The sequence below is a fragment of the Triticum urartu genome, chromosome 3A, assembly GCF_056163025.1.
Source record: "Triticum urartu cultivar PI428250 chromosome 3A, HENAU_Tu73, whole genome shotgun sequence".
In the NCBI taxonomy this organism is placed as follows: Eukaryota; Viridiplantae; Streptophyta; class Magnoliopsida; order Poales; family Poaceae; genus Triticum; species Triticum urartu.
The window spans coordinates 726,475,130-726,547,218 of record NC_141875.1 but is presented as its reverse complement, the minus strand read 5'-3'; the positions used below and the strand labels follow the sequence as shown (position 1 = coordinate 726,547,218).

General features: G+C 43.2%; 5 pseudogenes; 3 read left to right on the top strand and 2 right to left on the bottom strand.

Annotated features, from left to right (window-relative positions):
- Positions 1 to 3,759, top strand: part of LOC147982256 (uncharacterized) — a 4,672-nt pseudogene extending 913 nt beyond the window's left edge.
- Positions 3,760 to 21,450: 17,691 nt separating this feature from the next.
- Positions 21,451 to 28,166, bottom strand: LOC147982255 (uncharacterized; annotated as a pseudogene).
- A 184-nt stretch (positions 28,167 to 28,350) lies between these two features.
- LOC147982254 (uncharacterized) lies at positions 28,351 to 33,022 on the top strand (annotated as a pseudogene).
- A 3,553-nt stretch (positions 33,023 to 36,575) lies between these two features.
- On the bottom strand, positions 36,576 to 43,447 carry LOC125547317 (uncharacterized; annotated as a pseudogene).
- Positions 43,448 to 48,485: 5,038 nt separating this feature from the next.
- Positions 48,486 to 49,842, top strand: LOC125547316 (uncharacterized; annotated as a pseudogene).
- The last annotated feature ends 22,247 nt before the right edge of the window (positions 49,843 to 72,089 follow it).

The window sequence follows — 72,089 nt, the reverse complement described above, 5'->3', positions numbered from 1 at the left end:
AAGATCAATTATAAACGTGACAGGGATCAAAGGAACTACAGAGATGAGAGGAGGGACAGGGGGCAGCATGGAAATAACACCAACAACAACTCTTTTCAGAAGATTGACAAGAGGAACTACAGGTGCCATAATTGTGGTAATACAGGCCACTTCAGGTCAGAATGCACCAAGAGGAGGAAGCCGAACAGCGAAAGGGATAATTTTCACAAGGATGACAGCCGCAAGGGGAATCAATCCCCTGAAGGTATTACCGATGTTTATGTTTGCACTGAATCCTTATTTACTACTACTTTTCAGAATAGTTGGGTAGTAGATTCTGGTGCAACTTCACACATAGCTAGAGAACTTAGCTCTTTTGCCACACTCAAAACAATTCCAAAAGGAACAAGACATGTCTATTTAGGAACTCAAGCTAAAGCAGACATACTAGGAATTGGAAACTATGTGCTTAAACTCCCTGATGGAGGAAACTTAGTGTTGGAAAATGCATTTTATTCACCCAATATGAGAAGGAATCTAGTTTCAGTGTCCAAACTAGAGTCAATTGGATATAAAATTATCTTTGGTGATGGGAAGGCTAAAATTGTCTTAAATGGAAGATTAGTACATTCAGGCGATAGACATGATGGACTATATTTTCTAAATGACATCATGGAAAATAATTGCTTAGTAGGCGAAGATAACTCCGTTGTGAGGAATATAAATGGACAGAATAATTGTTCCGAATCTTACTTGTGGCATTTGCGACTTGGACATATATCTAAGAATAGGATTAAGAGACTTATTAGTTCTGGAATTTTGAACTTTAAGTGGGAGGATTATGGTATTTGTGAAGCATGTATTATGGGTAAAATGACAAGGTCGCCTTTTCCCAAAGCAAATAGATCAACAGAACAGCTTGCCATTGTTCACTCTGATATTTGTGGGGAATTTTCCACACCCACTTTGGGAGGGCAGAAAATCTACTTTATCACTTTCATAGATGACTATTCAATATACGGTTATGTGTATTTGCTTAAACACAAATCGGAAGGATTTGATGCTTTTAAAGAGTTCAAAGCGGAAGTGGAAATCAGCTAAACAAGAAAATTAAAATACTTAGAACTGACCGTGGTGGTGAATACACGTCAGGAATACTAGATGATTTCCGCAAATAACATGGCATTATTCATCACTATACCTTGCCATATACTCCACAACAGAATGGAGTGGCGGAAAGAAGGAATAGGACTTTAATGGATATGGTTAGGTCTATGATGGCTTATTCTGACTTGCCATTGTCTTTTTGGGGAGAGGCACTTCACACTGTTGTATATTTATTGAATCACTCACCTTCTAAAGCTGTAAGGGTAACACCCTATGAGCTTTGGAAGGGAAGGAAGCCCTCACTTCGCCATTTGGCAGTTTGGGGGTGTAATGCTCAAATAAGGATACCTAGCCAGTTGCACACCAAACTACAATCTAAAAGTACCCCAGGAATTTTTATTGGTTATGCATCAGGTTCTAATGGTTACCGTTTTTGGGATCCTCAAAGAAAGAAATTGATTGAAAGTGGAGATGCAGTTTTTCTTGATCAGGATACACCTCGCCGTGCTAAACAAGCTAGGATGGAATTATTAGTAGAACCTGAAGATATCTCTTTACCTGAAACTGAACCTCTAGTTCAGGAAAATAATGATGCAAGTCAATCTACTAACTCTATTTCGAATAGCATGCCTAGGAGAAGTGGGAGGAATACACAACCACCTGCATATTTAGATGAGTATTTTGTTTTTCTGGGGGAAGTGCACTCTAAAATTCAGAACTTAGAGGAAGAACCAAAATCATTCAAAGCTGCATTGGCAAGTCCTGAATCAAATCTTTGGATGGAAGCCATGCAGGAAGAATTAAACTGTATGAGGAAAAATAATGTTTGGGAATTAGTTGAATTACCAAACAATCGAAAGTCTATTGGTTCTAAATGGATCTTTAAAAGGAAACTGAATGCGACTGGTCAGGTGGATAAGTATAAAGCAAGGCTTGTTGCTAAAGGATTTACACAAATGGAAGGAGTTGATTTTGTAGAAACCTTTTCTCCCGTTGCTAAATTTACCTCCATACGGATCATTAGTGCATTAACCGCTTATTATGATCTAGAATTGCATCAAATGGATGTTAAAACAGCATTCTTAAATGGAATGTTGGAAGAAGAAATATACATGAACCAACCTGAAGGTTTTGTGGCAAGGGGGAATGAAGGGAAGGTCTGTAAATTAAACAGGTCTATATATGGTCTTAAACAAGCCTCGCGTCAGTGGTATATTCTTTTCGATAATGCAATCACGTCATATGGTTTTTCAATGACGGAAGGTGACCATTGTATCTATTTTAAGATAATGGGAAATAAATTTGTTTTGTTATCTCTTTATGTTGATGATATTCTCATTGCTTCAAATGATAAATCTACACCGATGGAAGTTAAAACCTGGTTATCCTCTAAATTTGACATGAAGGATATGGGGGAAGCTTCCTATGTTCTGGGAGTGGAAATACGTAGAGATAGAAGGAAGAGAATGTTGGGTTTGTCTCAAAAGGCATATCTCAATAATGTACTTCAGAGATTCTCTATGGAAAATTGCAAGCCTGTTAGAGTACCTATTCTTAGGGGAACTAAACTTAGTGAGGAAATGTGTGCTAAAACTCCTGAGGAAAAGAAACAAATGAGCAATATTCCTTATTCATCTGCATTGGGTTCTTTAATGTATGTTATGCTATTTACAAGACCTGATATATGCCATGCCGTGGGTTTGTTGAGTAGATATCAGGTGAACCCTGGGCCTGAGCATTGGAAACAGATTAGGAACACTTTGCGTTATGTCAAAGGAACTATGGACTATTTTCTGTGTTTTAATGGACGCAATCTTCAGCTGCAGGGGTTTACTGATGCTGATTGGCAAGGGGATCTTGATGACCGGAAATCAACTTCTGGTTATCTGTTTACACTAGCAGGAGGAGCTATTTCCTGGAGTAGAAAGAAGCAAGATTCTGTAGCACTTTCATCTATGGAGGCTGAATATATTGCTGCGTCGGAAGCTGTGAAAGAAGGTGTATGGTTAAAGGAGTTTCTTGCATCTCTCGTGGTGGTGGAAAGCACTTCATATCCTGTTACTATTTTCTATGATAACCAGGCGGCAATCAAGGTCTCAAAGGATCCCAAGTTTCATAGCAAAACCAAACATATTGAGGGAAGATATCATTACATTTGTGACGTCGTTAATAGATTAAGAACAGTTCGTTTAGATTATTTACCTAGTGTAGACATGGTTGCCGATCCACTGACTAAACCTCTTAGTCAGGAAGTATTTTGTAAACATGTTTGCAACATGGGTGTTCGTTTATGGAATTAGAATGTTTTAGCCAAGCGGGAGATGTAGGAAATACTTATGTGTGGCTTGCAACATTTTTTACTACATAGTTCCTGGAATATGTTTACCTCGATATGGAATTTACCGATGCACTTGAATATTGCTTGGAATACATGAATGGAATATAGTTCATGGAAGCCGGTACATATATGCTGGAAACATTATTTATTAATGCTGGAATATTTATTATACTATATGTATTTTTGCCCGGGCACAGCATATTATGGAAAGCCAGGCTGTTCGTGGGATTGGCTCCATGAATTGGTAAAGCCTGTGAATTTGAATTGTAATTCAAATTCAGCGTGCGACTCACACGTACGTGCTTATGGGACAGTTTGCAGATGAAACTCCTTGATGGTTACTAATGATCGTGGTTGGTTAAGTTAACCTGGAGTCTTCGTTTAAACAGATTTTATCTGGACATTTATTTGCAGTTTATACAGTTTGAAATTAACTGGAATAGCACTATATAAAGGTCCCTAACCCCTAGCCTTAAAGATCATTATGAGCGGAACCACGGAAAAGGATCGAGGAATAGGGGTTAGACCGTGTGCGTATATTTGTTACAAGAGATACCGTCAACTGCCCGATTAACAAGTTCATGATCTCCATGCAGAAGGCCGAGGCAGAGCCTGAGGCGACTCCACCACTGGCAGGTGTGGTTCTACATCTATGGGATCCCAGAGGGGGGCAAGTGTGCACACATCCTGAAGGCCATGTCTGAGCCGGTGGGCAAACTTCTCTCGACCGAAACAAATTTACAAACCATGAACACATTTTAAATTTGTGAACAGAACTTTGAAATTGGGAACATTTTTTGAAATTCCTAAATACATTCGAAATTTGTGAACAAAAATTTAAAATGCAAGCATTTTGAAAGTTTCTGAAAAATTGTTGGAAAAGAAAAGAAACAAAAAATGGAGAAAAAAAGGAAAAGAAGAATGAAAAATCGAAAAATACAAATGAGAGAAAAGAAAAAATGAAAAACAAAAAAAACCGGTTCAGGAACCTTCTGAAGGCTCCGAAAACTGGAAAGTCCGGCTAGAACCTTCTAGAAGGTTCCAAAACCAGGATAGGTGGAACGCGCGCCTCACGTCTAAACGGGCGGGCCCATCTTGGTCGATGGCTTCGACCACGTGTGCGGCGCCGGCATTTTGATGTAGAATGCGTCAAATAGGAAAATAGTGAAATCACTAATTAAGAAGTACTCATTCCAAAGATCACTCCCATTTTGTCAGGTTGCGACAAGTAGCATGCTGTATGTGTGCCACTTGTCACAACCTAAGAGTTTATTTTTCCGTAGATTCGTTTATTCAAAACGTTTTATCTCTTAAACGGCGGGTTCAAATCTTGATCCGTTTTCATCGTTAGATCCCGCGCGCCGAGATCTTACAAACTAGATCCCATGTCGATAGTTTTCAGTAAAAAAAATTCACCAAAAAAACCGAATCGGAAGCAGGTTTTTTTCCTTTCTGAAGAGGCATGCGTTTTTCCATGTTCCGAGAGGCACGGTCATGCTTCTTGTGGAAGCAAATTCGTACCTCCACGAGAAGTAAATCTGTGCCGCTCGCTGAACGAAAAAAGGAAAAACACGTTTTTTCTTTTTTCTAGAGGAACGAGCGTACCTCTCGCGGAACTAAAATTGTGCCTCTATTAGTAGTAAATGCATGCCTCTCGCGGAAGCAATTATGTGCCTCCACGAGAAGTAAATTCGTGCCTTTCGCAGAATGAAAAAAACACATTTTTTTTCCTTTTCTAAGAGGCATGACCGTGTCTCCGTGCCTCCACCAAAAGTAAATCTGTGCCTCTCACAGAAGGCAAACAAATGTGTTTTTTCGTGCATTTTTTTGTCCAGATCCTTAGAAAAACCGGGACAAACAGAAAAGCCAAAAACAGAAAAAAATATCTAAAAGCCAAAAACACATACAGAATAATAATAATAAAAAGGCGGATTGAGTACCCAGAGCAGGTTCATGGTTGACTCGCCGTTGCCGTCTCCTCCTCATCTATCGGGACATGAGATATCTAGTCCAGGCGCATCATCATTCACCAGGAGTAACAACAAATCAGGAATTCAAAATAGATGAGTATGTGTGGCGGTACATTGTACATATAAGTTATATGTAACAAGAGGTAGTAGTTAATGTGCGTAGCCAGCCGTATGTATACCTCTTGGTTGGTACCTGAATCCTCCTGCTTGGATATGCCATCTTCATACTAGAATTAAAGAAAGGCAATCAGGCATGGAATTATTAGAGACATATATGGAACGTTAGACGGGGATAACAATGTGGAACAGCTAGTGTGCATACATATACTTTTTCATCTTGGTCTGCAGAGGACACTTTGACATCACCATCGCCATCATTGGACTGAAATTGAGGAAACAATTAAGTAGGAATTTAGAAGAAAGTTCCTGGTCTGTGGAAGAGATAAAAATAATTGTTCATGGATGAAATGTATATATAGTACATACATGATACCCACGCTTTCATTGCTGTAAAGACCCTTGTACATATCTCACAGTAGATTCTATCTTATACATTGTGTAGGATTGTTAGGGTGGGTTTCCGAGGCCGCAAATTCAGGTTTATGGGTAAAAAGTACTTGCACGGTCAATTTTACTATTGAAAGTTTTGCATTGGTAACAGATATAGTGCCTAGATCAACTTTCACAACTAATGGACTGCTTTTAGCTTCTATTTAGCCTTGCCTTCATGGTAAGCTTTTCTAAATAACGCTGCACGCTTTCCCTCCTTTTGATCATAAAACTAGAGGTAGGACGATAGAAAGGTCTCAATCACTTTGCATAGATACACCTCTTCCCTACATGTTTTCTTCTCAAGTATTATGATTGTTGGAGTGCTGGAGCTTTTGAGCCTCCATATTAGCTCTAAGTGCACGTTTTATTGAATCAAGTTCTCCTTTAGTTTCGAAGAAAAGAGTCATAGTAGAAGTAATTTCTTGAATCATTCAGACTCCATTCGGCATATCATATTTTTTACAAATAATTACCTACTCTTCCCTATAACATTTTGTTTACAACTCATGATTGGTCATGTTCTAGGATTTGATACAACTTCCACCTGCAAGGCTTAGAGTTGGTGTTTCACCCGATTAATGACTATTCCAACGAACCACTTACTAGAGGAAGGAAAAGATTTCTCTATTCTTTTCTTACATATTAAACTCAGAATAGTCAGTTTCTTTCTTATATATGGTAGAAAATTATATGGTGACAATATTATGTAGTAGAAAGCAACTCTACGGTGGTAATTTTATCAAAGCCATCTATAAAAGTTCTGGGGAAAAGTGTAAAAAGCCATATGAAGATAAGATATTGTCGTATGATTAATATGTAAAGTTTCGAATGCTTACTCAATTGCTTTTAACCTACTGGGAGAAAATCACAAGTGATTGTTTATATCATCTTGTAATGGTCATTTCTATTATCCGCGTTTTTTTTGTCTGAACCAGATTGAGTTTCCGCTCTCAAATATTTTAAAAGTTGTTTCCAGTTGATAGTTTACCTAGCGTTTAGTGGCTTACACTTTTCTTATGATGTTTAGAAGGAATAGTATCATTTTAATTTAGATGATATACATATTAATAGAAGACCGTACCTTTGCTAGAGAAAATTAAAATAAACATGGATACTGCTTGGGCACTTGCATGGGTCACTTTGCTAGTTAATATTATTTTGGTAATAATTTATTAGGGCTTGATATTCTTCTCAATTTATATGTGCAAATTTTATTAAGATGTTGCCTGCTCACTGTTGGAATAGCAACTTAATCATGTTAGGAGGCCAAAGGCAGCATATATACAAGTACATGAGGATGCCAAAAGGCTAGAATGCAAAAGACCAAAAGTCATCACTAATATAATTCTAACACCCCCCCTCAAACTCATGGTGGATCTACAACACTGAGTTTGGAGAGGTGAAATCTATGTTGTGCTCTAGTCTGTGCCTTAGTGAAGAAGTCCGCTAGCTGTAACTCGGAAGGTACATACTGAAGAGCAATAACATGATCCTGCACAACAGCAAACACATAATAAGTATCAACACCAATATGCTTGGTAAGCTCATGCTTCATGGGGTCCCGTGCAATACTGATAGCACTTGTACTGTCGGACAAGAGGGTGGTAGGTGTAGTAACACAAACACCAAAATCCTCCAGTAACCATCGTAACCAAGTCACCTCTGCCGTCAGAAGAGCCATAGCTCTCAACTCGGCCTCTGCACTCGAACGGGAAACTGCAGTCTGTTTCTTCGTCTTCCAGGCAATGAGAGAACCACCAAGAAAAACACAGTAAGCAGAAAGTGAACGGCGATCCGAAGGATCACTGGCCCATGTAGCATCTGAATAGGCCTGGAGCTGTAATGAGCTAGAACGGGCGAAAAGGAGGCGATGAGAGATCGTGCCACGAAGATATCGTAGAACACGAAGAAGGTGACTATAGTGAACTGAAGTGGGAGCGGAAACAAACTGGCTCAGAATATGAACAGGATATGAGATATCCGGACGAGTGACAACAAGATACACAAGACTCCCAACAAGATGACGATAACGCGTCGGATCAGACAAAGGCTCGCCATCAGAGGCACGAAGGTTAACATTGAGCTCCATAGGAGTCTCAGCAGTGTGCTCATCACTAAGAGCCGCACGAGCAAGAAGATCCCGAATATACTTTTCTTGGGAAATAGAAAAGCCATCAGAGGTGGAGGAAACCTCAATCCCAAGAAAGTAACATAGAGGACCAAGATCAGACATAAGAAACTGCTCACTGAGACGGGCCTTAACAAAGGCAATGTACTCAGAATCGTCGCCAGTGATGATCATGTCATCAACATATAGAAGAAGAAGAGTGCGACCACGAGCAGAAAGGTGGACAAATAGCGCTGGATCATGAGCACTAGGCGAAAAACCAGCTGCAGTGACCACAGAGGCAAAACGCTCAAACCAAGCACGGGGGCTTGCTTAAGGCCATATAAAGAGCGAAGAAGACAGAAAACCATGCCATCAGGAACTGAATACCCAGGTGGTGGATGCATATAAACTTCCTCATGCAACTCACCATTAAAAAAGGCATTCTTAACATTAAGCTGAGACACAGACCAGTGGCGAACAGAAGCCACGACAAGTAGTGTGCGGAAAGTGGTCATATGAGCCACAGGAGCAAAAGTCTCATCGTAATCACGACCATGCTCCTGCTGAAAGCCACGGGCCACAAGACGAGCTTTATAACGCTCAAGAGAACCATCAGAGCGAGTCTTAATCTTATAGACCCACTTACAAGTGATGGGACGAACATGGGGAGGAAGAGAAACCAGGTCCCACGTGCCGTTGCGCTCAAGGGCAGCAATCTCCTCTGCCATCGCAAACTGCCATTCAGGATGAACGATAGCATCTCGATAAGAAGTCGGCTCAAGAATGGCCGAAAGACCATAGCGAGAAGGAGAATATCGATCAGGGGGCGGACAAGGCCGAGAACGAAGACAATAAGTCGGGTGAGAGGAGGAAGACGACACACCAGAAGTAGAGGGCACATCTGTAGACTTATCCACAACACGTGAACGACGAGTATAATGGAAAGGAAATGAGGGAAGAGGTGGAATCACTGGAGGTGGAGACGGGGAATGTATCGGTGATGAAGGTGGAGAAGGGGAAGGTATCAGCGACGAAGGTGGAGAGTCATGCGATGAGGAAGGAGAAGAAACTGTAGGAGAGGACGGGGTCGGATCTGCAACAGCGGTACGAGGAGTAGGAATACTAGGCACAAAGGGTGGTGTATCCGAAAATGTAAGAAAAGAGATGTCCTCCATAGAAAAATTCGAGCAGGATGGACGCGGGTAGAAGGGACGAGATTCGTCAAAGGTCACATCCCGGGAAATACGCATCGGGCGACCAACAGGACCCCAACACCGATAGCCCTTATGCTCATCACTGTATCCAAGAAAGACACACTCAACAGACTGAGCGGTCAGTTTGGTGCATTCACGAGGAGAAAGCAAAACATAGCAAACGCAACCAAACAAACGGAGCACCGAATAATCAGGAGAATGACCAGAAAGACGCTCGAGAGGAATACCACCCTGTAGAGCAGCAGAAGGCTAAATGTTGATGAGATAGGTGGAAGTGGTAACAGCCTCGGCCCAGAAGTGAGGCGGAAGAGAGGCGGCAATCATCACTGCACGCGCCGTCTCAAGAAGGTGACGATGATTGCGCTCAGCCACACCATTTTGAGCATGAGCACCAGGGCAAGAGAACTAAATAAGAGTACCCTGCTCAGCAAGAAATCCTCGCAGTGAATGGGAGATATACTCACCAGCTGAATCTGCGCGAAAAACACGAATAGGAGTGGAAAACTGGGTATGAACCATGGCAGCACATTTTTTGTATATAGGTAAGACCTCACTACGAGAAGACATGAAGTAGATCCAAGTGTACCGAGAAAAATCGTCTATAAATATAATATAGTAGCGATGACCCCCTTTCGAAGCGAAGGGAGCCGGACCCCAAACATCAGAGTGAATAAGATCGAAAGGACGCTCGGACACCGACTCATTGTGAGGGTAGGGTAGCTGAATCTGCTTACCAAGCCTACAACCCAGACAATCCAACGAAGCGTTACCGGAGACAGACCCCAGAACACCACGATGAACCAAATACAAGAGACGAGAACCACATAACTGGCCAAGACGATGATGCCACTGCTGAAAAGAAGAAGAGATCGATCTGGAGAAGAAGACTGAAAAAAAATCGATCGTCAGGCGAGTTGCAGCGCCGAAGAAAACCTAGGCTCTGATACCATGTTGGAATAGCAACATAATCTTATTAGGAGGCTAAAGGCAGCATATATACAAGTACATGAGGATGCCAAAAGGCTAGAATGCAAAAGACCAAAAGTCATCACTAATATAACTCTAACACTCACCACTATTCTAGTTTAGGACAAATAACTGTACACCCTCACTCATAACACATCTTACATTTACTAATCAGACACCCCTGCTGGCTGTAGAGAAATGAACTCACATTTGAATATAAACCCATATATGAGTGTAATCTAGTTCACAAACAAGCAGAATAATAGTAAAGCATACGTGAATAGATGAAGCAATCCTACTGAATAGATGGGCGCGGTCAATCTAGCCTCACATATCTGCTCTAGGTTGTGGAGATGCTATAGCTTGATGTGCTTCAGGTTATTTACACTTCTTCTTCGGTACAACCCTCATGAACACATCAATGGACGAGATCTGTCCATATCCCTTTATAATAAATGATAGGATGGTCTTTTCAAAAAATACGTCGCGAAAATCTGTCCCGTTCTGAGTCCGCCTTGGGCCGGCCCATTAATGGATTATGTACGATAGCACTAGCACCGATCGAAAACACATCAATGGACGAGATCTGTCCATACCCATTCATAATAAAGGGTAGGATGATAAAATACGTCGTGAAAATCTGTCCATATCCCTCTATAATAAATGATAGGATGGTCTTTCCAAAAAATACGTCGCGAAAATCTGTCCCGTTCTGAGTCCGCCTTGGGCCGGCCCATTAATGGATTATGTACGATAGCACTAGCACCGATCGAAAACACATCAATGAACGAGATCTGTCCATACCCATTCATAATAAAGGGTAGGATGATAAAATACGTAGTGAAAATCTGTCCCGTTCTGAGTCCGTCTTGGACCGGCCCATTAATGAATTATGTAAGGTAGCACTACCACTGATCGAAAATTCAAAAAAACCAAAAAAGTAGTGCTACTATTGGACATCGAACACACGACCTCCTAGTTTGTGAAATTGCTAAAAGCCACGAGAACCATCACCGTTTGGTGATAATTAGAGGCATGGACATATGAGGTATCCATGTCAGGTTTGAATGACTTTCGATATTGTTTATATGTTGCGACACATCTGACCACTAATCAGCCTATTTTCATCGAAAAAACTCTAGAAAATGCAAAACTTCTCAAAAATCTAAACAACTTGGCATAGTGCCTTGAATTGGTCATAGAAGCCGGTGGAAAATATTGTGGGTTGTTTGACGGATGTTGAAAAACAACGAGCTTTCAAATGGACCCTTCTAGCCTATCCGAACACTCTGGTTGAATATAGTCTATTTTTGGACATCCTTAAAATGAACCCCACTTTTGCAAGAAGGTAGGCATGCCCATGGTAGGCACATGCCTGGTTTGTACGATTTTCGACACCATATGCAAGTAGTGAGACATTCGGTCATTTTATCGGCCTTCTTAACCACGAAAACTTCAAAAAATGCAAAATTAGGAGAAACCCCAAACAATTTGGCATGGTGCCTTGAATTGGTCATACAAGGCCATGAAAAATGGGGCAATTTAAGGGATGTCGAGAAATGAGGTGCTCCCAACCCTTCTAACCTATCTGAACACTCTCCATTGAACATGGTATTTTTTGGAAATATTAAGACTGCCCCCAACTTCTGCAAACAAGTGGGCATGACCATGTTAGGCATCCATACCTAGTCTGAATGATTTTCGATACCATATGCACGTTGCGACATGTTCTGTCATTAATTGTCATTTTTTCACCGAGAACACTCTAGGAAATGCAAAACTTGTCAAAAACTCAAATAACTTTTCATGATGCCTTGAATTGGTCATATGAGGCCCTTGAAAAAAATTGAAGTAATTTCAAGGATGTCGAGAAATAACATGCTCTCAGACGGAGCCTCATGGCCCCAGAACATACTTCGTTCAACGTGGTCTATTTTTATACATCCTTAAAATGATCCTAACTTTTGCCACCAGGTGGGCATGCCCCTCAAAGGCATTCATGCCATGTTGAACAATTTTCGACACCGTATGCAAGATTAGGGATGGCAATGGGTGGGGTATGGGCGGGTACAACTTCCTTCTACCCAAACCCATACCCATAGAAACTTTTTATACCCATCCACTTCAATACCCATGGGTATAAACTGACACCCATGCCCATACCCATCGGGTATCCTATACCCAATGGGTATCCATTGGGTACAATATATAGCATTCAAATTCTTAAGAGGTAGAGAAATGAGTTCAAAATTCAAGTGATCATGGTAGAGTAGTATAGCACGCATGTGGCCTCCTCCAGTGGGTGGCCTTTTGGAGGCATCAGGGGAGTATGAGCAACGGTTGGTGGAAGGCCGACGTAGTGGAAGGCGGTGGTGGGAATTGGGGATCGCTGGATCGAGTGTTCGACAAAAGTCTGGTAGTGAAGAGTCGATATTTCATCTTTTGGAGGAGTCACATAGGACGTATGAGGAATGGCGAGCAGGTGACTATGAGCCTATGAGCTATGACTTGTTTAAGGGATATGAGATTTAGGGTTGGACCATATGAGTTGGATGTTAACCCCACATGTTATAGGAGTTATTTTCATTTATTAATTTTTTCTGGGTATTCATTGGGTTACCCATAGGCACAATTTCTTACCCATGCCCTACCCATATATTTTGTGGGTATGGGTACCCATTACCCGTGGGTAGAAAATCTCTTCAAGTCTTGCCCATACCCTTGTTTTTGGGTAGGGTACCCGCGGGTACCCATACCCATGAGCAAAACTGCCATCCCTATGCAAGATGCGACATGTCCAGCCTTTTTCTGCATTTTCTTACCGAGAAAAGTCTAGAAAAATACAAATCTTGTCGAAAACCAAAAAGCTTGTCCTGGTGCCTTGAATTGGTCATACGAGGCCATGAAAAAATCAGGACCATTTCAAGGATGTCGAAAAATAATGTGCTCTTTGACAGACCCTTCTGGCCAACCCGAACACCCTCCATTGAACATGGTGTTTTCGTAGACATCCTTGAAATTACCACAACTTCCATCCACAATGAGAAAAATGAAAAATAAAACAGGAAAGAAAATCTTAGGCCTTGCCCAACTAAGCGACGTCTTCGGTCCTGTCAAGCGACTATTGAAATTTGTTCGGGATTTAAATTTTTTCTCATTTTCACAAAAATTGTTCACAAATTAAAAAAATGTTCCGTAAAATTTAGAACACTTTTTATATCATATATTTAGTCTCATTTTCGAAAAATGTTTTGGAATTTAATTTTTTGTCTGTCCTCTCAGAAAATGTCTGTTTTCACAATTTTTTTGTGCTGTCGAAAAAATTATTCGCATTTTGAAATTCTGAAAAAAATTGAAGACACAAACATTTTTTGAAATTACCTTACAATTTTCAAAAATGCAAATAAGTTTTAATTTGTGCAGAAAATTTGGAAATAACGAAGCTTTTGAAATTTTGGGCAACATTTTGAAAGTGTGACAATTTTTTGAAAAAGAAAGAAAAAACGTAACAGGCAATGGAAAATAAATAAATAAAAATAAATTATGAAAAAATGACCAGTTCACAAAGTGCTCATAAAATCTTTTTAAAATTCCCAGCGCGTCACTTACTTAGTGCGCTTATCTTTAGATAATCTACCAAAGGCACGCTGCTGCAGTGGTTGTGGACGCACGTAGCGTTTTAAGTGGTCGTGGGTTGGCGCATACGTTACTATAAAAGTAGATACAAAGTGCGAAATGTCCATATTACCCTTTATACGTATTGCAAGGGGGTTGTACCGAAGCGGGACTCGGTTATTGAATATGACACCGGATGCTATTTCTTCAGAGCGCTCGTCGTCCAATGGGAAAACATGTTGGAGCTTACTGCAGTATGCTATGTGGAGGCTCTCCAAGCTTGGCAGGGGGGAGGTGGAGATGGGGATGACGAACACCAGCATGGGGCAATTGTGTAGGTATATGTGCTATAGTGCATTGAAGGTATAACTCCTGAAATTACGAATGCCACTAACCAAGATGCAATAATCCATCGGGAGATCAGACGCGGAAAGAGTCCTTAAAGACTGGAAGTTCTGAAATCTAGAAGTAAAGAGAGCCAGCAGTTTGGGGCACCTCTCAACATGACACCATTCTAACCTGAACCAGCTTGCTGGAGTTTTAGGGATAGACGTGACTGAGAAATTGTCATGCACATGCATTGACTGAATGATGAAACTGAAAGAACCACTGTCCATCAGAGAGCGGATTATCTACCGTGCATGGTATATACCGTGCATGCATCACGTACACACCATGTCAGATGCACTCATGAAACTGTGCCTGACAAAGTCAGGTGAATAGTCTACCTACTCCTACCTATCAGCCTATCTCTTTTCTTCTACTCAATAGAATATTTGAATCCCACATATATTATGAACGACAATTTTGATTTATGATTCGTTTGCACATTTGGGTTCCTTGTGACGAGGCCTTTTAAACAAGACCACACATGAATATACTTTAGTGACTTTTTAAGCGAGACCATGTTTAATGGAGTTCTGCCGTGTTTCATAATTTGATTTTTAAAACTTGCGAAATATTCTAGAATGGTCTTGTTTGAAAGGTCTCGTCATTAGAAGCACAAATATGCAAATGGATCTTCAACTGGAGTTTTGGTTTATAAGATAAAATGATTTCCAACTTGTAAATATTGTGAAAAAATATGTGAGAGTGGAGCTTGACATAATACAATGGATAGAGCGTCTGTGCAATCTATGGTCAAGTTATTGTGGATGAAGGATAGTAAATGATCGATGTGACAAGAGTGATCAAATATGGGAGAATAAAATTCAATTGAATAAGCAACATGCAGCTAGCCATATCTGCATGTATCCGAATCTTCAAGAAATGGATGGCTTAGCCATGCACGGGATATCCCATGCATGGTACAACATCATTTCTCCTGTCCATCAGCATATTCTCTAAATCATGGCTTCCTTCACCAATCTTGATATGGCTACCCAAAGGATGAAGCTACACCAAGGACGAACATCTTACATCCCTTGCAAGGACGATAGCATTGTAATTTAACAACGGTTTTGCTATTTTTCATCCGACTAAATTCAATTGGCTTTCATCCGTTTTTTTAGCCGTGCGATCTCTGTGCCGAGATTCGTGTTTTTTTGTCCCGCTGTTGCCATTTTTTCTTATCGGGCTCGCTTAATTTCCTGGAGACCCGATACGCTTCCTTTGCTATCTCCCGCGTAGTTTGGTTTGCCCGTTCCCCTCCTCCTCGTTTCCCCTTCTCATTTCGAAGACGCAACTGGAACAGAGTGAGGGAGAGGCAGTCATGGCGATTTGGAGCTCTCCTTGCCGCCCGATTCAGTAGGTTGGTGGTCCGGCGTCCGGCTGCCCCCTCCATCTGCCACGCTGTATTTCCCACCGGGTCTGCAGCATCCCCCACCACCGTGCCTCCTATTTTTCTCCGCTGGCGCTTCCGTTCCTCTGATTCGGTATTCCCGTCTATTTGTGCCATTCCCAGATCTGTTTGTTAGCTGCGTGTAGAGTTTTCTCGGTCAGATCTTGTTGTTTCTGTTAGTTGCATGTATTACCTGCAGATATTTTTTGTAGATGTATGTGGTTTGTGCTGTTCCTTGAGTAGATCACTGATATTCATATTAAAATTAGAATAGAAGTACACTAATCCCTTCGGTGTCTGCTAGTTTGGTAGGTTGCTGTTCGTCTGGTCTGTGTTTCGTGATGTGTAATTGGTGGACTCAATTTATTCAGTTTATTAGCAATGATTTTGGACTGTAAATTTTAGTGGTTTTGGTTAGTGATTTGGACCGCAACTGTGAATGAATTGGACAGTGATGTGTCCTGAATTTTTCCAGTTAAGTAACAATCATTTGGCTGCAATTTTCAGTGTTTTGGGTAGTGATTTGGACTGTAACTTGTGAATTGGACAGTGATGTGGATTTAATTTTTTCAGTTAAGTAACAATGATTTGGACTGTAATTTATAGTGTTTTGGTTAGTGATTTGGACTGTAACTCTGAGTTAATTAGACAGTGATGTGGACTGAATATTTCAGATAAGTAATGGTGATTTGGACTGTAGTTTCAGTCTTTTATTAGTCTATCTTACACTGCAATTTTTTAGTGTTTTGTTCCATTGGCTTGTAACTTCATGAATGTGTAAGTTACAGTAATCTACTCTGAATTTTCCACTTTTCCAGCACACTACATTAAACTGAATATCAGTGTACTTATAGTCTAATTTTAATGTGAATTTAACCTTGTAACTTACTACTCTATGTTCTAATATTTCCATTGATCAACTGTTTAGGAGTGAATTTTCCATCTGAATTCCGTCTGCCATGTGAGAGTCGGATTAGGGTTTTTCTGTACGAGTTTTTTATTTGTTTGTGTTTAGGTTGGGTGAGGGCAGATGGTCATTTTGATCTGTTTGGATTGTTCTAGGTGTGTGAGTTGGGCGGGTTTTGTGCTCTTTGTACTTCTGAATGTGTCAAGTCTGGCCATTTTGGGATCTGAACATCACAATTTTGGGACTAAGTGTGATCTCTGTCCTAACTTGGGCATTTATGTTGCTACTGGAACTGCAAATCACAATTAACAAGGAGATTAGGATTGTGATATTGCACTGAATGTCCTCATTATCTGGTGCCGCTGTAACTAACTGCATATCCGTTATGTGATCTGAAATCTTTTTGATTGTAGTCTGGTAATTCTTAGTGGATTTCGTAGTGTAATTACTTTATTTTTTAGTGTAATTACTATAGTGTAACTAGAATGATTGCATCTAATCTTTTTGAATGTAATCTAGTAATCCTAGTGTATTCACACTGTAATTCTGAACGGATTTTCACTCTAATTCCCAATGGATTTACACTATAATTCTCACTGGATTTTACAGTGTAATTCCTAGTAGATTCTATAGTTTAATTTCTAGGGGGTTTAAAGTGTAATTCTTAGTGCATTTACACTCTAATTCTTAGTGGATTTGGTATGTAATTCCCATTTTAGCATGTAAGTGTTCATGCTTTTTCCCTTTTTTAGCTACATGCGCTAGTTCGACGTTGGATTTTGCATCCTTCAGTTGTAGCTTGATGTAAGATCGTTCTGCCCTGTATGTGTGCTTTGATCTTCTCAAGTTTGGGTATGTCATTTTAGGAACTAGAGATTCAGTTGCTTTGTGTTTTCGTTGTCCCCATTGGTGGGGATAGTATATTGCCCTGATCATGTCGTAGTGTCATGATTTTCTTCACCATTTCTCAGTTGCTTGTAATGTTTATTTTTATTGTGGCTTGTATATGAATTCACGGTGCATTCCTTGGTGTAATTTTAGCTGTATTATAGTGTAATTTAGAGTAAATTAGTTGTTACCAGTTATATATGTATTCTTGCTTGATGCTAATGTTAGTTTCTGTTTTTTTTTGCAGCATGTTTTGGGTAGTTTTTTATTTGTCATGCTCTTTAGTTAATCTTCTGTAATACAATTCTAATGAAGTAGGTTTAAATGTTACAGCAATATTTTACTGTGATTTTTATTATATGCCCCTGCACCCACTTCAAATGTAATTAGATCATTTTTGTGCCTGCAAGCAACACACTATAATTGCTTTATTTTGTGTACCTACATTTGCTAGGTTCGAGTTTTATTGTATGTTTTGTATGCTTACTGTTTTTCTGTTCCCCATTGGTGTTAGGAGGTGTTTCTACATATTTGAATTCATTGTTCTGGTCAGTACTCTGCCATTCCATGTAGTTTGTCATGTCAGGCTCAGGCTCCACATACTGTTGCTGCACAAAGTAAATCAATGTTATATCATTAGCTGATGAAATAGTGTCGGTAGATTTTCACTATTTTAGTTTTCTAAGTATTTTTTGCAGAAAAAAATTCGGCGGATTCTTCTCCCCCTGCGTCGTCTCCTCCGAGGCGACCCGGGGGCAACCCTAGCCGCCACAGCCGCGCCCCCTCCTCCCCCCCTTCCTCTCCACCGCCGCCTGAGGTGTGCTCCGGCGCGCGCGCTCGACACCGATGAAGGTGGCGGCGGGGATTCGGCGGCTGCTCGTCTCGGGCAGGGCCTCGGCACGCGGGGCGGCGGCCCCGGCAGGTGAGGGTGGGGTGGTCCTGGCGGCGGGCCGCCCTGCCGGTGCGAGCTAGGCGCCTCCTCGGTCTCACGGGTGACGAGGTGGCGGCGGTCGACGGTCGCAGGTGTGCATCCCTCCCCGCAGGTATGCCACTGATGAAGTCCATCCCCTCCGCCCCGATCTGCTCCTTCCTTGGCCAAATCTGGGTCCTGGTGGCTTAGGCCGCTGCTCTCGGTTATTGGCTGCGCGGATCTCGTCGGGCGGGGCTGGATCCGGGGGAAACCCCTGGCCGGCGCGGCGGTCACACCAAAGGCGACGCCTTGGGCGCCGTCCCCCCCCCCCTTGGAGGCTGTGGTGTGGATCCTCCCCCCTCCTTCCGCCCCCTGCTAGGTGAAAGCCTAGGTCCCCTGCTTCGGGCGGCGATAGCACGTCCGTGTCGTGTTCCTTCTTGGAGGCACCGTCCGGGGATTGCAGGGGCGGCGAGAGAGTTTGGTTGTGGACGTGATGGTGGCAGGAGTCAGCTTGGTTTCTTCATAGGTTGCTGCTGGAGGGTCCCTGACGAGGTCGCCGGTGGGTCGACGCCCACGAGCCTGGGCAAGAGGGGATCGGGTTCCCCTCTTCGGCGACAACGATATACCTTTGGGTGGGAGCATTGTGCTCCGGCGAATCCAGCGCTGGCCTTTGATCTACTTTTCGCTGCTTCCCTTGCTTCTGCGAATGTGGCCGGCAGCTCTCGCCCTTTGGTGCGGCTGAGCCGCAGACGACGATGGTGCTTGTTTGTAGTGTGCCATGGGCTTGCGTCCTGCTCTAGTCTCTTCTCCTTGCAGCTTGGAGGCCATCCATTTGGGTTCTGGGGTGAACCGAGCCGCCGTCTGCCGGTACGGCATCCTTCGAGCCAGGATGAAGGGGTAGGGGCCCTTTGCAGAGGCAGTAACAGGTGGTGGTCTGGTCCATGGCTGGTTCCGAGGGTGGCTGTGATCACGAAGCTTGCGCGGCGGTGCATTCCTCCCAAGACCCTAGTTTTGTTCTGTTGGTGTAGGTCGTCTAGTAGGGTGTTGGTAGCAGCGTCAATTTGTTGCTGCCTTGAGTTGTTTTGCTTGAGTACCTTGTATCCGTCGCTCGGTTCCCTTTTCTTTGCGTTGTAAGCGGTTGTCCTTGTAATCCTGGCCGGTTGATGGCTTTGTTAATTCAAAGCCGGGCCCTTCTTGAGCCTTCGTTTCAAAAAAAAAGTATTTTTTGCAATGCAGCTACACCTTGTCATCATTTCCGCTTGAAGTAGCTCAGTAAAAGAGTATGATCCACTTTGTTATTTGTCAGGAAACTAGTTAGAGAAAGCATGTTTTTTGTTTTCAGCACTGTTTTCTGCTATTAGATAGCCATATGTTAAGGAAATCAACTTCATCTTCCTCGAGGTACATCGCCTGTCCTTTGATGCTGCATTTCATTGCATTTGGTTCGATTGTAGGCACCTGCACTCAATATTTTCAGTAAATTATCTGTTAATGCAAACAAGTATCCAGTTCTGAATTGTAAATAAACACAGAGTATAATTTTGCAAAGAAGGTCCTAGTAATTTTATCTAACAGTCACAAACTCTTCCTTTTAGTTCTGAACTGTAAATATGTTATCAGTTTTGTTTGTTGCTACTAGTACTGTGAGTGCCTTCCAGTGTTAATGTTTTTAGCCTGATTTTGTTCGTCCTTTTTTCTGTTAATTTCAATTTTTAGTGCTTATGTTAATGCCTATCAATATTTAGTGTGAGCAAGCATCAGATCATAGTAGTTTACACTTCCAAAGTTACTTAAATTCAGTCCTTCAATCACAGGTACTCCCTCCATCCGAAAAAGCTTGTCATCCATTTGAGGGACAAGCTTTTTCGGACGGAGGGAGTAGTTTTTAAGAACAGGTAGAAAGTGTCTAAAACTAGTAGATCAAAGTTTCTTAACAGTGTTTGTCTTTCAGGTTCCAAAGTCTGTGAAAATGGCCATATTTTCTCTCAACTGGAGCAATCCTCCATCTTGCATGTTTTTAACTAGTTTTCTCAAAATGGAATTGCTAGCTTCCTGAGCATGTTTTGATCCCTGTAGTGTGTTTATTTCTGCAAATTTAGAACTCTATGATCTGGGCATCTAGTTCTCAGTTTTGTTCATGCGACCATATCCTAGTTCTTGCTAGGGTTTCTCTTGGTTCATGCTTTTGCGTGATTATGTTCCTATTTTCTATCTGTGTAGATTTTGTGCTTAACTTAGCCTATGTTAATGATCCACTACAGGTCTGTTCTTTCTTCCAGATTTGTTCTGGCAAGAGAGAGAGACGACAGGAGGTGATGAATGCACAGGAGGGGGGGGGGGTGTTTACCTTGTTTTTTCTTTGCTTCTCCAGCCATGTTTGTGTCCTAGATCATGGACGAATCACCCTCTTTGGTGGTGCTTCTCTGGGGGTAAATTTGGTACTTTCTCAGTGGAATTGGAATGTAATTCTTTTGTGTGTTTTTAGTGGAATTACTGTGCATTTTCAGTGCTTTTTACACTGTAATTGTTAGTGGATTTTACACTGTAAATCTTAGTGGGTTTACAGTGTATTTTTGCTCTGTATTTGCAAGTGGCATTTTTAGTGGAATTACAGTGTATTTTTAGTGGAATTACTATTCATTTGCAGTGGTTTTTACACTGTAATCATTAGTGGAATTACAGTGAAATTTACACTGTATATCTTAGTGGGTTTACCGTGGATTTTTAGTGGATTTTTGCTCTGTATTTGCAAGTGCCCTTTTTAGTGGAATTGCAGTTTATGTGCATTTTCTGTGGTTTTTACACTATTATTATTAGTGGTATTTTAGCCCTTTGTATAGTTGATTCATAGCAGCAGCAACTGTAATTTCTCAGTATTTTAGTGCTCAGAGTGTTATTCGGCTGTGTGGTTAGATGTCATCAGTTTTGATCCTTTTCAGTAGTTAGCTTAGTCCATGTTTTGTTAGTCTTTAGCTGCTTTCTGTACGGGTTTTAATAGTTTGGGTTGTGGACCTGTTTATAGTTTGGTGGGCAGAAAGAATAGGTGAATAGAGGACACGAGACATGTGACACTTGTCATCCTTTAGTTGGCTGAACAATACGACTGAAAGCGAATTAGATTTCATCCGGATGTAGAATAGACAGTCCTTTTAACAATGACCCTGTTGGAGCCACACCCTCCTGGCTTGGGCCAATCTCCTCTATACTTTTAGTGACGTTGACTTGGCTGTGGATTGTAGAAGAGATATGGAGGTGCATTTTATGGGCGAGGGCGACCAAATAAACCTTCCATCTGTACAACAAATACATGCCTCAAAGTCAATGAACCTCCGCTCCCCAAAGCAGACCTCTGATCCCGTCTTCCCCCGATTAGTGTCTACATACAACACATCCAATCTTGGGTATCGTCCCTCCCAGAATAACCAACGGAGTTGCTCACAACCCAGTAGGAATAGCTTCTTGAGCTGGGGGACATCCATTGCATCAAGATCAATTGTTTTGATGGCTGTACCTGACAGGTCCAACTCCTTGAGATTAAACAATGCACGCAAGAATATGCTACGCAGTCAAGCACAACCCTCTAGGGAGATCTTTGTCACCTTGGCTTCTTCAATTCGATCGACGGGAAACATTGGGCGCAATTCCTTTCTTGGCAGTTGTATGGGATGAGTCCAATGCTCTGCCAGGCCATAACCGTCAAAGCTAAAACTCTCGAGCAGCTGAGGAGCACTTTCAAATGCAACATGCTCCAAGCTGGAACAACCATCAAGAACAAGAACCTTCAAGCTTCTTGCTGATGACATTTCAGGCAATGATTCCATGTGAGTGTTGCGAGAAAAGTCAAGGAGCTCCAGATTCATCATATCTACGGCAGAGCAATTGTCCACTGTGATCACATCTGAAGATTCAGTTAACCGGAGCTTGTGAAGATTCTGTAGCTTTTTCCAGGCATCACTTCTAGTCCTCCATGAGACTCCCTTTGTATTCAGCTCCCTGAGATTGGTCATCAGTTCAATCATCTGTGGAAACAGGACATAATTTGTGGAACAATGCTGCTACACACACGACACTCCACGCACGATTTGTGCACGATGGTTCACATCCAGCCATCGAATCAAGGAACCAAGTGCATCACATCCATCAGATGGTCAATCGTTCATGCATCGTGCATGGTGGGTTGGCGGTGAAGTAGTTTCGTTTGTGGAACGTATGTCAAGCATCAACAAATCTGGGAAACATGCCCCTTCTCCCTGCTCCTTCGCTGTGTTTGTGCAATTATCAAGCCATAGGAATCTTAGGTTTTGGCAGCAGCGGAAAGACGGGGATGAAAAATCAAAGCTGCACTTGCAGAGCTTTAGCACACGGAGGTTGGTGGCTAGTTGAAACAAATCATTTCTTAGATCTTCTCGCTGACCATCGTCTTCAAATGTTAGGAAATAGGATGATGCCTTAACAGAAACAATAGAGATATTTTGTGCTGCTTGTTTGCTCGAGGTGATTGATTTCCAACAAACTTCGTAGGGTTTTATGTTTCCTTCCAACAAAAGTACAGAACTTATTGTTTCATGTGAAAAATAGCGCAACGGTGGTATCACTCCATACAAGGCGTTGCCAACCTCCCAAGCTCTGTTCCCTTCAAGAATTCCATCACATATCCAGTAGTTGCAAGCATGAGTAGCCCAACCATAGTCAACACTGCTAGACTTTTCACCTCGTTTTTTTTGTAAGGAATAGTGAGTACAAAAAGCAATCCACAACTCTTGATGGGTTGATTTCATCCATGAAGCTGTAACCAATTACTTCAGCAGCTTCTTTAAGCAATAAAGGAAGCACTTGTGACTTCCTCAATTTCCACGTATATTTGCCTAACTCAAGTTTCACATATTTATTAACAGAACTGGGCATCACCTTCAGTTTTTTCTGTGGGAATTGAAATCTTCCATCATTGGTCCATAACAATTTACCTTCACCAAAAAGAGGAATGCCAAACTCTGTGAGATCAATATCTTCATCTCCTCCGTAATGAAAAATCATCAGGAATCTTTCATTATTTAGGGACCGATTGATGGCACTTCGAATGCTATCTATAAGGGCATCTTCAGCCGTTGGCCCCCCAGGAGGGGCAAAAAATCGCCCCCTGGGGCGCGCCGACGCTAAACCGCGCACTGGGGGCGTGATGCCCCCCAGTCGCGGCGCCCACGTTTTTTTAAAAAATTCAAATACGGCGCAAACACGACTGAAATTTAACGCAAACATCGGCGAGTTCGTTCAAACTTAAACATATTTTACAAAAAAAGAAAAAAACTTCCGCGGGCTACCCCCGCCGTCTCCCTCGCCGCCCGCCTCGGCGCCCGCCCACGCGGTTTACATGCCGAGGAGGCTGTAGAACCGCGTGTAGTCACCGCCGCCGCCGTCGTCGTCGTCGTCGCCGCCGCCCCCGCCCGCGCCTCCGCCGTCCCTGCTGCATCCCTCCCCCGGTTGGCGCGGCGGGTTGGACGGTCCGGGGGCGTCGTCGTCGTCGTCGCTGTCGAGGACCACGACGCCGTGCTCGTCCTCGCGCCCACGCTTGCGGGCGGCGATCTCCTCCAGGGCCCGGCGCTGCCGGACCATCTCAACGCGGAGGTAGTCGTCCCGCGCCCACCGCAGGGCGTCCTCGTCGGAGAAGCCACGCCGGGCTACCTCCTCGTACTCCGCGGGGAGGCCGGGCTCCGGTTTGGGCTCGACGAGGACGAAGCGGCCGGTGGATGGGGAGGCGTTGGCGCCGATGCGGACGCCGGAGCTGCGGGTGCGCGCGCTGACCGGCGTGCCCTGGGGCTCCGGCTTGACGGGGCGGAGGCAGGGCGAGCCGCCGGACGAGGAGGAGGACCCCCCGGTCTCCAGGCGCCTCGGGGTCCAGGAGCTTCCCCAGCGGCGTGAGAAGGAAGGGGGGGCGGGGTACTCGAGATGCGGCGTGTTGTCGCCCTCGATGTACTCGAGGACGGCCTCTAACGTGCGCCCGGACACGCCCCACCACCGACACCGGCCGGCGGAGTTGAGCCTGCCGGAGGGCTCTACACCGTTGGTGGCCTCGAGCTGCTGGGCGTGGCGGCGCCGGCAGTAGGGCTCCCAGAGCGGGCTGTCGGGGACGTACCGAGGTCCCTCCCTCGCCGCCCAAGGCATGTTTGAGCGGATGCGTGCGATCTCCGCACGCCGCGCCGCGCCGGTGGGTACCGGGGGCACCGGCACGCCGCCGGGCACCCGCATGTCCGACGGGACCGGGTACTCGGCCTCGTAAAGGAGGCGAGCCTCGTCTTCGTGGAGATGGCGGCGGCCGAAGCCGTTCGCCGCCGCGCCGTCATCAGGGAAGCGCTCGGCCATGGGTGATGAACTGGAGACGGCGAGAGAGAGAAGAGGGAGGAACAATGACGGCGAGAGAGTGTGATCGCCGAGCACGCTGGTGCGCGTCTTATATAGGCCGAGACGCCGCCCGTACGCGTGGCCGCCGTGTGTACGCGTGGCGGGCAAGGGAGGGCGAGGGACGCGCGTCGTCCGGCCTTCACTGCGCCGCCCGTGAGGCATCAATGGCGCAGGCTGACCGGCGCGGCAGCGCGGCAGCTTTGGCATTGATTCGCCGCGGGAAACGAGGCGATGAGGACGACGAAGGGGCGAGAAGAGAGCCGTGTCGCTGACGCGGCGGGCCCGCGACTTTTTCGCGTCAAAAAAGTTCGCCCGGCGCCCCCGGGCGCCCCCCAGCGCGCCGGGTTCGGCCTGGGTCCTCCGGCGCTGTTTTCGTCCCAGGCCGGCGAAAATTGGGCTCCTGGGGGCACGACTGGGCCGATTTTTTGGCGCCGGCGCAAAAAAAACGCCTGGGGAGACCTTCCTGGGGGCGCGGCTGGAGATGCCCTAACTGCTCTGGAGCTAGCATCTACCCCTCTGAAATCATCTTCTTCATCCTGCTCATCAAACATGTGCATTAAGTGGTGAAGGTTTAACTCCTCTGCAATTGCCGTCTGCATGGTCCTTCTATTTTTCCACATAGAGCAGTTGACATGGATAATTTTGCCAAAATGCTTTCTCATTTCAGAATCAGTTCTTGTGGATTTTAGTCGTTCAGCTATAGCTCTAATAACAGCAGATGCTCCCAGACCATCACCGGCCCAGCCATGAAAGAATAATGCTTTAATTTTGCCTTCTGAGGTACCATAGCTATCACGCAAAAGATAGAGCACTTGTTTGACGGTGTCATCAGAATCCTTTTCGCACTGTAGTAAAGAACACCAGGTAGATTTGAGTTCCGCAATACATATAATTTTTGTAGCTATTTTGCATATGAATAAATTGGAACAGATGGGATATTAATTAAGATAATTAAGTGAACGCATGCGTCCAGTTTGGAAGTTAAAATGGAGTGAAACGAGTACATAAAATAGTTATTTACTTTTTTTTGAGTAAAAATAGTTATTTACTTGGGTTCCTAAAACTTGTCGTTTTAAACTTATGCAAAGTCAAACATCAGAAACTTTGACTTCCAATATATTTAAAAGTATCCAGATTGGATACTTCAAATATGTGTAAATTTATTTTGGTAGGTACTTTCAAGCGTCTAGTTTTCAAGCTAGCGTACATTCAATCTTTTATTGAAGATACTCTAACAACTCAGACTGCACGAGGTTACTATTCTGGTACACTGGTCCTATGGAGTCTTAGCATGATGACTTTCCGATTGTCTACTACAACAAGTTTTTGCGTAACTCCGGCGAGGGAGAGCGATGACGGCAGGGCGCCTTTGGCCCCTTTAATGCTGGTTGTCGTCGGTAGGTGATCTACGGATCTGGATATATTTTTTTAATTATTTTTTGTGTTAGTTGTACTGCCATAATTGAAAACGAATAGATCGCAAATTTCCTCGCAAAAAAAAGGCGAAGAGGGATTCTCAGGAAAAAATTATGGAGAAGAGGTACCAACCAGACGCAATCCAGACAAGTCGAACATCTCCACAGAAAACTAATACCGGCAGCAGAAGACCATCACTGTTGTAACAATTAAAACATCCGAGATAAATATATCTAACGCATCGGCTGCAGATTGGGTGAGGAAAACGAGTCTATCTTGATAAAATCCTGTCCCGGATGTATAGGACGGCAGTTTGGGACACCTAGGTGCCCATGCTCCTTGCCTTTCCACCGTTCGATTGCATTTAAATGTGTGCTATTGCAACGGGTATGTGTATTAATGTATTAATCGCTAATTGAATACCATAAATAAGGCTCATGCACACCATGCATGGGAGCAATTCAGTCGGACGTGGGCTAGTTGGAGCGAGGATGGTTCCTTGCGTGGAGTTGGAGTTGCAGATAATGTCGTTACTTTGTGAGCGTTCTTTTCTTCTTCTCGTCTTTAAAGGAGAGTCTGCCTTTTCTTTTCTTCTTTTCTTCTTTTAAGGAACCTTGAGGGGGCATCTGGTGCTCTTTTTTGCACCATTTCGACGGTTTACATGTTCTGGTACTAAAGTTCAGTCCTCGGCGGTGCCATCGGGTACCCTATAGAACCAGCATCCAGACTTGAGCAGCATAACACACAACAACAAATACCTAAGCACAAATTACACATTAGCTACATATCAATTTTGCACTACAATGGACAGGTATGTATTTTCTAGAAATAGGCTTTCGGCCCACTTTATAAATAAAGCCACACAACCGAATGATACAAGATGATGATCAAGTCCTCTTACAAAGCAGATCAAAGTAAAATCACATAATGGATAATGCTCTTCGGTGGAGTTGTCGGCGTACATTGGCGACTACAGGGACATCGACTTCCCTTGGGTGGTCACGGAGACGGCCTCGCTGGTCTTCTCTGTACCCTCCTCGTCGGCCGAGATGCTCAACGTCTACAACAGAGATGTAGGAAATACTTATGTGTGGCTTGCAACAGTTTTTACTACATAGTTCCTGGAATATGTTTACCTCGATATGGAATTTACCGATGCACTTGAATATTGCTTGGAATACATGAATGGAATATAGTTCATGAAAGCCGGTACATATATGCTGGAAACAGTATTTATTAATGCTGGAATATTTATTATACTATATGTATTTTTGCCCGGGCACAGCATATTATTGAAAGACAGGTTGTTCGTGGGATTGGCTCCATGAATTGGTAAAGCCTGTGAATTTGAATTGTAATTCAAATTCAGCGTGCGACTCACACGTACGTGCTTATGGGACAGTTTGCAGATGAACTCCTTGATGGTTACTAATGATCATGGTTGGTTAAGTTAACCTGGAGTCTTCGTTTAAACAGATTTTATCTGGACATTTATCTGCAGTTTATACAGTTTGAAATTAACTGGAATAGCACTATATAAAGGTCCCTAACCTCTAGCCTCAAAGATCATTGTGAACGGAATCATGAAAAAGGATCGAGGAATAGGGATTAGACCGTGTGCGTATATTTGTTACATTGGCACGAGAGCCGATTAAGGGTTTGACGATTTGTTTAATCGTCGGATCAATTACGATCTGGACTCCGCTGCGTACTCTGCTTTTCCTCTCCCAAAAGAAAAATAGAAACGAGGAAAAGAGAGCCTCGTACGTACACAACAGCTCCACCCCAGATTAGATCGATCTCGCTCGATTCCTCTGGTCCAGCGCCGCCGCTTCGCTCGACTCCGCATGCCAAGTGCCGCCGCTTCGCCCGACCTCCACCAATCCACGCCGCCGCTTCGCCATCGCCTCCAGGCCAAACCCCAGTTGCGCCTCCGCCTCCACCTCCCCCATCCACTTCGGGCCGAGCCTGCTACCGCCCGTGACCGACTCCTCCTCAACGTTCGTGCCGTTCCCCATCAACGTTCGCCCCGTCAACCTTGCCGAGCCGGAGGGAGCCCGCCGTGTTCGTCGCCAGCTTACTGCCACCTCGTCAAGCTCACCCTAACCAACTCTCGCCGGCCTGCTTCGCGTCCACGGCAAGGACTGCTCCGACATCAACAACGACAGGAACTTCAGGTAACTGAAGAAGAAACCAATTTCAATGGCTTCCAATGGGGCGTTCGCTGAACAGTTTGTCTAATTCACATCTAGATGTTTTTTAATGATGTCACATCTAACCTCCTAAAAATAACTACGCAGCAACAAAAAATAAAAAAAAAGCTGGGACAAAAAAAATAGACCACAAACATAGTGCTTATCAGGGTTAGATGTGACATAACTATGTCACATCTAGATGTGTCCTAGACAGACCCTTCGCTGAATTACTCCGTGCCTACAAACTTGATGGAACAAACTACACGGTTTGGAAAAGGAAAATCATGTTCTTGCTTACGGCTGAGAATATTGATTATGTTTCTGAAACTCCGGCGCCTAACGAGCCAGCAGAGGATGCTACAGATGAAGAAAAGCAGGAATACAATGATGAACTAAAGCAATGGACCAAGGACAACAAGACTGCCAGAGTTTATATCCTTGGCTCGATGACTGATTCGTTGGCTGTGGAATATGAGTCAGATAGAACAGCTTGTGGAATAATGCTCAGGCTGGAACAAGATTTTGGAGAAGTTTCCCTTGTGAAGGTGCTTAGTCTTGTGAACAAGTTTCTGACATCGAAGATGGGTGATAAAACAGTCAATGAACACTTCAACAAGCTCTGTGTCTTGGCGGAAGAATTAAAAACTGCTGGTTATCCGTTCCAGGAGGAAGTACAAGTCATGGTTGTTCTAAATTCTTTGCCACCATCATGAGAACAGTTCAAGATTTCTTTTTGTCATTCAGAACGCACACTCAATATGAGGAACCTGAGGTAACACTTGCTAATGGAGGAGGATCGCAGGCTTAACTCAGGGAAAGATAAAGCTTCTTATCAGCCAGAGCTTCACCTTGGTGAGTACAAAAACAATGGGAACCGGAGGAATTGGAATAAGAGAGGAGGAGGACCGGACCTAAGGGACAAGATCAATTATAAACGTGACAGGGATCAAAGGAACTACAGAGATGAGAGGAGGGACAGGGGGCAGCATGGAAATAACACCAACAACAACTCTTTTCAGAAGATTGACAAGAGGAACTACAGGTGCCATAATTGTGGTAATACAGGCCACTTCAGGTCAGAATGCACCAAGAGGAGGAAGCCGAACAGCGAAAGGGATAATTTTCACAAGGATGACAGCCGCAAGGGGAATCAATCCCCTGAAGGTATTACCGATGTTTATGTTTGCACTGAATCCTTATTTACTACTACTTTTCAGAATAGTTGGGTAGTAGATTCTGGTGCAACTTCACACATAGCTAGAGAACTTAGCTCTTTTGCCACACTCAAAACAATTCCAAAAGGAACAAGACATGTCTATTTAGGAACTCAAGCTAAAGCAGACATACTAGGAATTGGAAACTATGTGCTTAAACTCCCTGATGGAGGAAACTTAGTGTTGGAAAATGCATTTTATTCACCCAATATGAGAAGGAATCTAGTTTCAGTGTCCAAACTAGAGTCAATTGGATATAAAATTATCTTTGGTGATGGGAAGGCTAAAATTGTCTTAAATGGAAGATTAGTACATTCAGGCGATAGACATGATGGACTATATTTTCTAAATGACATCATGGAAAATAATTGCTTAGTAGGCGAAGATAACTCCGTTGTGAGGAATATAAATGGACAGAATAATTGTTCCGAATCTTACTTGTGGCATTTGCGACTTGGACATATATCTAAGAATAGGATTAAGAGACTTATTAGTTCTGGAATTTTGAACTTTAAGTGGGAGGATTATGGTATTTGTGAAGCATGTATTATGGGTAAAATGACAAGGTCGCCTTTTCCCAAAGCAAATAGATCAACAGAACAGCTTGCCATTGTTCACTCTGATATTTGTGGGGAATTTTCCACACCCACTTTGGGAGGGCAGAAAATCTACTTTATCACTTTCATAGATGACTATTCAATATACGGTTATGTGTATTTGCTTAAACACAAATCGGAAGGATTTGATGCTTTTAAAGAGTTCAAAGCGGAAGTGGAAATCAGCTAAACAAGAAAATTAAAATACTTAGAACTGACCGTGGTGGTGAATACACGTCAGGAATACTAGATGATTTCCGCAAATAACATGGCATTATTCATCACTATACCTTGCCATATACTCCACAACAGAATGGAGTGGCGGAAAGAAGGAATAGGACTTTAATGGATATGGTTAGGTCTATGATGGCTTATTCTGACTTGCCATTGTCTTTTTGGGGAGAGGCACTTCACACTGTTGTATATTTATTGAATCACTCACCTTCTAAAGCTGTAAGGGTAACACCCTATGAGCTTTGGAAGGGAAGGAAGCCCTCACTTCGCCATTTGGCAGTTTGGGGGTGTAATGCTCAAATAAGGATACCTAGCCAGTTGCACACCAAACTACAATCTAAAAGTACCCCAGGAATTTTTATTGGTTATGCATCAGGTTCTAATGGTTACCGTTTTTGGGATCCTCAAAGAAAGAAATTGATTGAAAGTGGAGATGCAGTTTTTCTTGATCAGGATACACCTCGCCGTGCTAAACAAGCTAGGATGGAATTATTAGTAGAACCTGAAGATATCTCTTTACCTGAAACTGAACCTCTAGTTCAGGAAAATAATGATGCAAGTCAATCTACTAACTCTATTTCGAATAGCATGCCTAGGAGAAGTGGGAGGAATACACAACCACCTGCATATTTAGATGAGTATTTTGTTTTTCTGGGGGAAGTGCACTCTAAAATTCAGAACTTAGAGGAAGAACCAAAATCATTCAAAGCTGCATTGGCAAGTCCTGAATCAAATCTTTGGATGGAAGCCATGCAGGAAGAATTAAACTGTATGAGGAAAAATAATGTTTGGGAATTAGTTGAATTACCAAACAATCGAAAGTCTATTGGTTCTAAATGGATCTTTAAAAGGAAACTGAATGCGACTGGTCAGGTGGATAAGTATAAAGCAAGGCTTGTTGCTAAAGGATTTACACAAATGGAAGGAGTTGATTTTGTAGAAACCTTTTCTCCCGTTGCTAAATTTACCTCCATACGGATCATTAGTGCATTAACCGCTTATTATGATCTAGAATTGCATCAAATGGATGTTAAAACAGCATTCTTAAATGGAATGTTGGAAGAAGAAATATACATGAACCAACCTGAAGGTTTTGTGGCAAGGGGGAATGAAGGGAAGGTCTGTAAATTAAACAGGTCTATATATGGTCTTAAACAAGCCTCGCGTCAGTGGTATATTCTTTTCGATAATGCAATCACGTCATATGGTTTTTCAATGACGGAAGGTGACCATTGTATCTATTTTAAGATAATGGGAAATAAATTTGTTTTGTTATCTCTTTATGTTGATGATATTCTCATTGCTTCAAATGATAAATCTACACCGATGGAAGTTAAAACCTGGTTATCCTCTAAATTTGACATGAAGGATATGGGGGAAGCTTCCTATGTTCTGGGAGTGGAAATACGTAGAGATAGAAGGAAGAGAATGTTGGGTTTGTCTCAAAAGGCATATCTCAATAATGTACTTCAGAGATTCTCTATGGAAAATTGCAAGCCTGTTAGAGTACCTATTCTTAGGGGAACTAAACTTAGTGAGGAAATGTGTGCTAAAACTCCTGAGGAAAAGAAACAAATGAGCAATATTCCTTATTCATCTGCATTGGGTTCTTTAATGTATGTTATGCTATTTACAAGACCTGATATATGCCATGCCGTGGGTTTGTTGAGTAGATATCAGGTGAACCCTGGGCCTGAGCATTGGAAACAGATTAGGAACACTTTGCGTTATGTCAAAGGAACTATGGACTATTTTCTGTGTTTTAATGGACGCAATCTTCAGCTGCAGGGGTTTACTGATGCTGATTGGCAAGGGGATCTTGATGACCGGAAATCAACTTCTGGTTATCTGTTTACACTAGCAGGAGGAGCTATTTCCTGGAGTAGAAAGAAGCAAGATTCTGTAGCACTTTCATCTATGGAGGCTGAATATATTGCTGCGTCGGAAGCTGTGAAAGAAGGTGTATGGTTAAAGGAGTTTCTTGCATCTCTCGTGGTGGTGGAAAGCACTTCATATCCTGTTACTATTTTCTATGATAACCAGGCGGCAATCAAGGTCTCAAAGGATCCCAAGTTTCATAGCAAAACCAAACATATTGAGGGAAGATATCATTACATTTGTGACGTCGTTAATAGATTAAGAACAGTTCGTTTAGATTATTTACCTAGTGTAGACATGGTTGCCGATCCACTGACTAAACCTCTTAGTCAGGAAGTATTTTGTAAACATGTTTGCAACATGGGTGTTCGTTTATGGAATTAGAATGTTTTAGCCAAGCGGGAGATGTAGGAAATACTTATGTGTGGCTTGCAACATTTTTTACTACATAGTTCCTGGAATATGTTTACCTCGATATGGAATTTACCGATGCACTTGAATATTGCTTGGAATACATGAATGGAATATAGTTCATGGAAGCCGGTACATATATGCTGGAAACATTATTTATTAATGCTGGAATATTTATTATACTATATGTATTTTTGCCCGGGCACAGCATATTATGGAAAGCCAGGCTGTTCGTGGGATTGGCTCCATGAATTGGTAAAGCCTGTGAATTTGAATTGTAATTCAAATTCAGCGTGCGACTCACACGTACGTGCTTATGGGACAGTTTGCAGATGAAACTCCTTGATGGTTACTAATGATCGTGGTTGGTTAAGTTAACCTGGAGTCTTCGTTTAAACAGATTTTATCTGGACATTTATTTGCAGTTTATACAGTTTGAAATTAACTGGAATAGCACTATATAAAGGTCCCTAACCCCTAGCCTTAAAGATCATTATGAGCGGAACCACGGAAAAGGATCGAGGAATAGGGGTTAGACCGTGTGCGTATATTTGTTACAAGAGATACCGTCAACTGCCCGATTAACAAGTTCATGATCTCCATGCAGAAGGCCGAGGCAGAGCCTGAGGCGACTCCACCACTGGCAGGTGTGGTTCTACATCTATGGGATCCCAGAGGGGGGCAAGTGTGCACACATCCTGAAGGCCATGTCTGAGCCGGTGGGCAAACTTCTCTCGACCGAAACAAATTTACAAACCATGAACACATTTTAAATTTGTGAACAGAACTTTGAAATTGGGAACATTTTTTGAAATTCCTAAATACATTCGAAATTTGTGAACAAAAATTTAAAATGCAAGCATTTTGAAAGTTTCTGAAAAATTGTTGGAAAAGAAAAGAAACAAAAAATGGAGAAAAAAAGGAAAAGAAGAATGAAAAATCGAAAAATACAAATGAGAGAAAAGAAAAAATGAAAAACAAAAAAAACCGGTTCAGGAACCTTCTGAAGGCTCCGAAAACTGGAAAGTCCGGCTAGAACCTTCTAGAAGGTTCCAAAACCAGGATAGGTGGAACGCGCGCCTCACGTCTAAACGGGCGGGCCCATCTTGGTCGATGGCTTCGACCACGTGTGCGGCGCCGGCATTTTGATGTAGAATGCGTCAAATAGGAAAATAGTGAAATCACTAATTAAGAAGTACTCATTCCAAAGATCACTCCCATTTTGTCAGGTTGCGACAAGTAGCATGCTGTATGTGTGCCACTTGTCACAACCTAAGAGTTTATTTTTCCGTAGATTCGTTTATTCAAAACGTTTTATCTCTTAAACGGCGGGTTCAAATCTTGATCCGTTTTCATCGTTAGATCCCGCGCGCCGAGATCTTACAAACTAGATCCCATGTCGATAGTTTTCAGTAAAAAAAATTCACCAAAAAAACCGAATCGGAAGCAGGTTTTTTTCCTTTCTGAAGAGGCATGCGTTTTTCCATGTTCCGAGAGGCACGGTCATGCTTCTTGTGGAAGCAAATTCGTACCTCCACGAGAAGTAAATCTGTGCCGCTCGCTGAACGAAAAAAGGAAAAACACGTTTTTTCTTTTTTCTAGAGGAACGAGCGTACCTCTCGCGGAACTAAAATTGTGCCTCTATTAGTAGTAAATGCATGCCTCTCGCGGAAGCAATTATGTGCCTCCACGAGAAGTAAATTCGTGCCTTTCGCAGAATGAAAAAAACACATTTTTTTTCCTTTTCTAAGAGGCATGACCGTGTCTCCGTGCCTCCACCAAAAGTAAATCTGTGCCTCTCACAGAAGGCAAACAAATGTGTTTTTTCGTGCATTTTTTTGTCCAGATCCTTAGAAAAACCGGGACAAACAGAAAAGCCAAAAACAGAAAAAAATATCTAAAAGCCAAAAACACATACAGAATAATAATAATAAAAAGGCGGATTGAGTACCCAGAGCAGGTTCATGGTTGACTCGCCGTTGCCGTCTCCTCCTCATCTATCGGGACATGAGATATCTAGTCCAGGCGCATCATCATTCACCAGGAGTAACAACAAATCAGGAATTCAAAATAGATGAGTATGTGTGGCGGTACATTGTACATATAAGTTATATGTAACAAGAGGTAGTAGTTAATGTGCGTAGCCAGCCGTATGTATACCTCTTGGTTGGTACCTGAATCCTCCTGCTTGGATATGCCATCTTCATACTAGAATTAAAGAAAGGCAATCAGGCATGGAATTATTAGAGACATATATGGAACGTTAGACGGGGATAACAATGTGGAACAGCTAGTGTGCATACATATACTTTTTCATCTTGGTCTGCAGAGGACACTTTGACATCACCATCGCCATCATTGGACTGAAATTGAGGAAACAATTAAGTAGGAATTTAGAAGAAAGTTCCTGGTCTGTGGAAGAGATAAAAATAATTGTTCATGGATGAAATGTATATATAGTACATACATGATACCCACGCTTTCATTGCTGTAAAGACCCTTGTACATATCTCACAGTAGATTCTATCTTATACATTGTGTAGGATTGTTAGGGTGGGTTTCCGAGGCCGCAAATTCAGGTTTATGGGTAAAAAGTACTTGCACGGTCAATTTTACTATTGAAAGTTTTGCATTGGTAACAGATATAGTGCCTAGATCAACTTTCACAACTAATGGACTGCTTTTAGCTTCTATTTAGCCTTGCCTTCATGGTAAGCTTTTCTAAATAACGCTGCACGCTTTCCCTCCTTTTGATCATAAAACTAGAGGTAGGACGATAGAAAGGTCTCAATCACTTTGCATAGATACACCTCTTCCCTACATGTTTTCTTCTCAAGTATTATGATTGTTGGAGTGCTGGAGCTTTTGAGCCTCCATATTAGCTCTAAGTGCACGTTTTATTGAATCAAGTTCTCCTTTAGTTTCGAAGAAAAGAGTCATAGTAGAAGTAATTTCTTGAATCATTCAGACTCCATTCGGCATATCATATTTTTTACAAATAATTACCTACTCTTCCCTATAACATTTTGTTTACAACTCATGATTGGTCATGTTCTAGGATTTGATACAACTTCCACCTGCAAGGCTTAGAGTTGGTGTTTCACCCGATTAATGACTATTCCAACGAACCACTTACTAGAGGAAGGAAAAGATTTCTCTATTCTTTTCTTACATATTAAACTCAGAATAGTCAGTTTCTTTCTTATATATGGTAGAAAATTATATGGTGACAATATTATGTAGTAGAAAGCAACTCTACGGTGGTAATTTTATCAAAGCCATCTATAAAAGTTCTGGGGAAAAGTGTAAAAAGCCATATGAAGATAAGATATTGTCGTATGATTAATATGTAAAGTTTCGAATGCTTACTCAATTGCTTTTAACCTACTGGGAGAAAATCACAAGTGATTGTTTATATCATCTTGTAATGGTCATTTCTATTATCCGCGTTTTTTTTGTCTGAACCAGATTGAGTTTCCGCTCTCAAATATTTTAAAAGTTGTTTCCAGTTGATAGTTTACCTAGCGTTTAGTGGCTTACACTTTTCTTATGATGTTTAGAAGGAATAGTATCATTTTAATTTAGATGATATACATATTAATAGAAGACCGTACCTTTGCTAGAGAAAATTAAAATAAACATGGATACTGCTTGGGCACTTGCATGGGTCACTTTGCTAGTTAATATTATTTTGGTAATAATTTATTAGGGCTTGATATTCTTCTCAATTTATATGTGCAAATTTTATTAAGATGTTGCCTGCTCACTGTTGGAATAGCAACTTAATCATGTTAGGAGGCCAAAGGCAGCATATATACAAGTACATGAGGATGCCAAAAGGCTAGAATGCAAAAGACCAAAAGTCATCACTAATATAATTCTAACACCCCCCCTCAAACTCATGGTGGATCTACAACACTGAGTTTGGAGAGGTGAAATCTATGTTGTGCTCTAGTCTGTGCCTTAGTGAAGAAGTCCGCTAGCTGTAACTCGGAAGGTACATACTGAAGAGCAATAACATGATCCTGCACAACAGCAAACACATAATAAGTATCAACACCAATATGCTTGGTAAGCTCATGCTTCATGGGGTCCCGTGCAATACTGATAGCACTTGTACTGTCGGACAAGAGGGTGGTAGGTGTAGTAACACAAACACCAAAATCCTCCAGTAACCATCGTAACCAAGTCACCTCTGCCGTCAGAAGAGCCATAGCTCTCAACTCGGCCTCTGCACTCGAACGGGAAACTGCAGTCTGTTTCTTCGTCTTCCAGGCAATGAGAGAACCACCAAGAAAAACACAGTAAGCAGAAAGTGAACGGCGATCCGAAGGATCACTGGCCCATGTAGCATCTGAATAGGCCTGGAGCTGTAATGAGCTAGAACGGGCGAAAAGGAGGCGATGAGAGATCGTGCCACGAAGATATCGTAGAACACGAAGAAGGTGACTATAGTGAACTGAAGTGGGAGCGGAAACAAACTGGCTCAGAATATGAACAGGATATGAGATATCCGGACGAGTGACAACAAGATACACAAGACTCCCAACAAGATGACGATAACGCGTCGGATCAGACAAAGGCTCGCCATCAGAGGCACGAAGGTTAACATTGAGCTCCATAGGAGTCTCAGCAGTGTGCTCATCACTAAGAGCCGCACGAGCAAGAAGATCCCGAATATACTTTTCTTGGGAAATAGAAAAGCCATCAGAGGTGGAGGAAACCTCAATCCCAAGAAAGTAACATAGAGGACCAAGATCAGACATAAGAAACTGCTCACTGAGACGGGCCTTAACAAAGGCAATGTACTCAGAATCGTCGCCAGTGATGATCATGTCATCAACATATAGAAGAAGAAGAGTGCGACCACGAGCAGAAAGGTGGACAAATAGCGCTGGATCATGAGCACTAGGCGAAAAACCAGCTGCAGTGACCACAGAGGCAAAACGCTCAAACCAAGCACGGGGGCTTGCTTAAGGCCATATAAAGAGCGAAGAAGACAGAAAACCATGCCATCAGGAACTGAATACCCAGGTGGTGGATGCATATAAACTTCCTCATGCAACTCACCATTAAAAAAGGCATTCTTAACATTAAGCTGAGACACAGACCAGTGGCGAACAGAAGCCACGACAAGTAGTGTGCGGAAAGTGGTCATATGAGCCACAGGAGCAAAAGTCTCATCGTAATCACGACCATGCTCCTGCTGAAAGCCACGGGCCACAAGACGAGCTTTATAACGCTCAAGAGAACCATCAGAGCGAGTCTTAATCTTATAGACCCACTTACAAGTGATGGGACGAACATGGGGAGGAAGAGAAACCAGGTCCCACGTGCCGTTGCGCTCAAGGGCAGCAATCTCCTCTGCCATCGCAAACTGCCATTCAGGATGAACGATAGCATCTCGATAAGAAGTCGGCTCAAGAATGGCCGAAAGACCATAGCGAGAAGGAGAATATCGATCAGGGGGCGGACAAGGCCGAGAACGAAGACAATAAGTCGGGTGAGAGGAGGAAGACGACACACCAGAAGTAGAGGGCACATCTGTAGACTTATCCACAACACGTGAACGACGAGTATAATGGAAAGGAAATGAGGGAAGAGGTGGAATCACTGGAGGTGGAGACGGGGAATGTATCGGTGATGAAGGTGGAGAAGGGGAAGGTATCAGCGACGAAGGTGGAGAGTCATGCGATGAGGAAGGAGAAGAAACTGTAGGAGAGGACGGGGTCGGATCTGCAACAGCGGTACGAGGAGTAGGAATACTAGGCACAAAGGGTGGTGTATCCGAAAATGTAAGAAAAGAGATGTCCTCCATAGAAAAATTCGAGCAGGATGGACGCGGGTAGAAGGGACGAGATTCGTCAAAGGTCACATCCCGGGAAATACGCATCGGGCGACCAACAGGACCCCAACACCGATAGCCCTTATGCTCATCACTGTATCCAAGAAAGACACACTCAACAGACTGAGCGGTCAGTTTGGTGCATTCACGAGGAGAAAGCAAAACATAGCAAACGCAACCAAACAAACGGAGCACCGAATAATCAGGAGAATGACCAGAAAGACGCTCGAGAGGAATACCACCCTGTAGAGCAGCAGAAGGCTAAATGTTGATGAGATAGGTGGAAGTGGTAACAGCCTCGGCCCAGAAGTGAGGCGGAAGAGAGGCGGCAATCATCACTGCACGCGCCGTCTCAAGAAGGTGACGATGATTGCGCTCAGCCACACCATTTTGAGCATGAGCACCAGGGCAAGAGAACTAAATAAGAGTACCCTGCTCAGCAAGAAATCCTCGCAGTGAATGGGAGATATACTCACCAGCTGAATCTGCGCGAAAAACACGAATAGGAGTGGAAAACTGGGTATGAACCATGGCAGCACATTTTTTGTATATAGGTAAGACCTCACTACGAGAAGACATGAAGTAGATCCAAGTGTACCGAGAAAAATCGTCTATAAATATAATATAGTAGCGATGACCCCCTTTCGAAGCGAAGGGAGCCGGACCCCAAACATCAGAGTGAATAAGATCGAAAGGACGCTCGGACACCGACTCATTGTGAGGGTAGGGTAGCTGAATCTGCTTACCAAGCCTACAACCCAGACAATCCAACGAAGCGTTACCGGAGACAGACCCCAGAACACCACGATGAACCAAATACAAGAGACGAGAACCACATAACTGGCCAAGACGATGATGCCACTGCTGAAAAGAAGAAGAGATCGATCTGGAGAAGAAGACTGAAAAAAAATCGATCGTCAGGCGAGTTGCAGCGCCGAAGAAAACCTAGGCTCTGATACCATGTTGGAATAGCAACATAATCTTATTAGGAGGCTAAAGGCAGCATATATACAAGTACATGAGGATGCCAAAAGGCTAGAATGCAAAAGACCAAAAGTCATCACTAATATAACTCTAACACTCACCACTATTCTAGTTTAGGACAAATAACTGTACACCCTCACTCATAACACATCTTACATTTACTAATCAGACACCCCTGCTGGCTGTAGAGAAATGAACTCACATTTGAATATAAACCCATATATGAGTGTAATCTAGTTCACAAACAAGCAGAATAATAGTAAAGCATACGTGAATAGATGAAGCAATCCTACTGAATAGATGGGCCACCCTGTAAGGTAAAATGTTATCATCAATGAAGTTTGGATGATCTTCTATGGCTAGTTTCACCTGATCTGGTAGCATGACACCATCATTGAACATTATTTCTTTCAACTTGGGAAGGTTGTTGATTCTCGAGAGAGACTCTACCCGGTCGACATGCCAGATGAGTTTTTCAAGCTTAGGCGCTTCTCCAAGTTCGAAGTGGATGTCAGTGATGCCACCCCCATCAACAGCAAGATACTTGAGATTCTGGAACCCATTGGTCTGGATTATAAGCTTGCCCCCAGTGTGTAAATTAACTTGGAAGAGACGGAGGCCACGTAGGTTGGGCAAAGCTGCGAGAGATCCCATATCATCCCGATCCAACAATGTGTTATGGAGAGTTACCTTGGCAAGTTTGCAGAAGTCTCTAGCAAACAATTGGAGAAGACGCCCGTACATTGTGACTCCACTGATGCTCAGGCTTTCAAGAAGCTTGGGTGTGTTTTTGCAGTGGGCACTAATAACATCGGATGCAGGGATGTCACGAGGAGTAGCAGCCTTCCTGGCAGTGACAGGCAGAGGCTTGATCTCAATTGATAGAGACTGAAGGCACTCATTCAGAGCACTGATCCCTTGGAGTAGGTTCTCAAGTTGAGCTTTTCGGTCATAAATGACAACACCAAGCACCCTTAGCTGCCATAGCTGGCCAATCTCTCTCAACTGAGTAGCATGATGTTTCGAAGCCTGTACCTGGGATAGCACTTCTAGATCCGTCATTTTTCTCACCATGTGAGGCATCTTCTTGACAGTGGAAACTGTGCTAGCATCACCACCACCGGTGTCAGTGCCAATACTTTGACCAGCCAGTAGACGCTTCAACTTCAGTAGCTTGAGGTGTTTTATGGCAGAGTCCTTCACACGAGTGTGCCGGATGTCCAGCACCTCCAGCTGCTGGAGTCTGTTGATCTCCTTAGGTAGCTGAGTGACATATGTGTTCCTTAGGCTCAGATACTTGAGAAGTATCAACGAGGTGCACACGTTCCTAAGCCAGTGTTGGTTATCTCTCAGGGATGAACAACCTTCCAGATCCAGGACCTTGACGAGATTTAACTGAGATGATGCACGTGATTGTTGTTGCAAGAAGTCGAGGATGCTATTCGAGGAACAGAGCCTGATGTTGCTGAGAACGGAGAAGTGGCGAGCCAGGTGCTGAGACAGGCGTGTGTCCAGAATATGTTCTTTCCTGGCCATCTTGGTGATGAAGTTGTACACTTGTGCATGAACCATAATGCTCTTGACCTTCCCTACAACACCAATGCCATGAGGACAGACAAGCCATAAGTCAGCAAGTACCTCAAAACAATGCTCGGCCTGACATACTGAACTAGGCCAGTCTTTTCTAGTTATCAGTCCTTCCGCAACCCACCGCCCGATTAACCTTCTCCGGTTTATCTTCTCATCTTTATGGAAGATGGCTAGATACAGCAATCAAGTCTTGTATTCCCTAGGAAGATCGTCATAGGAGAACTTGATCATCTTGTATCCATTAGTCTCCACGGATCCTCCAAACACAAGGCTATTGCTCAACTTGTCAAGTTCCTCTTTGCTAATCATTGGATTGGCAAACAGAGCATGGATGAACATCTTTATGCAGAACTGCTCTACCTCCACCTCCACCCTACATTTCTCCAAGATCTCATGGAAGATTTCAGCGTTGTACTTCTCGTCGTCATTGACATGCCGATTTGTAAGTTGGAGCGCTATATGGCGGTAATATTCAATGGAAGAGTATACAATGGGTTCTTCCCTATAGCAAAACTCGTTGGCCCTCTTCATGTATTTTGTGGTAACTACCACTTTCATTGAACTACAACCCACATCTTGCAAGGCCTTTGTGGTCTCGTCCCATTTGTAGCCAGACGCATTATGGAGAACGACCAGTGTCCTTGTACCCTGCAGGTGCTCTCTAACTCTCCCCATGGTTTCTTGAATCAACAGATGCTCTTTCATCCTCCTCAGGACTTGTTCAATCCTCTCCCTGCAATACCCCTCCTGCGACAGCTTGTCTTTGCTTGTTTCTTCCACTGATTTATCTTGCTGGTGAAGCGACACTGGCAGCAGCTCGGGCGTGATCTGCACTTGAATCTTCAGCGTGATGTCTTTGATATTCTTCACGATGTGATCCTCAACCGGTTTAGTTGTGGCTGCCATCCCTGGTGTGGTGGCCTGCTTGGGAAGCAGCTTCCGCAGGATGTCTATGAATTGGGGATGCTCGACACTAATCCTGCAGGAGCTGGCCTTTTCACCCGCTGATTCGACCATCAGATACTTCTTCATCTTGTCTACTATCTCGTCAAGGATCTTTTCCTGGGTTTGCTTTTGATACTCGCCGGCGTTGGTGTCCTGGAGCAGCACCCGCAAGATGCTGCAGAGTACTTCCAAGGGTTCAACCGAGCAACCTTTATTACCAGCTTTTTCCAGGTGTTCTTCGATCTTCTCCTTGATCCACTACCAAAAAATCCGCTTACGCCGACGGCCTCATCTATGTCGATGGCCCCTGTCGGCATAGATGGACCTATGCCGACGGCCTGGGCCAGGCCGTAGGCATAGAAACGCTGTCGGCATAAGTCCATCTATGCCGACGGGGTCGTCAGCGTAGATGAGGCCGTCAGGACTGCTAGAGATACGCCTACGGGGCCCGTCGGCATACACCGGGCCCACCTACCCGGTCAGCGATGACCATTTGACGGCGTCAAAACTACGCCGACAGGAGGTAACGGCGGCCGTCGGCATATCTATGCCGACGGCATAGCCATTGGCATAGAATTGCTGACATCACCGATCTGCGTCGTCGACACGTCATCGATTCGAGGGAGGGGGCCATTGTGTGGCAGAGATATGCCTACGGTATAGACCTGGCCCATGCCCCTCTGCCACATCATCGATCCGCGTGCAATGCCACATCATCGATCCGTGGGATTGTACCTCCGTGTGCACACCTATGCCGACGGCCTGGCCGTCGACATATATTTATTTTATTTAATTTTTACTTTATATTATTTTTTGTTTTTCCACAAGATAAATATGCCTTATCTAAAGAAACATACCCTGATGGTATATTGATTGCCCCCTTACAAACGTCGTTGTCGCCGTGTCACGGAGGGGGGAACGGTCGACACGGAGGGAATCTGGTTAGTGGGGAGATTCGGAGTGTAGCACGATATATATCAACTAACCAATATCAGCTAGATAAAAAAACAGATAGAACATAGTAGCATAAGTAGTAGCATTGCATAGATAAGGGTAGCACGACATATATATTACCATTACAACATAGATAGTTCATAGTTCAACCCAACACGGCAATAATAAAACACCACCGGCTTGCTTGCTTGCTTTCTTGCTCCAAGGCCAACTCCTCCATGGCCAACTCCTTCAATTGTCGTCGTTGGTGGGGTACGGGAGGGTGTGCATGTGCTCATCGGTAGGGTAGGCGCTACCGAAGTCGGTGAAGATGTTTTACATGGTGAGTGCGGTGAACTCGCATCCACACCAAAAAACACGGCCGAGGAGGTAGTAGGCGTCGAAGGGGTTGCTGAACCTCACGATGATCCCGATAGGATGGCCATTGCTACTAACCTCTTCGACACGGAACATGGTCGGAGAGCCCCTCGGCAGGTGGCGGTAGCCGGCGGAGAGGAAGAACTTGGTCAGCCCCCTTGCCCTCCTCCACCCCGAGATGGCCCACACCCATAGGGTGTTCTCCACCCAGACTACGGCAGGGTAGAGCCTCTCGGGGAAGGTGGGCGACACACGGTAGGTAGCCCGGTGAACTGCATCTTGCTTGCTAGCTTCGAGTGGATCTTGGGACGACTTGTGGGGAAGATGGGAGATGAAGGAGAGTGAGAGGAAGATGTAGAGGAAGATGTAGGCTTGGGTGTGCTTAAACAGCCGAGGTGCACCGTTTTAACATTTTGTTTTCCTCTCCCTCGTAATGGCATGGGAAACGAGCAATGTGGCATCGAGTCACCCGAGCCAACCCATGTACACGCGCATGCATTGTGGTAGTAATGCCAACGAACTGCGTAGCACTCTAGGAATTAAAAATGCGTCGAGAGATGAGTTTGATGCCATGCATGTAGCGGCTAGCGATGGTTGGGCATCTAAACCCATCTAGAATGGGTAAATAGCCATAATGCGATGAGGGTGTTGGCGGGCGTGCTCGCCCTCGATCCCATGCATTCAACGTCGAACTTTGTGCGGGCTGCCGCAGCAGGGTTACGCGCGCGTGCATGCTTTTCAGGCCGAATGCAGCGTCGTGTCCATCGGTCCAACGGGTGAGCTGCTGTAATTAAGCCCAACAACACATGGCAGACCTGCTCAATCTTACAATGTAAAAAATGGGCTAAAACGACCAGCCAATGAAAGCGCAGCACACGGATCTGTGACATGGCTCCTGATCCAGACCGTTGCTTATGTTCACATCCATCCAATGGTCCAGAATGTTGCATGTTATAATATTCAGCATCTTCGAATCAACCAATCAGAGTGCAGCCCGTGGATCGCTGACATAGCCCTAGTGCATGATCCAGACCGTCCATTCACGGCGATCCAATGGCCTAGAGGAGTGTGGGGTTTCGATGGGGTTTTGATGTGGTTTTGAGGGGTTTTGAGAGGTTTTCAACGGTTAGGGTTGAGCATAACTAATTCAGAACAAAATCAAAAATATATAAAACTTGTGTCGATCATTGTTCTATGTGACTAAGTATCTAGGAAAAAATAAGAAACTTGTACTACGGATGTTTTCATGAAAATACCTTCACAAAAGATGGCTATCAAGAACGAGGTTGTAGGGTTTTGAAGAGAAGTGAGCTAGGGTTTAGTGTTAAACATGTCATACTTGATCGAAACGATCCAATATCAGGAAGGACTCTTATATACACACACTAGACGTCAAGTTTCCTTTTTGGGCTCATTTAGAGAAGGTCGAAAAAAAACTTGCTTACAAATGGGTCTGTTTTCCCTAGCTTTGGAGGGGTTTTGGAGGTCACGTGGAGCACATTTTTCATGTCCATAGTTTCACATAATAAAAGTGCCCCGATTAATCAACTAACATGCATAATAGTCCAGAAATCATTATAACACCAATACCACAGACCAAATAACTTTAAATTTGAATTTTGTCTCAAACTTGAATAGTATTACACAAATACACATCATATCAAAGTAAAAACACCATTACACAAATTCAGGAAAGGTTTTATTACTACAACATAGTAGCAATACACAAGTTTCAACAATTTTTCAATTCTGCTTCTTCCTACCACTCGATTTCTTCTTCTTCTTTTTTACCAATTCTTGTTTTTGGTTGTACAACACCCAGTTCACTCAAGCTCTTGATTTTCTTCATTGGACTGCCTGGAACACAAGCTTCATTTCGCACCACAACAGTTGTAGTATCATCGGACCCAATATCACCAGTTGGCAACACAACTTCCACTATAGGCTCAGTTGGCACCACATTAGCTGGAATATCTTTAGTTGGCAACTCAAATTTCAACATAGGCTCAGCTTGCACAACATCAGCTGGAATATCTTCAGAGGTACCCATATCTCCAGTTGGCACCACAACATCAAAATCTTTCTCATCTTGCAGCAGCACATCCAACTCTTGCTCATTTTGCACCACACCATCCAAGTCTGGTTGAATGTGTATTGTTTCACCAAAACTTCTCTTTCTTCTAGAGCCATTGCCTCTTGCTTTTTTCTTTGGCCAACACTCTTCAACAACAAGGGGCTCACCTGCACGCTTCCTCCTAAAAAGATAAAGCATGTCAACTGGTTAGTGATAGAAAAATGCAACAAAATAGTAAACAATGCAAACATATGCCCACATACTTTGGCCTTTCAGGAGTGTAACAACATTTGGGAGATCCAACTCGGTGCCCAAGTTGCTGGCACAACTTGCATCTAGTTTTGTTACCTTTTTGGGACCTTTTTGGCTTTGCATCCTTCTTTCCCTTGCCCATTTTACTACTCCCACCTTTCTCAAACCATGCCTTGAATCTACTCCCTTTAGGCCTGCCAGCCTTTCTTTTTCTTAGGGGAGGACACATGGAAAATTCAATTTCCACTTCAGGCCACTGAGACTGATCTGTAAGTGCTGGAATTGGAGTTGCATCTGCAGCCTTGAATCTTGCTACTGAGTAATATTCGTGCAAATATGGGTGCATTTTTATCTTCGTTCGGGAGGCCAAGAAAAATATGGCATGATCACATGGTTTCCCAGTGTGCAGCCACTCCAAACAAGTGCAATCATGCATTTTAGTGTTAACAACATGCCTTCTACCAGTTTTGGTATCTCTACTCCAGCACCCCACACAGAAGATTTTTCAACAAATAAATGTGTAAGATTTCCGCTCCTGTTGACCACCTATTGTATCACTGCAGGAAGCTTATCCCCTTGTAGACAATCACCAATCCTTCTTCTCAATTCCCACAAGCACATGATCATGATCCTGATTTGGTCAACCATGTCATGCACATGCAAATTTTTTAACTGCTTCACCTTGTTGTTAAAACTTTCTGCCAAGTTGTTGTTGATATGATCACACTTGATGGCAGTGTTAAATCCTGACCTATACCATAGTAGAGAATGGTAGGTGTTCACCCATGGACCAAACTCAGGGCATGCTGGCATTATCTTACCAAGATGATATGAATTTGTCTGTTTAGTATAAGATCTTACTGCTGGCCACATGCGACCAAATTCTTCCCCTCTGAATTTTTTGATCAAATTCATCCACATATGGCCGAAGCACTCCCTCTGCCCACAATGGGGGAAAACATTCTTCACTGCGTTTTCTAGCCCTTTGCATGCATCTGTGTGGACTACCAAAGGTGACACTAGCTCTATGCATCTTTTCAACTGCGTCATGAACCATGTCCATGGGACCTCTATCTCTGACTGAAATAAGCCAATAGCAACAGGGAACATCCAATTGTGTCCATCCAAAGCATTGCAAGCTGCCAATTGACCATTACAGTTGCCAGTCAAAAATGATGAGTCTATGCTCAAATATGGACGACACCCTGCCTTGAAGCCATCAATGCAAGGCTTTAAAGCCATAAAAAACTTAGAGAAAATGACTCTTTCATTCTCTGTTACCTTAGTATCTATCTCCACAACACTGCCAGGTGACCTCTTCTCCACCTCTGCTTTGAATTTATAAAGCATCCTAAAAGTATTTGCCCAGTCACCATATAATTGTTTCATTGCCCTTTGTTTTGCCTTCCACACCGTGTTATACTTCACCTTAATGGGGTATTGCTTTTGCAAGTCTACTTTAAGTTTCTTTGCAGTAGTGTTTGGTTTCTTGGCTAGAATATGAGTGATCTTTTCTACAATCCAAAGTTGTGATGTCATGGTTGATACTCTCTGTGAACTTGTAATACAAGTATGTTGGTGAGGGATTTGCTTCATCCTAATGGTACTTCCATCAGGTTGGCGTATAGCAGATATGTACCACTTGCAAGTCTTGACACTTCCATAAAAACCTCTACATCTTGCATAAAACTTCTTTCTACCAGTCCACTTAGTCTTGGCATCAAACTCATGTTTGACTGCATAAGTCTTGAAACACATCCTAAACTCATCCATGTTTGGGAACAAATTCCCCACTGCAATAACATGGTTTTCCTTGTCATACACATTTAACAACTCATCATCATGTGCATCATCTACATCATCTGCAGCATCTTCCATCAGCTGTCCATCCACATCTTCAGTTCTATCTCTGTTAGCATCAGTATCAGTAGGCATACTAGATTCACCATCCTTCTCCTCCTTATCTTCATCAGCTACTCGAATGCCAAAAAAATCGCCATCTCAGTGTCATCCATTGGTGCAATGACTAAATCAATTAGGTCATTGGAATTCTACTGAATTCCAATCAACAGAAACAACCCTTCCAACACCATCAGAGCCCTCTTCTACATCACCCCCCTTAGGTAATACTGTCACTTCACCTGTACACATGGGCATTATCTGCCTCTTTGAAACCCAATCATCATCTACCATCTGTGAAGCTAATAACTTTCAGGGCACATATCCAACCTTAGATTCTGATTTCAGATCAACAAGCTCTGCATGAAACATAGTATGTTTGGTTGTCCAGCCATCTTGTCGATCGATTTCATCAACCATGTCTTCATCATCCTCAATTCTCACATACTCTCCTTCCCAATTATCAAAGCGTAACAATGCTACCGCTTGCTCTAGACCCCAAAAAATGCTCTCCCCCATTTTTTCCACCACATTCTTCACGGCCTTCTCTTCCATGCTCTGCAGTTCTTGTGGATCAATCTCTACAAAATCAATCTCCCACTTCACAATTGTCTCTCTCTCTATGTCCCGCATGCTACCATCACCTAGCTTTGCCTTAGAAGGAAGGAATTCCACAGTGAATTCGAACGTCCGAGCAACATCCCCCTTGTTTCGGGGCAGTGTGAGGTGAGCTAGCAGAAGCAGACGAGGCACAAATCGCATAGCTTGGAAAGGATGCACATTAAGGGATTACCTAGTCGATGTTGTTGTCTCTGGCGGCTCCATCACGGCCAGCCCACCCCCCTCCCACCCACCCAAATCTAGATCAAATCGACCAAAAATACCAAAAACAGAGGGAAACAGAGGGGGATGCGGTGAGATCCAGCTCGACACGGAGGGGAACGGGACAGGGTTCCGGATTCACTCACCACAACCGCCGCTCAGCTCAGCAAAAGCAGTTGCGAGGGAGGCGGGTGCCGTAGGGTCGTACGTCGGTTTCTGTTTGAGACAGGGGAATGGGACGAGCGGCCGCTGGTCGGGGTGGCCTAGATGGAGATTGCGCGGAGCATGCTGATCAACCACATGAGGTGCTGACACTGGGCGACCGGCTGTGGTGGGTGGACCTGGCCTGGGGTGCCTGCTCCGTCGACCCCTTTAGCGACCGGCCGGAGGGTTGCTTCGGCGAGCTACCGTGCTGCCTGCTTCTGATTCCCCGGTGCTGAGGCTGAGCAGGTACCGACACATGGGGGTCAGCGAGGGGAAGTTGCGGTACGTCCAAGTGTCCAATAGAGACGACAGGTTGAGCATGATCGTTTCGTTTCGCTAGATGAGGAGACCTATAGCTGGGGGCTGGATCACGCAGCTGAAATTACAGATCGGTGCGACCGTTGCCTTGTTCAAATTGCTGCCATACATCCATTCAAAGTCAACCTTGTGTACCTCCAACATGGTGGTGCTATCATTGCCATGGACCTGGCTACGGGGAAGGAGATTTGGAGGAGTTCCCTTCCAAACGAAATTTTCTTAGAAAAATTGGTCCGCAATAGTTCTCTTGTTCCTTGCGCGCTCCCAACATGGCTTGCCACGAGCCATATCCCTTCTGCAGGCACATATAAGCTTCATACACTTGACACAGAATCATCCAATCCAAAGTGTTGTTGGAGGGCTGAAGATAAAAGGTTCCATGTAGCTCAACCTACAAAGGAACTTTACCAAGTGTACTGCCCTATAATTGTTAGAGTACACATGGTTTAGTTTCTTAATCTACACAAATTGCATTGTATTGAAGTATCTGAAGGGATTGTCAATATCTTACACATTGCGGTTTAATAGTTGCGCACATTAATTTTCTGAATTATAAATTGGCCATTGTTAGCAGTGTTTTAACCTTTTTAGAATATTAAGAGGTGGAATTTGGCATTGCTAGAGAATCTGATGTATTTTATTGATTGCATTGGTTATGAGAATGTCTATCATGTAACCAAAATTGCTTTGCCGATCTAATTACTGTCGGCATACAAATATGCAATCATCTTGTTACATGCCTAAATGTTGTTTTCCAATTCAAGTCTTGACGTAACGACGACACATATACTACTCTTGTTGCTCTTTGTCATTTTTATTTAAGTTCGTGTATCTATTAATTGAAGGAACCCTTTCAAGCAACAAGTCCTATTGCAAAAGGATGACTTTGGCAGACATGCTGGTTCGTGTAGACAAATGCTAGACAAACTGACGGTGACAGCTAACTTATCTCCGGTACTCTCTTAACTTCTTAAGTAACTCTTTCTTGTTTGGTAATCCTTCTTGTTTGTTTGCTATGTTGTCATATCCTGTTATTTTTTGTGGCATGATGCTGCACTTCTCCCACACTGCCCATAAAATGTGTTACTTGCACAAACAATAAAGTATTGGTCATTTTCGAAGCTGAAATGTCTAGCGGAAATTACGGAGGCCTCGCTGAGGCGACCCGAAGGAGACCGGAGATCGGATCTAGCTTTTGGGGAATGTAGTAATTTCAAAAAATTTCCTATGCACACGCAAGATCATGGTGATGCATAGCAACGAGAGGAGAGAGTGTTGTCCATGTACCCTCGTAGACCGAAAGCGGAAGCGTTAGCACAACACGGTTGATGTAGTTGTATGTCTTCACGATCCGACCAATCAAGTACCGAACGTACGACACCTCCGAGTTCAGCACACGTTCAGCCCGATGACGTCCCTCGAACTCCAATCCAGCCGAGTGTTGAGGGAGAGTTTCGTCAGCACGAAGCCGTGGTGACGATGATGATGTTCTACCGACGCAGCGCTTCGCCTAAGCACCGCTACAGTATTATCGAGGTGGACTATGGTGGAGGGGGGCACCGCACACGGCTAAAAGATCAAACTGATCATTTGTTGTGTATCTAGGGTGCCCCCTGCCCCTGTATATAAAGGAGGAAGGGGGGTGCAGCCGGCCAGGAGAGAGGGCGCGCCAGGAGGAGTCCTACTCCTACTGGGAGTAGGACTCCCCCCTTTTCCTAGTTGGATTAGGAGTTGGGAGGGGGAAAGAGGAGGGAGAGAGGAAGGAAGGGGGGTGCCGCCCCCCTATCCTTGTCCTATTCGGACTAGGGGGAGGGGCGTGCGGCCCAGCCCTGGCCGCCTCTCCTCTTCTCTGTAAAGGCCCATTAAGGCCCATTAACCTCCCGGGGGGTTCCGGTAACCTCCCAGTACTCCGGTAAAATCCCGATTTCACCCGGAACACTTCCGATATCCAAACATAGGCTTCCAATATATCAATATTCATGTCTCGACCATTTCGAGACTCCTTGTCATGTCCGTGATCACATCCGGGACTCCGAACAACCTTCGGTACATCAAAACATATAAACTCATAATATAACTGTCATCGAAACGTTAAGCATGCGGACCCTACGGGTTCGAGAACTATGTAGACATGGCCGAGACACATCTCCGGTCAATAACCAATAGCCGAACCTGGATGCTCATATTGATTCCCACATATTCTACGAAGATCTTTATCGGTCAGACCGCATAACAACATACGTTGTTCCCTTTGTCATCGATATGTTACTTGCCCGAGATTCGATCGTTGGTATCTCAATACCTAGTTTCAATCTCATTACCGGCAAGTCTCTTTACTCATTTCGTAATACATCATCCTGCAACCAACTCATTAGTTGCAATGCTTGCAAGGCTTAAGTGATGTGCCACTACAAGAAATATGTCAACTTGTGACCACCACTATTGGTCACTGAATGGTCACAAATTTCCATTTGTGACCTTTTTGTGACCAAAAACATAAGGTCAAAAGCCGGCCGTCGTAAACTGACTATAGCGACCTTTCTTCTGGAATGGTCGTAGACGTTTATGACCAAAATACGTCTACTGTGGCGTTTTGGTCACTAGCAACCTCCCCAGGCCACATAGGCATCCAGCGTGGCAATCTGACGTGGCACAAGATTCAGCCCAGTCCAATTAGGTTTTCTACATGGGCCTAGCCCAACAATTCGGCCTTTTTAATATATTTTTTTTGCTGTGCTTTTATTAGCTACATGGGTCTGGCCCAACAATTCAGCCTTTGATTTCTTTGCATGGCCCTTTTAACAGCAGGTTTTCTTTTTGATCATGTATTTTTCTGGGCCATTTCTTTGTTGGGCCTCTCATGTTTTTCCCTAAAAAATAATTGTCCAATATTACTTGGGCCTAGCCTAGTTCTGAAAAAATTGATCCAATCCAAAAAAATATTATGCCATTGACATTACAACACATCACACCACAAGCTATCTTGGGCCTAGCCCAGTTTTGATACATTTTCAAAGCAACGCTGAGGCTGGCTGGCTGAGCCTAACGCTAAGCCTAAGCTATTCCAACCTACTACTGCGAGAAGTTTTTACATGGCGCTACTGCATTTGCATGGCGCTGCTGCATTTGCATTTACATGAAAAAAATAGAACTAGCCTATCTGGTACTTCACAGCAACCAAACATGTAATCTGCTTAATGGAAAGATTTCTTCTCCAAGTCCCGCTTCTCCCTTAGCAATGACAAGCTGATGCAAAACATCTAAGCATTCAAAAGAGAACAAAAAGAAAACATCTGAGCTCCTTCAACAGCGATCAAATGTCGGACTCATGGACAGACATAGTCAGGACTGGGCTGACAGAAATACAACATGCCTTCCACAGTCGCCCTGTTACATGAATCGGCTGAGAAGAATCAGAAAAACTGGAGCCAATATAATATGAACATTCCATTCAAAAAAGTAGTAAAGGAGTAAAGGACAATTCTTTATATAATGATAAACAGATTTCAGCTAGTACCAAGCTTTTTTAGCCGAGCTAGTTAAAATGAGATATTCATACAAGACAATAGAGACTATATGAATATGCATGGCACAAGTGCAGGTCCTGGTTACTGGCTACACATGTAACACCAATAAATGGATAGAACAATAACGGGAACAACTCCAGATTACACACAAAGCTCTATCGATAGTGCCAGCTATGGATAAAATCATGCACACTCCCAACAGAACTCAGTCACACAGTATAATTCCGACTATAATATAACCAGAGAACTAAAGATTCTACATACATAGAACTCAACTAATAAGTGAGAATGATCTGATTGTATGCAAACAATCTTGTTTTATTTGTTTATATTACTAAAACAGACATATCTTCCTTTATGTGAAGAAGTCTGCTTCCTTCTTTAGTTAGTAGTAATCGTTCCATGCAAATCAACTGTGTGTGTATGCTTGATCATGGTCTAGAGATTACACGCATAGAGGAACAGAATCCTAAACAAAATAGTATCAAACAACGGTGGGTGCTCAACCTATTTACCATACACAAGCAACACTTAAATCATAGCATGTGCATATACTTGTGTCACATCAGGTGGTTCAGAATGTACTCAACATAATCTAATAAAAAGGATTGGGAGCAGAGGGAGGGGGAGGTGGAGATGGACGTGCTACCTATTGCTGCGGTGGTGCCTCTTGGTGGTCGTGCTTGAGCTCCTCCTGAAGCTGCTCACTAACCTGCAAGACAAACAAGACCATGAGTGAGCTGCAACACAGGCACATACATTAAGTGAAGATAAGGAGAAGAACCTGTAAGAAGAGAGGTGCTCTGTCCTCTGTCCGTGCCCGTCCTCCTCCTCCGTGCCGATGTCAAACAACCTCCGCTCGTCGCTTGCGAGCACCATGCGCCCTGGTTGGCCATGACACCCTTGTCCTCTGCTGCACGGATGAAAACCAAAGAATCAGTACAGCTACACTGGCACATAATACATACATGGTTCAGTTGAGATCTACTAAACTACATCATCACAGGAACGACGAGCAGTTTTAGATCTTAAAAACTAATGTTCCATGCATAGTCTTAGTGCTCCATCAAAGAATCAACTAAATTTTCTCTCCAGCATACAAACAAAGTTTAGGGAAAACCAAACATGAACAAGAACTTATTTGTGCAGGACACATAGCTATTTCATAAGCATGATCTAATCTAGAAAGGCAAGATCAGCAGGCAAGGCAAATACTTAGCCAAACATGTGCACGTTGACCTTGTCAATAATAGTACTACTAGAAGTAATTAATCTGAGCATGGATCTAACCGACAACATCACAGAGACCATCTGAGCACTACACCATGAACAAAGCCAGCTAATTTGATTCACTAGTACACATTTAGCACACCGTCAGGCTTTATGGATCAAAATAATTTGATGTAAACACGATAGCTAGCTGGTACCAGTAGCGAGCTCCTGTTCTTGTGCTGACAGTGACGCATAACCAGCAGTCATATTCAGGGCGTGTGTGTGCCCAAACAGGAAAGAAATCATCACCACTTATGAGTACATGACTAAACGAAACGCCCAAAAGGTGGTGTCCCCATCACATAGCCAAGAAGATGAGACTGAACATGTCAGGTGGCACCGCGAACGCCATTGTTGGAGCTCAGAGAGAAATCGTCGTCCGAGGCAGACGGGAGCAAGCTCCCGCTACTGTTGAAGCTTATGGTGTTGACAACACCCTTGTGCTTCCGCAGCCTCCTGTTCTGGATGCCCAGTGAGTGCACAAAGTCCTGCACGGCAAGCCAAACAGAAGCTCAATTTTACCATCGACTCGAATGAAAAGAAAAAGGCCCTGCTGATAATATCCTATGATAGATCGGGTTGGACATCATACGACCGCTTGATTAGTTAGCGCTGTTTGATTTCAGTATGCGAACCCGCCTTCGGCATTTCTACAAGAGGGTACTGAATATTAACTGAACATTCCATGGCACAAATTCTCCAAAACAAGACCCACTGACTTGGCATCTCTTTATTTTTTTTCTCAAAATAAAAATAAAAATCTGCAGACTGACTTGGGGTTGGAGAGACTGACCAAGCCTAGATGAGAATCAGATCAACCGCGCAGCAGCTCTCTGCTAGAGCTGGCAACGCGCCAGCGCCTAATGCTGCTAGATTTGAAGGTCGAATGGGTGGCTCGGGCAGAGTGGGAGAATTGGGAGGGGGACGGACCTCAGAGGCCCTGACGGCGCTGGCGAAGCGCCTGGGCGGGAGGCGGCAGTCCTCGCGCGCCCGCATCCCTGCCACCCGCTCCCGCTCTGCAGCATCCCCTCCTCCCTCCTCCGGCAGCATCCCCTCCTCCTCGAGGGCTCCTCCTCCTCCTCTGCCGGTGCTGCCACTGGGTGGTTCCTATTTGACACTCGCGTGCATGTTCGAACCATAGCCACCTCCGTCTTCATCTTCAAGGGCATCACTTGACCGCACACACACACGCATCACACATACGCATAACGCCTCGCGAAATCTTGAGCGAATCGAACGGGGGTAGAGAAGATCTAGCGACTCACCAGCCCGGGGGCTTGGTCGGGCAGCGCCATGCCTAGCTTGGACCCCATGTGTTTAGATGCGCACGCCGGCGAGCCAGCCGGCCACGACGCCATGGCTGCTGGGCGGCGGAGGACCTGCCGGGAGGAAGGACCTGTCGATCTGGATCTGGATCTGAGTCGAGTGGGAGAGAGAGGAGGGGAGGAGGATATGAGGTGGGGAGGGGAGGTGTGGCAGAGGTGGGTGGTGGTGAGGGGAGGTGTGGCAGAGGTGGGTGGCGGCGAGGGAAGGTGTGGGTGGCGGCTACGGCGCGGGGCGGCGAAGCGAGAGGTTGGAGAGGAAGGAGGAGGCAGCGGGGAGGGGGTTGCGGTGGATCTGGCCGGAGGCAGGGGAGGGGGTTGAGGCCGGCGGCGAGTGGCTGTGGATGGCGGCGAGGGGAGGGGAGGGATCTGGATCGGGGAACACTAGGGTTCGCTGCGCGGGGGAGAGAGAGGAGTGGTGTGCGGGGAGAGAGGAGCTAGCAATGGGTGGGTGTGCGTGGGTGAGAGGGTGAGGGGGTGTGGGCCGTTGGATATGAGGGTATCCGACGGTCTCTGATGCTTGATCCGCGTGACATGCTCATAAACCAATCAGAACAAAGTATAAGTTTTGACGACGTTATGACCATCTAAATTGGTCTTACGATTAAAATAGGCGGCTGCTACCAGTCAGCCAGATGATTTTGTCTACAAAACATCTGCGGTGTGCCAAGAGCTCCAATGCAGCACCACAGTGCCCGACGAAGCTCCATTGCAATGTCGGGGAGCTCCAACGCAGCACCACCCCTTCTCTTTTTATGACAATGTTTAAGTACGGTTCCCTCGAATAACTAGATGTAGTTTCATACTAGGTGGGATTTTTGTCGGTTCACTAGTAAGCCGGTCAAATTTTAACTACAGTTACCTCATATTTTGTTCAAATGATATCATATTTTGCACAAGTTTACATCTTGGATTTGCAAACAATATTGACAAAGGGAGTTTTTATTTCCTTTGCATGAAAAATCAATTTTCCATTTTCCGAGTGCCCGAAATGAGTTCTTTTGTGAAGGACCTACCATATATTTGTTGCAAAATTAGACAAAATCAATTTTCTAAAATACTAGGACAAATTTAATGCATGGTTGACCAAATGGTTGGGTGTCAAAAGTTTCGATCCACCTCCCGTGAAAAAGACAAATTCCTGCCGATTTAGTAGGGAGCGGGTCAAATTTGAACTACAGCTGTCTCATAGTTTGCTCTTTATTTTTTCCAAAAATCATTTCTAGGTACATAAGTATCTATTTAATCAGAGAAACATCAAAAGTTTTCCAAGATTCAACCACTAGCTACGAACGGTCAAGCCCGCCGTTTTGACCGCATTTTGAAACGGGCATAAAAAATTCAAAAAAAATCAAAAAACTGGAAAACCTTCGCATTGTGTCATTATATGTGACCAAGTTTCCAGGGAAAATAATAAACTTGTAATACTACAATTATTTTAAAAAAGTGTTCTCAGAAATGAGCTATCATGCGTGAAGATTCATGGCTTTCAAGCCAAATGATCAATCTTATGGCCACATTCATGGCATAGTTTGTTCAAATGATCTCATGTTGTGCACAAGGGTGCATATTGGAATTCCAAACAATGTTTCCTAAGGGAGTTTTTATTTTCTTTGCACGGAAAATTCATTTTCCATTTTCTGAGTCCTCGAAAGTAGGTTTTTTGTGAAGGACCTCCCAAATAATTGTTGTAAAATTGGACCAAATCATTTTTCTAAAATACTAGGCCATATTTAATGCAAAATTGACAAAATGGTTGGGTGTAAAAAGTTTTGATCCACCTCTCGTGAAAAGGACAAATTCCGGCCGATTCAGCTAGAAGCGGGTCAAATTTGAACTGCAGTTGCCTCATAGTTTGCTATTTATTTTTTCCAAAAATCATTTCTAGGTACATAAGTACCTATTTAATCAGAGAAACACCAAAAAAATTCCAAGATTCAACCACTAGCTAGGAACGGTCATTCCCGCCGTTTTGACCGCATTTTGAAACGGGCATAAAAAATTCAAAAAAAATAATTGGGAAACCTTCGCATTGTGTCATTATATGTGGCCAAGTTCCCAGGAAAAATAACAAACTTGTAATACGGCAATTATTTTAAAAAAGTGTTCTCAGAAACGACCTATCACGTGTGGAGATCAATGGCTTTCCTGCCAAATGATCAATCTTATGGTCACATTCATGGCATAGTTTGTTCAAATGATCTCATATTGTGCACCAGGGTGCATATTGGAATGGCAAACAATGTTGCCTAAGAAAGTTTTCATTTTCTTTGGACGAAAAAACCATTTTCCATTTTTTGAGTGCCCAAAAGGAGGTTTTTTTTTGTGAAGGACCTCCCAAATAATTGTTGCAAAATTGGACCAAATCATTTTTCTAAAATACTAGGCCATATTTAATGCACAATTGACAAAATGGATGGGTGTAAAAAGTTTTGATCCACCTCTCGTGAAAAAGACAAATTTCCGCCAATTCAGCTGGAAGCGGGTCAAATTTGAACTGCAGCTGTCTCATAGTTTGCTATTTATTTTTTCCAAAAATCATTTCTAGGTACATAAGTACCTATTTAATCAGAGAAACACCAAAAAAATTCGAAGGTTGAACCACTAGCTAGGAATGGTCATTCCCGCCGTTTTGACCGCATTTTGACACTACAAGAAATCTGTTAATCCATGACGGATTTCTGGTGACGTTCTTGAAAACCATCACAGATACAGCGCCGGTCCATCCGAGTTGTCACAGAAATCGTCACGGATCAACAGGATGCGAATGGCCACTAAAATGGTGCCCCATCATGACGGACAATGAAAGACTGTCATGGAAACTGTCATGGACAGACCATGTGGACCTAAGCCGGACCGTCACCGATGGCTCATGCTGATGTGGCATGTATCCGGTGTGATGCGTATGCTGAATCCTGATTGGTCAATCCGCCCTTCTCGCGGATCGCGTATCACAACCGTCCACTCCCTCAGATCGCACGGTAGGCACATGGCCCAACGGTGGTTGACCGGCTCCACCACCGCTGCTCCCCATCTTCTTCTCCATCCTCCGTCCCCCAATTCAATCCTATCCATCTCCCTCTCCCTCGTCCGCCGCCACCACCGGCAACCTCGGTGCCCATCTCCCTAACCGCCACCGCCCCCACCTCTGCCCCATCCACCGCTCTCACCTTCTCTCCTTAAACTAGGCGGCCCCCAGAACGAGCAGGCCGAGGCGCTTCCCGATTTGTTGCGCTGCTTCCAGATCCGCCAAGCAGCGCCAGAGGTCGGCTCCTTCTCCGCGTTGTTCTGCGCCAAGGTTGGCCTCCCCTTCCTTTTCCGCGTGGTCCATGGCGCTAACCCCGGACGGTACCGCCTCTCCGATTCCCAATCCCACCCCTAAATCGATGGATGGATCTCCATGGCTGATGTGTTTTCCTACTACTTTGGTTGGTCGCAGGTGAGGCACTCAATACCATGGCCGGATGGAGGTTGGGCGATTTCCTTCCCTGACCTCACGGCCTAGCCACTCCACCGCGAGCTTCTCGCCCCCAGGTTGTTATTCCCCTGCTCGCTCCCTCCCTCTTCCTCTCTATGGATTGGTTGCTGCTGCATGCTTGCTGCTCAAGTACCAGTCATATCTTACGTTGGTGCTTCTGTTGTGTGGATTTGTTGATATTATTGATATTGCTTAGCTAGTGTGGATGACTGGATGTGGGTGCGTGAATGTGCTCAACATATTAGAATATTTTTCAAATAAAAATAACAATTAGTGCTCAAGTAATAATTTATGGGTTGAGTTCTGCGCATAGTTAAATGTAGTAGCAGCATACAGTTTTCACTGTGCACACTGCCGAGCATGCATTTTTGTATGTAGAAATCTCAAATCTTTGTAACACAACACTTGCTGGCATTGGGTAAATGACTTGCCTTCCATTAACTACAGTCTTGCATTTTTATAAAAAGAAAAAAAATTATCTCTTGCGTGCAAGTGTACTCTGTGAGATAGTAATGCATTCACGTGTATGTGTAGTTCATTGGGCCTGTAGCTCACTAGTTTGTGTTTCCTCTGTAATGTTTACCTCTGCTATCATGATGATACTTCTTGTTCAAAGAATTAGTATTTTAAAATTTTAGTGTCCACCTAACATCAGTACCTTGGAATATACTGCCTGTTGGAAGGATCATTTTATATCCTGAACATTTGCTATTGGAGCTGCTCTTTAGCTACATAGCTACATAATATCAAATTTGACTTGAACTTATATGTTTATATTACATGGCAAGTTGATTGTGTAGCCTATGTACAGAAGCTCAGGTGTAGATAAGTTCAGAAAGATGTCTCGTTTGGCAAGAGTGTGATGAAGTAATGTGGAATTGCTCTGAACCTTTCATACATTTATGTGTGGAATCTGTTATTAATCTGTACAACATCAGCACTAACACTTTAATGGTATCGATTCAGTATCTTAACTATTGGGCCACCAGTCAGCCATTAATCTTTGTCCGTACAACATCAACAGTGAAACTTTTATATTATTGATTCAATATCTCTACAACATCAGTACTGCCGAGCATGTATATTTTTTCCTGTAGAAACAACTTCTTCCAATAACTACAATCTTGCACTTTTCTAGAAAAATAATCTGATCTCTTGTGTGCACATGTTCTCTGCGATACTAATACATCCATGTGTATGGGTACTACTGGGGCCTGTAGCTCACTAATTTGTGGTTCCCTGTAATTATTTACCTCTGCTATCATGCTGGTTTCGGCTTTGTAGTAAGGTCCTCGACATATACTTCTCATTCAAAGAATTAGCACTTCAATTTTTTGTTCGCCTACATAACATCAGTACCTTGGAATATACTTCCTGTTGGAAGGATTAACATTTTGTATTCTGGACATTTGTCATTGCAGCTGCTCTTTTGCTATATAACATCAAATCTGGACTTGAACTTTAAATGTTTAGATTATATGACAAGTTAATTGTGCTACTTTTTATTCGCCGGTGTTAGTTACTATGAAGTAGCTGACTGGAGCCAACGATAGATGCTTAGCCTCTAGTTATAAGGATTACCTGCTGCTTTTGCTACCTCTTCTGTTCCCTGAATGAATGGTCATGCTGCTTTCTCGCATGCGATTTCTGTTTCTCTTTTTCTTGGACAGCGTTTCTCTCTCTTAGAATCATATTCTGGTCAGGCTACTTGTGCTGTCAAATTTCAACTATTTATTAGGGTTGATTTCTATGCCACTAATGCCTACTGCCTTGTCCACCCATCCAGCGGCGTACAAGACATCCTCCTCGATGCAGCCGTTCCCAACGAGCTCTCTTTGCCGGAAGAGGTGCAGAAGCAAGTCAAGCACCCCCTTGGCCCCTGCATCCTGTCCTACATCGCGTGCACGAGCTCACTGATGGCTGCGTCCTCCTTACCTCCTAGCGTGGTGAGCCTCTCCCCACTTTACCCCAAATCTAGATGATATTTGCAATCTGAATACAGATCATGTTTTGGTTCAGTTTAGAGGCAGATTCAGTTGCTGAGATGAATATGTGAGCTTGATTAGTTGCTCATGGTTTTGTGGATCTGATTCTCTTGCACTGTTACACATAATTTAATTACGGCAAGCTAATGCCGATCCACACAATATGATATAGCTTTTTTTCTAACATGCACCGTTCTTGATGTTGCTTTCGTATTGATATTTTGGGAGTTAATTTGCCAGTTCCAGCTTGTTAGATATAAATTCAGCTGCAACTGTGTATCTTGCTAGAAAGGACTTGTTTTACAGATGCGTTTATGTAGTACTTGAGAGAAAACCTAAAAAACTGTACTTTTATCATCAACATCTTAGAACTGTAAGTGTCTATTTTGTTTATATTGCTATATGCTATTATTGTTACTTGGATTTTTATTTCCTGTCAAGTAACTATATTTTTGCTTTAACAGATGTAGACTTTAATTATGCTCCTATTGTTTTCTTGTTAATACAAAAGCAACAAGTTCCCTATTCTAAAATAGTATTTAGGATTCAGATTGTGTTGGACATCTATAATTCTGTACATGGTAACTGAACTCCCTTCTGTTCAATATCCTATCCCACACTACATATATGATACATCAATTATCACTTATTTTCATAACAATGGTAACCCATTTTCATGGTTGAAATGAACATTTTCACCATGGCAGTCTGCTTTCTCTATCATATATTGGAACTGTGGACGCATTACGGTATGATTGATTGTTGTCCAAGAAGCTACAATCCTTTTTGCTGTTGTTGGAAGGTAGGACTAGCTGTGATATTATTATTCTCCCATAGCATAATAATCTTATTAAGATGAAATTTTTTGTTCCCTTTTCGTTTTGATGTTTGCCTTTGTTACCAGAATTAAAGTATTGCTTGTGTTATTTATTTTCGGCAATGGGTACGGAAGTGCCTCCCTAGACTTACTTTTTGTAATTTTCTTAGTTTCACATACTTCATATTTCACGGCACATGAGAGGGTTTTCATTGCATGATTCGAGTTTAGTGTAGTGATAGCTTAGGACTTCTAGTCAAATAAGCACAGTGGAGTTTACTACCAACTATTGATCTATGTATGCTCATCATTCCTTTTTGTTGCCATCAGTTGTTTCTTTTCACATGAATGATTTTGTTTCACTACTTTGCATCATGGCAGAGAAAAAATATAGAACTTGATAATGTGTAGTAAGCTGCTTCCAGTTTCTACTTCTATTTTAACCTACTGACTATAATATTTTATAGTGTGACATATTTTTCATCATGTGGCAGCTATTGGTTTATGGGAGCATTTTCAACAACAAAGACATGTCGAGCGGATCCACGGCCAGGAATGCGGGGTCCCCTGGTTGAACAACGAGCATTGTGCTTTGCTTGATGGGTGTGGTGCTAGCTGTAGAGTAGCATAGTGTTCTCCGAGACATGCTTGTAGAATTAATCTTTTTTGGGTTCTTTTTTTTGCTCTTGTACAGGTGTATTATGGGTGTGTTTATGTAATTTTTTGTTTTAAAGACCTAAACATATATTTTCTGTTAAATTATTATGGGCTTAAAATTTCCATGGACAAGAGATATGCGTGATGAGCTAATGTCCTAGACTGAGAAATTAGTGGGCCTTTCTTGAAATTAATGGGCCTAAATTCAAATTGGCTTGATTACTATATGGGCCACCACTCTTGGGGAGTTGAAATTTAGTGGGCCAAAATTTTAGATGGGCTGATTACAACATGGGCTGCCACGTCAGATGATGACGTGCTAGACAAGCTAACGCCGTTATGAGAATGCCAGTTAACTGCCATCGATGACGGTCAAAAACCGTCATGGTCCGTGACGCTTTTCCATGATCCGTCATGGAGTGTGCTATGGTTAAATTATGACACGATATACATGATGGAATTCAAATCCGTCACGTATGCCTCTCGATGACGAACTTGCGCAAGTCCATGACAGACTGAAACCGTCACCTATTAACAAATTTCTTGTAGTGTGAAACGGGCATAAAAAATTCAAAAAAAATCAAAAAATTGGGAAACCTTCGCATTGTGTCATTATATGTGGACAAGTTCCTAGGAAAAATGATAAACTTGTAATACGGCAATTATTTTAAAAAAGTGTTCTCAGAAACGAGCTATCATGTGTGGAGATCAATGGCTTTCAAGCCAGATGATCAATCTTATGGCCACATCCATGGCATAGTTTGTTCAAATGATCTCATATTGTGCACAAGGGTGCATATTGGAATGGCAAACAATGTTGCCTAAGGAAACTTTCATTTTCGTTGGACGAAAAAACCATTTTCCATTTTTCGAGTGCCCGAAAGGAGGTTTTTTTGTGAAGGAACTACCAAATAATTGTTGCAAAATTGGACCAAATCATTTTTATAAAATACTAGGCCATATTTAATGCACAATTGACAAAATGGTTGGGTGTAAAAAATTTTGATCCACCTCTCATGAAAAAGACAAATTTCCGCCGATTCAGCTGGAAGCGGGTCAAATTTGAACTGCAGCTGCCTCATAGTTTGCTATTTATTTTTTACAAAAATCATTTCTAGTTACATAAGGACCTATTTAATCATAAATACATGGTTTGGTGGCGATACGTCGAGGTTTGGGCGGTGGCCGAGGGCCCCAACTCTAGAGCGCGTAAACTCGCATGCCCGTCGCGTGGTCACCGCGTGACCGTAATGTTGCCGTGTGTTCTGGGCGGCCTAGGTATGTCTAGTGGGTTGGGCACTCCCCAAGTTGGTGCTAGGAAGAAAATTACAACATAAGATTCTCACGAGGAGACCGATCGATGCTCAAACATGAATTAGCAGCCAAGTGTTTGATTAGCGGTACGGGAAATGCACATGGCCAATGGGCGTGAGTTTTGGCTGAGGATGATCATCTACTAAGGATAATGTCTTAACAAATTTTTAGCTCAAAAGGAGGATCCTAGGTGGTACTTGCTTTGCAAAGTACCACGCTGGACAAAAATATGAATGTTGAAGCTGGGCTCAAAATAATGAATGGATTGAGCTGAAATTTTGTGGAGGATGGTTATTTGGGCATAGTAAAGCATTGTAGAAAATTGATACCATTTGGACATGCCAAAGTAGTACTTCCTTCACAATGCTCTTCTATGGACAGAAACTTGGGAAAACTAGTGAGAGATATTGGATGAATGAAATGAGCTCAAAATTGGTGTAGGTAAGTTACTTAGGTATGGTCATGCGCTGGTAAATTTTCAGATCATTTGTGTAAGCCTAGCTAGTAATTACTTCACAAAGCTTCTCTCGAGGTAGAAACTTTGGAAATTTCCCGAGAAAGATTTACTAGGAAAATTGAGCTGAATATTATCATGTGGCAATGATTTGGGTATGGAAGAGTGCTCGAAAAGTTTGAGGGTAATAGGAGGGGTATATATAACACTTGCTTTGCAACGTGCCAATTTGGCCATAAAATATAAATTGAGCCTGGGCTCACATAGATGATTTGACTGAGCTGCAATTTGGAGGAGGGTGATAATTTGGGCATATGAAGGAACTGTATAAATTTCATGTCATTTAGAGATATAAAAAAGGTACTTCCTTCACAATGCTTCTAGGTGGACAAAAACTTTGGAAATTTGCCGAGGAAGATTTGCTAGGCAAATGGAGCTGAATTTTGTCATGCGGTAATGATTTGGATAGGAAAGAGTGCCCAAAAATTCCGAGGGCAATCAAGAATATATAAATAGCACTTCCTTCATAAAGTGTTGTTGTGAACAGAATAGGAAAATGAATATTCTTGAATTAGTTTTGAACTAGGCAAGGAAGGATTTTTACATATTTGGTGAAGATATGCCCCAAAGAATTTATGAGATTTTTTTGGGAATTTTGGGAATGATAGAAATATAGGTTGCTTCACAACCTAGGGCAAAAACTGCCACATGGACATGACACATAGGCAAAACTGATGAGATGGCGCCTAGTCATCACAACCCACCACAATCTACAAGGCTATGACCATCTATATTGGTCATTAACAACTAGAAATAAGGCAGCGGACTAGCACTGTTTGCTTTGTGACCATTTCGTGTAAGGAAATTACGACCTTTCTGACCAAAATGGTCGCAATGGTTTAGGGTTTGGAGCCCCCTGAACAGCTTTTGACCAATTGGTCTAAAATGGTCATAAATTTATGACCAATTCTTCGAGGGTCACTGACAGAAGGTCATAAGTTGACATATTTCTTGTAGTGTGCATTACCGAGAGGGCCCAGAGATACCTCTCCGACAATCGGAGTGACAAATCCTAATCTCGAAATACGCCAACCCAACAAGTACCTTCGGAGACACCTGTAGAGCACCTTTATAATCACCTAGTTATGTTGTGATGTTTGGTGGCACACAAAGTGTTCCTCCGGTAAACGGGAGTTGCATAATCTCATAGTCATAGGAACATGTATAAGTCATGAAGAAAGCAATAGCAACATACTAAATGATCATGTGCTAAGCTAACAGAATGGGTCAAGTCAATCACATCATTCTCCTAATGATGTGATCTCATTAATCAAATGACAACTCTTTTTCTATGGTTAGGAAACTTAACCATCTCTGAACAACGAGCAAGTCAAGTAGAGGCATAGTAGTGACATACTCTTTGTCTATGTATTCACACATGTATTATGTTTCCGGTTAATACAATTCTAGCATGAATAATAAACATTTATCATGATATAAGGAAATAAATAATAAATTTATTATTGCCTCTAGGGCATATTTCCTTCAGTCTCCCACTTGCACTAGAGTCAATAATCTAGATTACATAGTAATGATTCTAAGACCCATGGAGCCTTGGTGCTGATCATGTTTTGCTCGTGGAAGAGGCTTAGTCAACTGGTCTGCAACATTTAGATCCGTATGTATCTTGCAAATTTCTATGTCTCCCACCTAGACTAAATCCCGGATGGAATTGAAGCGTCTCTTGATGTGCTTGGTTCTCTTGTGAAATCTGGATTCCTTCGCCAAGGCAATTGCACCAGTATTGTCACAAAAGATTTTCATTGGACCCGATGCACTAGGTATTGAAGGAAATATGCCCTAGAGGCAATAATAAATTTATTATTTATTTCCTTATATCATGATAAATGTTTATTATTCATGCTAGAATTGTATTAACCGGAAACATAATACATGTGTGAATACATAGACAAACAGATTGTCACTAGTATGCCCCTACTTGACTAGCTCGTTGATCAAAGATGATTATATTTCCTAACCATAGACATGAGTTGTCATTTGATTAATGAGGTCACATCATTAGGAGAATGATGTGATTGACATGACCCATTCCGTTAGCTTAGCACCCGATCGTTTAGTATGTTGCTATTGCTTTCTTCATAACTTATACATGTTCCTATGACTATGAGATTATGCAACTCCCGTTTACCAGAGGAACACTTTGTGTGCTACCAAACGTCACAACGTAACTGGGTGATTATAAAGGTGCTCTACAGGTGTCTCCGAAGGTACTTGTTGGGTTGGCGTATTTCGAGATTAGGATTTGTCACTCCGATTGTCGGAGAGGTATCTTTGGGCCCACTCGGTAATGCACATAACTATAAGCCTTACAAGCATTGCAACTAATGAGTTAGTTGCGGGATGATGTGTTACGGAATGAGTAAAGAGACTTGCCGATAACGAGATTGAACTAGGTATTGAGATACCGACGATCGAATCTCGGGCAAGTAACATACTGATGACAAAGGGAACAACGTATGTTGTTATGCGGTTTGACCGATAAAGATCTTCGTACATATGTAGGAGCCAATATGAGCATCCAGGTTCCGCTATTGGTTATTGACCGGAGACGTGTCTCGGTCATGTCTACATAGTTGTCGAACCCGTAGGGTCCGCATGCTTAAAGTTTGATGACGGTTATATTATGAGTTTATGTGTTTTTATGTATCGAAGGATTTCGGAGTCCCGGATGACATCGGGGACATGACGAGGATTCTTGAAATGGTCAAGACATAAAGATCGATATATTGGACGACTATATTCGGACATCGGAAAGGTTCCGAGTGATTCGGGTATTTTCGGGAGTACCGGGGAGTTACGGGAATTCGTATTGGGCCTTAATGGGCCATACGGGAAAGGAGAGAAATGCCTCAAAGGGTGGCACCCCTCCCCATGGGCTGGTCCAAATTAGACTAGGGAGGGGGGCGCCCCCTTCCTTCCTTCTCCTTCTCCCTTCCCTTTCCTTCCCTCCTACTCCTACTACTTGGAAGGGCTCCTAGTTCTACTAGGAAAGGGGGAATCCTACTCCCGGTGGGAGTAGGACTCCCCTAGGGAGAGCCATAGAGAGGGCCGGCCCTCCCCCTCCTCCACTCCTTTATATACGGGGGCAGGGGCACCCCAAAGACACAACAATTGATCTCTTGATCTCTTAGCCATGTGCGGTGCCCCTCTCCACCATAATCCACCTCGATCATATCGTAGCGGTGCTTAGGCGAAGCCCTGCGTCGGTAGAACATCATCATCGTCACCGCGCCGTCGTGCTGACGAAACTCTCCCTCAACACTCGGCTGGATCGGAGTTCGAGGGACATCATCGAGTTGAACGTGTGCAGAACTCGGAGGTGCTGTGCGTTTGGTACTTGATCGGTCGGATCGTGAAGACGTACAACTACATCAACCGCGTTGTGCTAACGCTTCCGCTTTCGGTCTACGAGGGTACGTGGACAACACTCTGCCCTCTCGTTGCTATGCATCACCATGATCTTGTGTGTGCGTAGGAATTTTTTTAAATTACTACGTTCCCCAACAGTGGCATCCGAGCCAGGTTTTATGCGTTGATGTAATATGCACGAGTAGAACACAAGTGAGTTGTGGGCGATATAAGTCATACTGCTTACCAGCATGTCACACTTTGGTTCGGCGGTATTGTTGGATGAAGCGGCCCGGACCGACATTACGCGTACGCTTATGCGAGACTGGTTTTACCGCCGTGCTATGCACACAGGTGACTAGCGGGTGTCAGTTTCTTCAACTTTAGTTGAATCGAGTGTGGCTACGCCCGGTCCTTGAGAAGGTTAAAACAGCACTAACTTGACAACTACCGTTGTGGTTTTTATGCGTAGGTAAGAACGGTTCTTGCTCAGCCCGTAGCAGCCACGTAAAACTTGCAACCACAAAGTAGAGGACGTCTAACTTGTTTTTGCAGGGCATGTTGTGATGTGATATGGTCAAGACGTGATGAGATATAAGTTGTTGCATAAGATGATCATGTTTTGTTGAAGTTATCGGCAACTGGCAGAAGCCTTATGGTTGTTTCTTTATTGCATAAGATGCAAGAGCCAAATAATTGCTTTACTTTATCGCTATGCGATAGCAATAGTTGCAAGAGCAATAGTTGGCGAGATGACCATGTGATGACACATTGATATAGATCAAGATGATGGAGATCATGGTGTCATGCCAGTGATGATGGAAATCATGACGATGCTTTGGAGATGGAGATCAAAGGCACAAGATGATGATGGCCATATCATGTCACATATTTTGATTGCATGTGATGTTTATCTTTTATACATCTTATTTTTCTTAGTTCGGCGGTAGCATTATAAGATGATCTCTCACTAAATTTCAAGATAAAAGTGTTCTCCCTGAGTATGCACCGTTGCCAAAGTTTGTCGTGCCCAGACACCACGTGATGATCGGGTGTGATAAGCTCTACGTCCATCTACAACGGGTGCAAGACAGTGTTGCACACGCAGAATACTCAGGTTAAACTTGACGAGCCTAGGATATGCAGATATGGCCTCGGAACACTGAGACCGAAAGGTCGAGCATGAATCATATAGTAGATATGATCAACATAATGATGTTCACCATTGAAAGCTACTCCATTTCACATGATGATCGGTTATGGTTTAGTTGATTTGGATTACGTGATCACTTAGATGATTAGAGGGATGTCTATCTAAGTGGGAGTTCTTAAGTAATATGATTAATTGAACTTTAATTCATCATGAACTTAGTCATGGTAGTATTAGCATATCTATGTTGTAGATCAATAGCTCGCGATGTTGCTCCCCGTTTAATTTTTATATGTTCCTAGAGAAAACTAAGTTGAAAAATGTTAGTAGCAATGATACGGATTGGATCCATGATCTGAGGATTATCCTCATTGCTGCACAGAAGAATTATGTCCTTGATGCACCGCTAGGTGACAGACCACTAGTAGAAAAAGGGTCAAACGTGAAGCACATTAGTGCCGGTTTGTATTTGAGCCGGTACTAATGGTACCATTAGTGCCGGTTCGAACGGATTTGCATTAATGCCGGTTCGTGTTGAACCTTTAGTACCAGTTCGTGGCACGAACCGGCACTAAAGGGGTGGTGGCAGGCTGGCGTCAGGCCGAGGCCCCACGATCACCTTTAGTACCGGTTTGTGGCACGAACCGGTACTAAAGGTCTAACCTTTAGTACCGGTTCGTGCCACGAACCGGTACTAAAGGTCCCATTTTCAAACTCTACCCCCCCCAGTGGATCGCCTTTTCAGTTTTAAAAAAAATAAAAGAAAATAATGGAAATGTCAAAAAAATAAAAGAAAATAAGTTTCTCATGTGATATGTGGTCTAGTTGTTGGGAAAATTTGCAAATGTGAATTTTGACTTTATTTGCAAAATCTCTCTGAAATTTGTAAAAATGGGCATAACTTTTGCATACTAACTCGGATGAAAAAGTTTTTTATATGAAAAATCATCTACTCAAAAAGTTACATCCGAATTTAACCGGGGGAACCCCGTTAAACATTTGCAAAATCCTCAAAAACCTAATAGAAAAAAGTTACGGGGCTTTTAAGATCTAGAGTGGAAAAAATTGAAAAATATTCAAACAGTGGGCAAACTGTGGTCAAACAATGGTCAAACTAATTATTCTAGAATATTAGTGTTACTAAATAATTATTTCAATTTTTTGAATTTTGGTCAAATCTGGTCAATCTTTGGTGAAACTGTGGTCAAACTATGGTCAAACTTATTCAAGAAATATTAGCGTTACTAAATAATTACTGTTTTTTTAGAATAATAGTTTCCAACTCAAACAGTGAAACGTGTGACTTCATGCTCAAGCTAAACTCCTGAGGGTTAATTGGATTGACATCTTACTATTGTCAGGAAAACAACAAGTGCAGACTCGGAAATGAAGGAGAATAGAACCTGAAAGTTAAGCGTGCTCGGGCTGGAGTAGTGAGAGGGATGGATGACCGGTCGGGAAGTTAGATGATTTGGAATGAGTGATCCACACTTGATCAGTTAAGAGAGGTGATTAGAGACTAAATCATCAAATAATTCAGAAAAATTAAAAATAAAAAAAAATCAAATTTTTTTTCCAAAATTTTCAAAAAAAAAAATTCAAAAAAAAACCTTTAGTACAGGTTGGTAACACCAACCGGTACTGAAGGTCCCCCGTACCAGGGCGCGAGCTCACGCCACGTGGTGGCACTTTAGCGCCGGTTCGTGCCGAACCGGTACTAAAGGGGGGGGGGGGCTTTAGTGCCGAAATGTTAGTGCCGGTTCCATAACCGGCACTAAAGGCCCTTACAAACCGGTACTAATGGCCCGTTTTCTACTAGTGGACCTATTGCAGGAGTAGATGCAGACGTTCTGAACGTTTGGCTAGCTCAATATGATGACTACTTGATAGTTTAGTGCACCATGATTAACGGCTTAGAATCGGGACTTCAAAGACGTTTTGAACGTCATGGAACATATGAGATGTTCCAGGAGTTGAAGTTAATATTTCAAGCAAATACCCGAGTTGAGGGATATGAAGTCACCAACAAGTTCTATAGCTAAACGATGGAGGAGAATAGCTCAAGCAGTGAGCATGTGCTCAGATTGTCTGGGTACTACAATCGCTTAAATCAAGTGGGAGTTAATCTTCCAGATAAAATAGTGATTGACAGAATTCTCTAGTCACCATCACCAGGTTAGTAGAACTTCGTGATGAACTATAATATGCAAGGGATAACGGAAACGATTCCCAAGCTCTTCGTGATGCTGAAATCGACGAAGGTAGAAATCAAGAAAATCATCAAGTGTTGATGGTAAACAAAACCACTAGTTTCAAGTAAAGGGACAAAGGGAAGAAAGGGGAACTTCAAGAAGAACGGCAAGCAAGTTGCTGCTCAAGTCAAAAACCCATGTCTGGACCTAAGCCTGAAACTGAGTGCTTCTACTCCAAAGGGACTGGTCACTGGAAGCGGAACTACCCCAAGTAATTGGCGGATAAGAAGGATGGCAAAGTGAACATAGGTATATTTGATATACGTGTTATTGATGTGTACTTTACTAATGTTTATAGCAACCCCTTAGTATTTGATACTAGTTCAGTTGCTAAGAATAGTAACTTGAAACGGGAGTTGCAGAATGAACAGAGACTAGTTAAGGGCGAAGTGACGATGTGTATTGGAAATGGTTCCAAGATTGATATGATCATCATCGCACACTCCCTATACTTTCGGAATTAGTGTTAAACCTAAAATAAATGTTATTTAGTATTTGCGTTGAGCATGAATATGATTGGATCATGTTTATTGCAATACGGTTATTCATGTAAGTTAGAGAATAATTGTTGTTCTGTTTACATGAATAAAACCTTCTATGGTCATACACCCAATGAAAATGGTTTGTTGGATCTTGATCGTGGTGATACACATTTTTATAATATTGAAGCCAAAATATGCAAAGTTAATAATGATAGTGCAACTTATTTATGGCACTGCCGTTTAGGTCATATTGGTGTAAAGTGCATGAAACTCCATATTGATGGGCTTTTGGAATCACTTGATTATGAATCAGTTGATGCTTGCGAACCATGTCTCATGGGAAAGATGACTAAGACTGCATTCTCCGAAACAATGGAGCGAGCAAAAGATTTGATGGAAATCATACATACTGATGTATGTGGTCCGATGAATATTGAGGCTCGCGGCAGGTATCATTATTTTCTGATCTTCACAGATGATTTGAGCAGATATGAGTATATCTACTTCATGAAACACAAGTCTGAAAGATTTGAAAAGTTCAAAGAATTTCAGAGTGAAGTGGAGAATCATCGTAACAAAAATAAAAGTTTCTATGATATGATCGCAGAAGTAAAATATTTGAGTTACAGGTTTGGCCTTCAGTTAAAACAATGTGAAATAGTTTCACTACTCATGCCACCTGGAACACCACAGTGTAATGGTGTGTCCGAACGTCGTAACCGTACTTTATTAGATATGGTGCGATCTATGATGTCTCTTACCGATTTACCACTATCATTTTGGGTTTATGCATTAGAGATAGCTACATTCACGTTAAATAGGGCACCATCTAAATCCGTTGAGACGACACCATATGAACTATGGTTTGGCAAGAAACCTAAGCTGTCATTTCTTAAAGTTTGAGGTTGCAATGCTTATGTGAAAAAGTTTCAACCTGATAAGCTCAAAACCAAATCGGAGAAGTGCGTCTTCATAGGATACCCAAAAGAAAATGTTGGGTACACCTTCTATCACAGATCCGAAGGCAAGT